Below are 72,089 nucleotides of genomic sequence, written 5' to 3' on the forward strand. Positions count from 1 at the left end.
GATTTTCTTGTTTTATTTGGAGTTCGCCTTTTATGTTATTTGCAATTCACTTTTTGTTGATGATCAAACTCATATCTGCCTCCTATTGATCTGATTTTGTTTGCTAGGTTGATTTACCTTGATTAGGATTGAATCAAATTGATGAGCAAATGAAATTCTCATCCATCTTATATAGGGGTTGAAGCTTGAGACACAACCCTTGGTGTTTTAATTCTTAAGTGAGCCTACCTTTGACTTCCCTTTCTGAAATTGAATTTGAATGTTTTGTCTTCTTGGAGTTTGAATCAACGCGCCCCATCACCTTCCACCTTGCATCCCAATCAAGACTTAAATGGCGTAAATTTGTTTAGGTTGTGGATTCTTTCAACTCATGGAAAATTTGTGCCTTTAGGTTGTGGATTTTAGTTGGTCGTGGATTCTTGCATCTCTTGGATAAATTTGCTCACTTCACCTCTCATCCACTTTGAGCATTAAGGGTATTCAATCATGGATTTTGAATTTTCAAGGATAAACTTGTTAGTGCAACTCGATTTTGACCCTCAATATCTCCAAGTAATGGATTTCTCCAAGTGAAGGATAAAATTGTTGCCTCTCACCTTGCAGTTGTGGATTACTCCAAGTGAAGGACGAATTGTTGCAAGGTTGATTTGAGGTAAACTTTTTTGTCAAAGCCACTCTAAGCACTAAGTCATCAAATCATGGATCTTACTTAACCCTTGAAAGATTGATCACCACATCAAGCCATTAAAATCATGGATTTCTTGCACTCAAGGACAAGTTGGAGATATCATCACAAGGTCGTGGATTTTGGCTAGGAGTGGACAAACTTGGCACATCATCACAAAGTCATGGATTTCCTCTAGGCATGGATTTGCCAAGGTCGTGGATTTTGAGCACTCATGGATAAAGTTGATCATCTCCAAGTTGGTCATGGATTTTGGTTAATCATGAGAAAAATCCAACTCTTTGCAAGAATTGCAAGGATCTTGACAAGTTGTAGAGCTTACTTATACTTTCCTTGACTTTTCCTTTGTTATTGTGTATCCCTTCTTGGAGAGGGGTTTCATCGTGAGCTGCACTCATGCTCTTTCTCATTCCATCATTCAATATAGATTTTCTTTCATTCATTCCCACATCACTTCTTGTCCTTTACTCTCCTAACCTTCATCTATCACTCCTCTTTGATAACATTTCATGTACATTTCACTAATTTACTAAGGCAAATCGAGCTAGGGATTTTCAATTTTACCTAGGGTTTATCCTTCTAATCTTTGATCAGGTCTTAAGAAAAGGGGTGATGTTTGGCCAAGGACTCATCCTTGAATTTCCTCACAAAAATCCAAAGAATCTTGCCACTTCTAGCTCATCTCTTTAATTCACTTGACATTGTCATACTCTTGACATCATTCCACAACTTGATCATATTTAAGCAACCTTGACAGCACCTAAGCAACCCTTTGACAACTTATACTTTTGATGACTTTTGGGGCAACTGTGGGTAGCTTATGATTTTGTGATTTTCAACCATGGAATTGGTTGATTGCCCCTTGTCATTCATTCAAGAGAGGATGTTAGCAGATTTTCTTGAGTATTATCCTCTCAAATTCTATTCTCATCATTGAACTTCAAAACTCAAGCCAATCATTGGCAAGGTGCGAATGATCTCCTCTTAGAGGCTAAGAGTCATTGAATTCATTGATTTGTGAAGGTCATGGATAGATTGATCATTCCACCTCTCATATGACTTGAGCATTGAGTCTTCCAAGTTATTGATTTGAGCAAGATGTGAACAAATTTCTTCGCCTCACCTCAAGGTCGTGGATTTGATGAGGTTGTGGATTCTAGCAAGTTGTGGATTTCTCCACTTCATTGAATTTCTAGTTTCATCCTTGTCTCATCATGATATCGATTTTTGCCTCTAGTGAGGGTTTCACCTTTGAATTTTCTTTCGGAAATCCAAGGAAAACTAACCCATACTTCAGTTATATCCTTCATTCATCTCTCATCCTCAGTTATCTTTTTCTTGAAATCCACCTTTAGGAATACTTCACATTCCTTGATTGGCTGCTCCACTTAAGCTCTATATGATCATGACTTCATTGAGTTCATTCCTTGACAACCTTGCAACATTGACACTATTGACAACTTTCCTAACTTGACAACAACATTTTACACTTTTCACTATCTTGACTCTAAAACTCAGTACAATCACTCCCCCATGGACTCCAGACATAAAACATGACTTCCTGACTTGACCACCTTCTGACAATCAAAGCACTGCATCTTCTCACAAGCAAAAGGCTAAAGATGCCAGAATTATTGCCAAACTAAACAACTAAGCTAAAACAACTATGTTATCAAGCAAAAAGTGGGGGTCCCCATTTGCAATGGGGCAATGTGTGAAAATGTCACAACAATTTGTAGACCCAAAAGGAGTGTTTGGGCTCTTATTTATTGTTCATTCTTATAACACAAAGTATTAATGTCACTCCAACCATTATTCCTTTATGATTTCTAATTCAAGTTTCCTCTCGAAGCTCCATCAGAAGTAAGTTTGCAACATCTCTCGAATAAGACTATCAACTTTCCCTTTCCTCAAATTCAATAGGAGAATTAATTCCCCACCCACAAGCAACTTTCCCTTTCCTCAAATTCAAAAGGAGAATTAATTCCCCACACACAAACAAGCACAGTCACACATGTATCAACCAACTATTAAGTAAAAAAAATAAACTTGTATTTACATCAAAGGTGTACATAGTGACATCGAAGAAATGTCATGTTGTTACCATCTCTTTCAATGGACATGAAATGATTTTTGTCATTTTTTTGTCTGATAGAAATTTATATATATATATAATCATCAACTATTAAATAAATAATATTAAATATTACATGGATTTATTTTACTTTCTTGTAAAGTATATATATAGAGAGAGATTAATTTTGAAACTTTTTTTTGATGAATAGGCCTTCTCTATTAAGTATAAATATTAAAGTACATATTCACAAAAAAGGTCGAGGGATACAAGATCACCTCGCAAGAGTCACACAGCCAAATGCCGGAGTCAAAAAACAAAGTTATTCATCAAAAAACTTCCTCAAGCAGCCAAAGCAGAGGCAACCGAGGGAGGAGGATCTGGATCATCTTTCTTGCCCCATACATCAGCGGGGTCAGGAGTCGGGTCTGGCACGGACCACCCATCTTCAGGATCTTTGTCTTCTTCTCCTTCCTCCCGCCTAGGAGGCGAAATCGCCAGAGCCAGGCGGGGAAACTTGGAGGTGGAGGCAGAAGGCCTCCCAGAGCCATCACCAACAGGAGGAGCCAAAGTCACAAGAGCAGGAGAAGGCCACCCCAAGGCAGAGCAAACGACGTGAAGGAGAAGCCGAGCAGTGCCTCCACGCATCGTCTCTCCCACCATAGGAGCGGCGAGGAGCCTGGGACCACGAGGTCTGAGAGCGTCGGGCGAAGGAACTGCGGCTATGGGGCAGAGTGCGGTCGGCAAAGATAGAATCTGGCGGCACTCTAGCAACCGCACAAGGGGTGTTGCCCCAGTGCTAAAGGAGCTCCTATAAGTGGCCCACCTCCAGAGCCACTTTGTCAGCTTGTACCTAAATCTGCATTAATACATTATTACAAATGCAAGCTTTAGCATAAAATGAGACATTAATATCCAAGGAGCTATGAGTAAAAAGAACTGCATTTCTATCCTTCCAAAGAGAAAATAGGATCTCCATTCTGAAAGCATGCCATATCTGGGAAAAATTGAAGGGGATTCTAGGCGAATCGCCCAGAAGAGCCATATGCCAAGAAAAGGGCTCAGGTCAAAAAGGCCGAAAGAAATCATGGATCCAGCTCCAGTACTGGTGAGCTCTTCTACTAAGAACCAAAAAATGTGCATAAAAGTTTCTAGGTGACCACAAAAAGGGATCCCCCCCAAAAGCTTAAGTCTGGAACCCAAAGGCAGCCCTTGAAAAAGCACACACCAAGCAAAGTGTGCAATCGTGGGTTCAGTGGTGGCGGACCAGATAGCAAGAAACCAGAGTCTCCAGGAATTCTGAAAAGACTGCAAGTGCCACCATTGGTTGAGAATATGGACCATAGGCAAATGGGGAACCAACCAGAGATAACCCATTTTGGGTTTGTAGCTAGTGAAAGGAGTCCAAGGATACCACTTCCAATCTTTCCACCAAGGTCTAACAGACTGAATGCCAAGCTTATGTAACAAATGTGAGGGTAAGGCCGAAACCAGAAGGTCATAAGTCTGTCGATCTGGTCAAGACAGACGAAACTAGACATGGAGGTCATCTCATGACCGGAGACTCATAGAAGCTCTAGAAAACAGATCCTTCGGTGTTCGAATGTCACGTTTGTGAAAACGCAGAGCACTAACACCCTAGATTTTGGCCAGCGGTAACCCTTGCACTTGAAAAAGAGGTGACCACCAGAGGTTGTGTTGATTCATGGAGATCCTATCACAAAAACCATCACCCGCCCATCGAAGCCACAGCTCGATAGCTTCCCAAGCACACCAGATGTTTTTAACAAAAAAAGTACCCTTATCTAAACAGGGTCTTTCATAATGAGCAGGGTTTGAAAACCAATCCCCTTCCAAGCCGGCCTATTGGCAGGAAATCTTGAAGAAATGCAATGCCGAAGAAGGATTTTCCAGGACTCATTGCCAGATAAGGCTCTAATTATCCATTTAGCACATAAGGCAAGCCCTTGTTTCTGGGTAGAAATAAGGCCAAGCCCTCCGGACTCCTTGGGAAGACAACAATACTCCCAAGCGACTCTATGGAAACCTTGATGGTCAAACCCAGAGGCCCAAAGAAAATCCCGCAGAAGTCTTTACAACTTCATGTAAAAGGCCTTAGAAGGAGCCCAACATGAAGAATAATAGACATGGGTGGCAGCCAAAACCTTTGAACAAATTTGGAATTTACCAACCAGAGAGAGAGGCTTAGTAATCCAATAGACCAACTTTTTCTCAATCCTGGCTAAAATAGCATTCCAAAGATCCATAGGTGAAGCTTGAAAGGCAAAGGGAATGCCCAAAAAGCGAAAAATTTCGCCATGATGAAGCCATTTCCAATCATATTGAAGAATCCAAGGCGGAGCGAGAAGAAAAGACTGCCTATAACATTGCGTCTTGTGCCATTGAATGGCTGAACCAAAAGCCAAGCAAAAGGTGTCCAGACATTGAAGAGCGGCATGTATATTGTCTTCTTCCTCAATGAGAGTGAGGAAGGAGTCATTCGCAAAATGGTCATTGACAAGTTGAGAAGGTGACTCAGGCAAGGAGAGACCACGAACATGCATGGCATTAGCAAGTAAGTAACCAAACCCTTCCGCCACAAGAACATATAAAGCAGCAACCAGAGAACATCCCTGGGGAATGAATCTGAAAAGGCCAAAAGCCTCAAACTACCAGCCATTAATGGTGATACAAACCGCGGCATCCCCGAATAACATCTGGACAAACTAAATGAATCTGGGACCGAAGCCAAGGGCTTTGAGCATAGCCAAAATAAATGGCCACTCAATGCGATCATACACCTTAGCGAAGTCAATCTTAAGAAAGATTGTCCGTTGTTTAGAGCATCTAGCCCAGTCCATCCCTTCCCAAACAGCAATAATATTATCCAGAATAAACCTGGATTTGATAAACCCAGACTGCTCTGGACAAACAATAAGAGGCAAGAGATGACGAATCTTGAGAGCCAAGGCTTTGGCAATGATCTTATACAAGAAATTGAGCAAGGTAATAGGCCTCCAATTGCAAATGTCCTCCGGGTCCCCAACCTTAGGGATAAATTTGATGTTACGCCGATTAAGCATCACTCCCAAGGATTGGGAATGAAAAGCTTCAAGGTAGACCTTATGAAGGTCAACACAAGGCCAAAGGGCTTTGTAGAATTCGCAGGGGAAACCATCACACCCAGGGGCTTTATCATCCGCCATAGAAAAAACGGCTTCCTTGAGATCATCAATGGTCAGTAAGAGATCACAAAAGGTCTGCTGAGTTTTGAAACTTTTTTTACTTGAGTTGTTATACAATTATTTATTTACACAAGAATTCTTTTATTATATTTACTGAATAGTCACTTTATAGTGTTTATGAATATATATTGTTTTATTTTTTATTTTTTACATGTTGATGCCACTGTATAACACCTCTCATTATAATAATATACAGCTGCTTATATATGAACATAACAGCCAAAATTATGAACAAGCTAGGAAATCAATCCCAGCAGTTTCGAACTCTCGGTGTCTCTGCATTTTGCATTCCCTACTTACCCACTTTTAACAACAGACCAACTCCATAGTTATTGTATAAAAAACTGAATTCAACAATCTGAAAGTAAACGATATGAGTAAGAAAGGCTAAAATAAAATAAACAAGTCCTAAATAAATCTTGAGTGATTTTAAAAGATTGTGAAGGCTGTCCAGATTAAGTTTCGCGTTGAGATTTTCCACCATATGTGTTGAAGCAGACCACATGTCAGAGGTCCAATTCAGGATGGAACTTCATCCTCTGCCACTGAAATCCAACAAATGATAAAAAGCTAAATACCACACCATCAACAAACATACAGTTTTCCACAACTATCTTTGTTTAATTTCAGATGGAGTCGACGGATCAATCAAACACACATTACAGAGGTGGATGTGAGTGTAACATTTGCCTCTTATGACCTGTATATTAGAGATGATTTTTGCTTTGGCGTCAAAATGCTACAAAATTAAAAAAAAATCGTCTGCCATCTTTGTAATTGCAGTTTCTGCCATTCTCTTAACTATTTTCTTTATCATTTATAAAATATATAAGCTCTAATTTTTTTCTGAATTGACATCGCAGCAGAATGGAAGCAGAACAATGTCTCTGAATAGTTGTGACAGAAAAATGATAGAAGAACTAAATCAATTAGATAAATCGAATGTAAGCATAACTAGACGGAAGCACAAAAGTAGTTTGTTGATTCTTACACTATTTTGGACAGTTAAAATCAACTAAGATTCTACTGACAAATTTGCTCCACTGCTGATACAATTTGGGGTGGCTGCACCACTGTCCATTCCTCTAGCGTGCCTGCATATGGTGTGGGCACATCCTGTGATGATAGACACATAATAGGTGCATCTAAATAGTCCCAGAAGTTCTCAATAATTGCAGCTCTGAGACTAGCTCCAATGCCACCTGTTCGCATGCACTCCTCAACAATCAGCACTTTGTGTGTCTTTTTAATCGAATTCCCAATTGTGTACAGATCAAAGGGCTTCAAAGAACGGATGTCAATTATTTCTGGATCATAACCCTTATTCACTAGTGTCTTTGCTGCTTGCATAACATGATATCTCATCCGAGAATAAGTAAGAATGGTTACATCTGAACCTGGTCGAACCATTTCTGCCTCTTCCAGACAACATATGTATTCTTCATCTGGAATCTTCTCTTTCAAGTTGTAGAGAAGAACATGCTCAAACAAGATAACCGGGTTCTCACTTCTAATTGCTGCTTTCATTAATCCCTTTGCATTGTATGGTGTTGAGCAAGCAACCATTTGTAGTCCAGGAACAGACTGAAAGTAAGATTCTAAGCGCTGAGAATGTTCTGCACCTAGCTGCCTCCCTACACCCCCAGGACCTCGTATAACCGCAGGAATAGTAAACTGCCCCCCAGAAGTATAATGAAGCATGCCACAGTTATTTGATATTTGATTGTATGCCAACAATAGAAAACCCATGTTCATTCCTTCAATTATAGGCCTTAGACCTGTCATGGCAGCCCCAATGGCCATCCCTGTGAAGGAATTTTCTGCTATAGGTGTATCCAGCACTCTCAAATCACCATATTTTGTTGCCATTCCTTTGGTAACTTTGTATGAGCCTCCATAATGACCCACATCTTCTCCAATGACACAAACTCGAGGGTCTATCTCCATCTCCTCGTCCAAACCTTCACGAAGAGCCTCAAACAAAAGTAGCTCATGCCTAACCAAGAATGCATTTAATCATTAAAAACTTAAAATTAGAATAAAAAACATCTACAAGAAACAATTTACATTTAACCTGCCAGAAAACTTTTACTAATAACTTAGTTTTAAAATGATAAGATTTGTAAATTCTATTTAATATTATAAAAGTTATGGAATCTCAATGTATACCGAAGGAGTCAAGGCAAACAAAAACACATTAAATTCCACAGTCAGTAATATAAAGTCTGGTTGGACTAGTCATAAAAATGGAAATGAGAGTTTGCAAAAAATACAACAGAGCTACTTGACACCTTTAATTTTTCAAACTAATGCCAACAAAATGGTCAATAGGTGAGCTTCACCAAGTTAAATATACTATTGACAGGATTCCTAAATGACTAAATTTATTCTTCATTTATTAATCCTGTCAAACAGAGGGCAATGCCCCAGGTCCAAATGGGGTTTTTAATTGACTTCTGCTAAGGATTTTGGTAGATTATTCAAAGGCAGTCCGAAAATCCTAAAAAGGCCAGAATTTCTAGATAGTTGTTCAGAGGTATCAACTCAACTTTCCTGGCTCTAATCCTCAAGGGGAAGAAGGACTAACCTTTTCTAGGTCTTGTCTAATCTCTTCGTCTAACAGCACAAAGAAATCATCACCAATGTTGAGTACTCCTAAAGCTTTTCATCCACAACATGATCTATACTAAAGTAAAATCAAAAATCATGATAATCAAACTTGAAATGAAGTCTTTTGGTCAAATGAACCACAACTACATATAAAATTGGATTCCATCAGAAGTGGATAAATCAAGTCAAAAGGGTGCATCTGTAAAACTTGGATGGTCGTCCTGGACAATAGCAGTTCCATTAGATCATTTCAGACAAGTTTTGTCCTTATCCCATTTTCTATATGTAAGTTTGGCCTTATGCAGTGAACCGTTATACATTTTAAATTTCCGATGACATTCCTCTCCTCAGATGACCTTCAGCAAATATTGCCAAAAGCTAACAAATTCATTCTTGAATGTTTCCTATTCTCTTCTGGAAACACTTTGAAGAAAATGAAAGCTTTATCTGGTTAGCTAGCTCAAATTTTAGGATTCTCAAGAGGTGCCTGCTGCCATTACTACAACTATTAGAGATGATGAGCTTTTATTAATAAAATTATATGAAAAACCATAAGGGACCAGCATACATAATCGATTTTTTATTGTTTGTTCACTAGTGTCCCTCATTTTATCTTCTACTAGATCTCACAGTTTAGGAAGTTAGGATAGAGGTAGCAGATCTCCCACCAGAAGCACTTTCAACTTCAAAAGCTATACTGAGGACTAATTTCTCCCTCTTGATTCTAACTCATTACAATATCTTGAATCCATATAATCTTCAAAACAGGAGAACTCAGAGCCCTCCTAGATGAAGCACCTTTTTCGCAAGCCGAGGAAAGTGTTCCTCAATACTCAATATATCTTTGCCTGCTTGAAACCCAAGATACCTAGACTATCGTTCTGCAAATTTTTGTGTTGCATTGCAAGGAGTTCAGATGGAAGCAACAACATTTTGAATGAATGGAGAAAAATTTAAGACAGTCGGTCTAGTAAACTGCAAAAAGCATGAACAAAATCTTGGATATCCTTCCATAAAATGCCACTTGGTTATCCGAAACTGCAGGAAAAAAATTTGGCATTTTTTAGCCCTGAAATGGAAATCTGTAAAGCAAAGACTACAATTATGGTGGACAAATTCTTAATGCTTTTATTTAAAAGGTTAAAACTTAAACTTCATCATGTACCTGGATAAAAAAGATAAGGGTGCTGACAATTAAGCAAATCAAGAAGCTGAGCTTAAGCCTTATACACAAACACCTTCATAACTTCATCAAAAAAGCATGATAAAGAACTTGTAGCATTAAGCCTGAGTCTATTAGCTTCAATTAATATAACAAGTTTCTCATTTCCTATTGTGCATTGGATAAATAAAGTTTGTTTTATTTTATTCTTGGCCAGACGAGATTTATTATTTTTAATATTTTATAACAGGAGGTCAAGAAATTTGGATGCTATCTTCTAAGTTCTAACTGAGAGCAAGAGACGCCAGTTTACTTTGGACTTTTGCAACCCAAGTAGGCCCTCATAATGCTCAATTGACCGCTCAAATTGTTGAGATAGGAAAATAAAACTCACCTTTTGATTGAGCAGTCAAACCAGCTCAATATTAAACTCCAGCAAGTCATGAAGGAAGAGCAAAGCTATCGAAGGCATCTCAATCTTTCTTAAGCTCAAATTAGATCAGCAACACACAAAAACAAATCAAGACAATTCCAATTTCCCATGGTCTTCTAGTGCAGAGAGCATCCAACGTGAGGAATAGGCTGCACCCTGTCACTGAGCATTTGGACAAATTGAAAGCTACAAGGAGCAGTATTCCTGAAGAAGAAACTATTCTAGCTCCTCTGAGAACGATGACAATGATGAAGATGAAGTTTAAGGACCCAACCATTGATGATAAAGAGCAACTGCCATGTTTATTCAAATTTTTGTCATCTTATAAATAACTTGATATGCATTTTGAAAAAATTTAATATGAAATGTAATCTGATCTTTTTAATTGTTTTTAAGGATGGCAGATCTGTTAATTTTAAGGTTTAACCCCATATTTTTTGTAGACTACAAAGTGTACCAAGCAAGGCATAATCCAACCGCAACGTATAATCCAAGTGTTAATCAATTATATTATTCATAGAAATAATTTGGTCAACACACGTGTCACTGTAACTTTCATTTGATATTCATGAGTGAGAACAATGGGTCAATTGAAAATACAGTCAATATTTTGTGGAGTCTAGGCATTTGAACAGTTATATTTGTGTAAGCAGACAATTGCACGAATTATGCAATCTTGTAGCTTTATTCTCCCCTAGATGTTGCAGGGAAAGATGCACCATTGTATTGTAATGTGCCCCAGTCCTCTTGTATTGTCATAAAGTTAAATACACATCATCAAACTATGACGTATTCATGTCCCTATTGAGACTTGATGTTGGAATTAATATATGTGGCATAGAAATCTTCCAACTGTTGATTTGGAATGGATAATGAGGAGCATCATAAGCTATTGCACAAAACTCCCAGGATTATGTATTGATTTCAAACACAATTGAACTGCAAGTAAAAATAACCAATGCTTGCTGCCACAATTGAGTACAGGTAATTGCATTGATAGATATGCATTAGCAATGTTGTCACGCATCATGGTAATAGAAAATCCAATAAGGAAAAAGCATTGAAAAAGAGCAAGGTATGAGCTATGGCCTTACCATACTATAATTGTTATTTGATCTAGTTTGATACCAACAATCAATTAAAACGAGCTATATTGTTTCATAGTCACTGATCTTTCAAAAGATATTAGTTAACTGGATTCTCATTTCTCTTTTAGTAGCTGGCTTGACTATGGTCAATTATTGGTTTGGAATCTGGATGCTCCATGTTCTCCTGTGTGAGACTGCTCAATGCTGGTTCTCTGGCAGCCTTCTCTGTCTCTACTTGTTGCTGACTCATAGGATGGGCTTCTGCTAAGCCTCGATGTTTCAATAGTCTAGTGGTTACTCCCATCTACTTCCTTCTAGTAAAGAAGAATCCTCTCAAGAAAAAGACTTTTAAAGATCAATAGTTCAGCAATGACTGTTGCAGTATTACATGACATAGCGATCTATTCTCCAATAAAACTTTCAATTACAAGGAGAGTTGCTTCTCCCTAGGTATCCCTAGAGCTACAGACTTTTGTGGGGTTGAAGCTAGCGTCAAATACTTCATGTGGAGAGCTAAATATAGTTGGAGCGTTTGCTAAAAGAAAGGAAATAAGTAGATGTTACCATCTACAGTGAATCTTTCCTGATGTTTATCAAGTCTTGCATGTAAGAAAATGATAGAAACAATTTCCAGTTCCACTGTTGTGTGGAACAGAAATAGGAATTAAACACTAGAAAAGTGGCTGGGAGGCGCCTCTCCAAAATACTAGTCTCAGGCTAAACTTTAATAAAGCGTTGAAGAGCAAGGCTGGGAAGGCAGAGAAGATGGTGACATCATTCATGGCAGTGGAGACAGACCATTAGTATGTTCTGCACTATGGGCCTTCCGTATTGTGCCAACAATATGACAAAGGAAGAGGCCACAGTCCTAGGCCTTAAAAGGCTACAAAATATAAAATTAGGAATATGAAATTCAAAGAGGATTCCTGTATTCTGCCATAATCATAGAATGTTTGAAACAGGAAGGTTACTATTTGTGGCATTCATTACTAGGTGTTTAGTCCTTTGGTATCATATTGAACAAAATATTGTTTAATTACATTAGAAGAAAGACTAAAGTGGCCGATCTCATAGATAATGCTGACATTAACCTTAAACACACTAAGGGCTTATGCCTTACGATTATCCATAGTCTAGGTAGCTTGGAAGAAGTCATCAATCAAGATATATTATAAGCCACAAAAGCATCATTGAACAAAGACTCGAAGTGGTGGCAATATCATCTTTGATGATCTCACAGTTGACTCCATGCCCAAATGGTCTTACTCATGGCACATCATTTCTTCTATATCAAAAGTTTACACAGATAATGGCGTACAGCTCTATTTGTGCTCATTCCAAAGATAGAATTTTGAGGCAGCTTTATCTCCATGGGGACAGAGTAAAGAATATGATAGGCAGAGCTGTGAATCCTTGACAGATATGATTACAAAGAAAATATGGAAGAATTAAGATGCAAGCCTTGGGGAAGATTGAGTGGCAGAAAATTACAGGAAGAAGTGGAGTGAAGCAAAGCCCAAAAGCAAAGTCAACACAGCAACTCAATAAAGTTGGTTAGAAGCATAGTTCAACAGAGTTTAAGAATACGCAGACATGGGAATGGATTTCAAGGACAAAGGGACTATGGTCCTAAATTTGAGGATGGCAGGGAATGATGGGGAGAAGGCAGCACATATATAATAGAGTGCTTGAAATCTTGGTGATATTTGAAGGAAGAAGTTTGCAAATACATTATCCTCAAAGTGTTAACGTTTTAAGGCAGAATAATGTTTCAGTACCAAGATACAAACAAATGCCAGCTGATATTTAGTCCTTGTTGGATTGTAACTCGTTTGGAGAAGCTGCACTATAAACAAGATGAAGTGGATAGGTCAACGCTAACCTTACCAGGAATGTTCTTCCTATACCAAGAGTCATGATCCCAAAGGGGCCTTCCCAGCAGGACACATCAAGGTTGGAATTGCATTCTAGTTGCTAGTACCAATTTTTGTTTTCTTGACCTTTGATGGATCTATTTCTACAGCTTACTTCCATGGTTTTTTATATATGTTAGCATGTTTTTCTATGACTCTCTAAACAAATTCTAAGAAGATCAATGAGTATGTATGTTAACTTTATGCCACTTAAAGTTTCTACCAGCCAGGGCCTGTCTAATTTAAACTTGGATTAGCCTACAAATTAACTGCGGGCAATGAATTTGGGATTTTAATGCGGGGGATTTGACAAGCCAGTAATATTATACATGGTCTATGCAGTGGTCATATTTACTGCGATGGTACACTAGTGAAGGATTAGTTCTTGGGAAAGTTTCAGACACTGCCGTGTATGTTCATATAAATTTTCCTTAGAAAATGGAAATATTAAAATAAAAATATAGAAGTACAAATCATTCTGTATCAGCTTGATTTGGCTTACAAAGGTGAAAACATCAAACTGCAGAATTTGAATAGGGAGACATTTATCAATTGCATTTCATCCACATGACTATCTAAAATGTGAAGTGGTTGTGACGTTCTTAATATTGTAAGCACTAGAGGAATTCAGAAAGAAGTTATCAGTCTAAATTAACATTGACACTTGGTGAGTTCTATCACAGCCAAACAGTACCAAGCATCCTTCTGCCTATTCCAATTTCTTTCAGCAGCAGCTCCAGCTGTACTAATGTACGTGTATGACAATCAGTTTGTATAAAAAATTAGTTCTGTACTACAACTTGTCACTAAAGAGGTGTTATCAGCTAGTATTGCCTAAGAAACCTTTTAGATAATTTCAAGCCTTCCTAGTTTATGACTAGTTTTAAACCCCAAGGTCCAAACAAGAATGATTATAGAAGTTAACTTCTTATCTCTACAGAAAAGGCCTATTAATAGAAGCTACAGAAAAGTTACTTGAACAAAATAACAAAAATAAAAAATTACATCCTACTGAAGAGTGAAGAGTTGTAGGCTCAATTGGTTGAACATAATTGATGAGAGTGATGGTATTTTTCTTGATTATGCCATCCAGCAAGGTTTAAATCCTTAGAAGTGCAATAAGTAAGGGATGAAGTTAAGATCATGCTTGGGCAACTTTGGCAGAATGGGTAGCCTTCAGTCCTTGGCTCTTGGCCAAAGATGTATCAGCTTAGACTCATGCTCTTGCATTGAGTTTCAAGAAAACAATCTGGGTTTGACATACATCCTCACTAATACAATGTTTAAAAATGACTTAATCTCTATGAATGCCAAAAGGGCGGAGGATTTGTATCATACAACATTAAACCAAGCATTGAGAACCAAAGATGAATCGCCAGCCACACCCACCAAGCCCATCAGCATATTGTATAAATTTTCAGATGAATATTTATGCAGTGTTATTCTGATGGAAGTATATATATATATATATATATTGACTAGTATGACCACACAGATGTCACCAACGAACAAGGAGATATCTCCCTCCCTATGTTTTACTGTTGTAGATTATGTGTTGTACAGGTAGCTTGTAGAATAATTTGCAATGTTGAATCCAACATGTTGACTACAAAATGTATGTTTTGTACAAGGTATATGGATGACAATAAATTACTTCAAACAATCTTACAGAAGATAAAAGCATACTACCAACCTCTGCATTTTGACCATATACATGTTACGTTAGTGTTGCACACCATATAGATTTACAACTATTGGACCTAAATGTATTGCATAAGTTATTAACACATTGGATCCATCAATAAAATAATGCGTGTCCTTTAACTCTTTGTATATAAGGGTTCAAGTAAAAAGGTTGGAAATTCACTGCATGATAATTACCCTGTAGGGCCTGTCTTATGTCAAACTCGTGCTTGTCAATTTTTCATAAGCTTACCAAATGATGAGATGTGATAAGACATTTTAAGTCTCAGAAAAGAGAGAATTATAACTTACCCACCCTTTGACGATACAGGACTTGCAGCAGCTTCACCCTTCACCTGAAAAGACAACCTTGTAATCTTAGAAATATGCACATACATCTTCAGTGTCAACTGCAGCAATTTTCAGAAAAAACAATCTGAATCCTGCAAGTTTAATAACTGCCAATAAAAGCTATTTACTGACCTTGGTAAAGTTATTCGATTCTAAGAATTGTATTCCCTATGAGATACTATCATCACATTGTTTGCACATAAAATGCAGCCGACAAAAAAATCAACCATGATGACAGCATTGCAAGAGTACAACAGTTTAAAGCCGAATTGTTACTAAAGAGTAATTTTTACTCTCTCATTTACAGCCAACAGATGAACTCAATAATATTAAATCTGTACACGAAAACAGATGCTGCAACAAATATATTAAAACAAATGTCCGGTATTGACAAACCCAAAAGTCGGCCACCTAATGGTGATGATATTATCACCATGTACAGCGAACTTTGAACTACACCTTACGGTTAATTTCCAAATAGCTAAAAATTTATTTGAATACCATTCTTCCCTCCCAGGATGGAATGCACTAACTATACTACCGAAAAATATAAACAAAGGAAGGGAATCATGTTCAGAAAGCTAACCGCAACAGCATTAGTGACCAACTTGGAGGCTCGATTCACTGAATTTGAAGAATGGGAAACTGATGCATCTGATCTGATACTGATGAAACTTTTCTTAGTCTCTGCAATGCAATGACAAAGTAAAATTCTAAGTAATCAAATTATTTCTGAAAGGCAATATCTAATCACAACACAAAATAAATTCTCACCAAATCAACCATACCCGTCTTGGACCACTATAATAATCTAATCACATATATTTACTACCTTAACAGCCCTAGTTGCTTGTGTGGATAAAGCACGCATTGCATTCCTTCGGCAATCAAGCATCAGGATGGGATAAAATATACGTATGATCATTCTTTAGGCCAAAATGGTCTTTTAGACCTGTCAAAGTGAACCACTTGTTTGATGATATTCCTAAATCCTAGGAATGCCCAGTTCAAGACTAAAATTTTACAAGCCTTGTTTGATTGTGTTGATTGAAGATATACTAGGTTGTAACAGTAAATATTTATAGAGTTGTATCTATCTGCTGTTCAAAACTTGAACCCGCTAAGAAGTAAACTCGTTGCGTTTCCTTTTGGCCCTCTGTTTTCTAAAAACGGTTCCTATATGTCCCATTATATCAAGTATGTTGTACCAATAATAGAAATATAACTTAAAAATGCTTTAGATCGCTTTTATCATCGTCACAGCTACAAACACAGCGTTGAAATACAGATCCAGAATACCAGGGGTGCTATCAGAATCTACCCTAACAAAACAATTCACACTGAAATCCGCCTTCACGTAAAATGCATATTAAAGGATCCACACTATAAAATCAAAACCAAAAATAACTACTCAAATCCAACATCGCCGAGGATGAGAATTTCACAATACACTACCTAAAGCGACGCAAACAATTATCATTCGAATCCACCCTTCCATAAAATGGGTATTTCCACATAATAAAAGCAAAACTATTGACAATAGGTCCAGATTTACGAAAAAAAGATTCAAAATTGAGGGCTTGCAAATTACAAGGACCAAACTAAATTTTTAAAATTTATATTGGATGTGGAAAAAAAACTAAAAATAAAAGTTGTAGATTACCTGATTGAAGCTTCGGGACCCCAATAATCAACCTTTTCTGTGGAGAAGATGAATTGGGAGATATAAGAGCTGAGAACCCTCCGAACCCTTGTACTAATGCTGAACTTGCCATTTCATATAAAATTGAATCCCAAAAGCACAGTAATATTGAAGAGGCACCATGCAAGTGCTAACTATTCGAGCAATTGCAATGCAAAATTAGAAAAGGGTACTCAAATATATACGTATTGTGCTTGTATAAATTGTACTTTCTCGGCAAAGCATTCGGACGGAGGGATAGAGGTTTCTCTTCTTCTATTTCTCCACTGGGCTTTTTGTTTTTTGGGATGAATGTGCGTTCCAATACAATCAACACAAAACTCACTCCTTAATTGTAACGAGTGCTTCGTTTTCTCCGTTTTCTCCTTAATTTTCTGCTGGAATTTGCATTGGATTAGTTGACAGACATTGTTGTCTTTCTCTTGTTTAATGTTTGGTTTAAATTTTTGGGCTGCCTTCCCATCTACCTCCACCAAACTCTTCCTTTGATTGAGGCTCGCACTCAATGCCACCTTCATTGTTGAAACTAAATCCATCTTGTGAAATGCAGACAGCTAGATAGTTCTTAATTGAAGACCTCAAGAAACTCATGGATGGTTGTGTGGGCTAACAAGGGTGGGTGGGATGTGAAAATGTTATTTAAGTAGGCATAGAATAGTTGTCTATTGTAGTGGGTAGATTAGTTGAGATAAGTTTATCAATTTAAAAGATGGTTCAGATGAAGTCAAGTCAATTAAAAGACTTTATTTCAAAGTTGATCATGAGAGAGAATAGTAATCAAGAGTGTCAACGGGTTTTTGGTCTATTGGTGAAGTAAAATGGTATTGAATAAATAGGATCAAAGGCTTGTTTAGTGCAAGACCTTCGACATTATAAGGGATGAGAGTGGAATTGTGTCTAGGGCAAATTTGGCAAAATGAATACCCATCAGTTCTTGGTTGTTACTTTGAAAGGTTTCAACGTACTCTTATGAGGTTACAAAAATGATTTTATGGATGATATAAAATCTTCCATTGAAGAAAAAAACTAGCAAGTGTTGTGTAATAGTTAACTAATATATTTGAAAGTATATTTGATAATAATTGGGGAAGAGGATCTAATAGTTGCGTAACTTAATTTTAGGCATTTTAAGTTTTTAAATGTTTAATATAGATTTTTTTGTAAAATTGCAGCAAACTTTTATATGTGAATTAAGAGATTAAAGTTACCATTTAGAGTTATAGACATAAACAATGTGGCCATATCAACTACATCTTTGCCAAGTTGTCTTAATACACTCCCAAAAAGATTAAGCCTAAAACATGTACATTAAGGCATGTATTATTGATTGTCTTGTGTGGCACCATGTGATCTGTTGTTTGTTTAATGTGACTTGTGACAATAATGACTAACCATCAGAGATAATGAGTCAAAGTATATAAAAAAGGTTATTGATACATCATATCATAACAATTATTAGAGCGTACTCATTTATTGAATCCTTTCTCCTAATTTAATTAATTAAAAAAATTACATAAAATTATATTTAAAATTGAAATTTTCAACAATTTGAAAGTACCTAATAATTGTTGTTTTAGTGCATAATATTAGTGGTTAGTATAATAGATAGGTTGTCGATAGTTTAGTCTAGGAGGAAGGCTATATAATACATTTTTTTAATGGTAAAAGCTCACATTGTCATATTACAAGGAACAAAGTAAATATTCAATCTTGGGTCATGATGTTGGGACAAAACTAAGGATCTTGATTCAATTAAATAACGTTTGATATTACAGTTTAAGATTCAGTTAATTCTTATGTCAATCCAAGGCATAAGCTTGTGAAAGATGTAACAACTATATGCTCAAGGGTTGTAGGTAATAAGTTGAGTGAGATTAGACGTAATTAAATTTAACAAAAGGAATACAAGAACTAAAATCTTATGTGAAAACTTGTTTATAAAATGCTACAAAAAACAACACAGTCTGCTACAAGAACAATAGATTATGCTACATAAATAGGGTATTATACTACATGAACTGAATAGTCTACAACATGAATAGAAAATTTGTTTCTATAGGAAATAGACTTATAAATATTTAAATTTGAGCACACAAGAATATATAGTGAAAAGTGTACTTTCAAAGTCCAATTTAAACGATAATAAAACCACACTTCACAAATTAATTTCTTTAGATCTCATGATTCACACTAACAATTCAAGTATATTTATGATAATTTTAAAATGATTTTTACAACATAACACAAAAGAATGAACAATAGAAGATCACAAAAACAAAAGAATATCATCAAGCATTCTAAAGAGTGGGCCCTCCTCTTGGCCATTGGATCATAAGATAAGTCACTGCAACCTTTGCTTTACTAGAAGAGAGAATATTTTATATTACTTATATGTCCATCAAATCATTATTTATATCTTGTAACATATAAAGTGAACTTATATACATATTTAACAACCTAACAAATTATCTAAAAATATAAAAAAATATATATATCTTTCGTGGCATATAACTGAAATCAAATGATTCAATAAACAAGAATTTGGCCTCGAGCCACTCTTTGTGAATCTATTGTTATAACTACATGTTCTTATATTAAACATTTTAACAATATTTGCAAAAAGATGAAATTTCTTCAAACTCTCACCATTGTTACACAAATATCTCTTTATCTATGTGCATTCTTATCATAGATGAATTATGTTTCAACCATAACCAAATGGATTATTATTCCCACGAATCAATAGCTAAAGTGCATTTGATTCTTTTAAACATATTTTGATTTCTCTTGCAATGCCCGCCAAGAATACCCTAACCAACTTATTTAGAAAATAGAGAAAAAAAAATTTAAAGATTACTACAATACATAAAACTTGAAGTAAACACATACATTAGCTAAACATGATCCCATCTAAATATAAATGCACAAGAGGAATTAACTCATATTGTTTAGATTACATTCCCTAAGGTAACTCAACATCATTACTTAATCACAACATAAAGCTATTAACAACATCAAACAACATTAATACATGATGTTCCCTTACTTTAATCTAATATTCATTCCATCTTGTAACACATGGGAAAGCAACTATTAACCAAACCATTACTTAATCATGAATTATAACCCATGTAACACTTCTAACCAATAGGTTCATTTTAATGCACCAAAGACAAATGTTCCTAAACTAATATTTCCCAACAACTAGATATTACATGCAACTCTCTATGATAATCAAAGCCACTTCTTAAATAGAAGAAATCACATAAGACAAGGTTACATCTTACACAATACATCGTATACCAAGATGATCATTGCAATTATACATGTATACACATAAAAATGGCTATGAACAATTAAATAAATATTTTATATTTATTTAATATTTAATCTTCTATTGAATAGTTAATTTGAAAAGATTAATTTATTTAATTCATTTTGTGTCTTTCTATTAATTAATTTAATTGAAATATTTTATTAATTAATTCATCTATCCTATTCCTCTAAATAATTAAATATATAAATATTTAATTATTCTTTTGATCAGTTAATTAAATATCTAAATATTTAATTATTTCCTCCAATCATTTAAATATCTAATAACTAATGATTATTCTTCTATCCTATAGTCTCAAATATTAAATAATTTCTAAATTATTTAATCCCTTGTCCAACTCACCTTCCATCTCCACTTCATCTTTCCTTTGCCAACTCATCAATCATGTGGCTAAAGATATTAATATTTCTTAAATATTAATTCATCAATCATCTTTAACCTCCAAATTTAATGAAATATTGTGTACGTACACATATTTCCTAACCTTCTTCTATATTCCCTCCAACATCCCTACATCTTAGGAAGGACTTGAGTCCACTTGTCCTCTCATGCCTAAATCTTCTCCAACCATCCCTAGATTCCCTCAGTCAGCAACCCAATCAAGGTGAGATGAGTGACACTTGTCTTCTCCTTTCCCCTTTCTCTCAACCTTCACCTTTGCTCATAGTCATCCAAATCTGCACATCTGATCATGACCGTTGATCTGGGTCACATCATCTTATCCTCTCAAAGTCTATAAAATCAAGAGTTTGAGTTGAGAAAGAGTTAGTCTTCAAGTTAGTCTTCAAGTGAGTTTTCAAAGCTAATCATTTATGAAAACTTATGCATCTGTGAGTTTTAATCTTGAAGCAAATAGCATAATCAAATAAGCATAATCATTTAGCATAATCATTTAGTATTGCATATCATAGTATCAGTTAACTATCAGTACATTCTTCATATGTCATCTTGGAGGCTATCAGTGCTTGTCTAAGAGCATACCATCTGCAACCAGGAACAGTGGAGTTAGGACACAATGAGACATAAATCATGAAGGTAATAATAGTGTTTTTATTTTATATCAATTTCATGTAGTTTCATTGGTTGAGTTTGGATTTCATGTAGCATTTCCTTTGTATTTTGTGAAACTAATATGTTGCAGGTAGTATTCTGATGATGAAATTCAAGTCGACAAATTTTGGCGCCCACTGTGGGGCTCAGAGCCTCACATATTCTTTCTAATATCCTATCTAATTCTCACAAAAATCAAATTTAATGCATTTGTAATACAGATTCACGTTTGTGTGAGTTTTGACAATGCCTTTATTTGATAGGTTAGCGCTTTTGTCCTTCAGGTTAGCGCATTTTTCATTTAGGTTAGCGTTTTTGTCTGTAAATCAATGCATTTAATCTTCAGAACAACTCTTTTGTCCTTTAGGTTAGCGCATTTGTTAGTTTGGTTAACGCTTTTGTCAGAGAATTCTTGCTTCTTAGTCCGCAGAGCAGTGTTTTTGTGTTTCAGGTTAGCGCTTTTGAGGTGAAAGACAGCGCATTTGTTAGGATGGCGCTTTTATTTGCAATTGACAGAATTTTCTTGTAGGTCCAAATGTCCAAGAACTTAAATTTTTTAAATTACTGACATGCATGTGCAGGATTATTTTTAAAGCAAATTTCATGCATTTCCTCACCTAGTTAATTAAGAGTTCTATTTTGGAAAGTAACACATCATGTCATGCTCATTTAGCTTAACTAAGGGGGATAAATTAACAGCATGCAACTTGCATTTTGAGTGACTTCTTTAAAATAGTTGCACATAGATTTTATAAAAGCTAAAATGGAATTATGTTTTTCGTGCTTGATGAAGTAGTAGGTAAGTATGCTCTCACCATCATACAGTGATTAGAAAATCAGACCTACTTTATTTTATGTATAACCTTTAGAGGGCCTGCCTTCCCAAGCTGACTTGAGGGGGCCAGTGAGAGGGGAACAACCCAAAGTGGAAACGAGCTAATATCGTGTCCTTCCAATCCACTCTAAATAAATCATATTTGTGATGAAAGTCACAAGCAACATGTGTTGATAAGTTCATACCGACACTATGTTCCCCATAAACCCTATGGAGCGTAACCTCTATAGGTTGGGAACCTTCTATATTTACAGAGCTGAAAGTGTCGCATGTATGGCCACATGACCGGAAGCCTTTACTAAAAACCACTTGTACTAGTTGCCAAAATCCTTCTAGTTGTTGGCGCAGGAGGTTGGACCTCTGAAGCGGCTCACACACATACGGTTCTTAGTAGAGATATAAATTTTGTCAAGGGGAGTTTTCATGGAAACTGGTGCTTGGCTGCCCCGGAGAAGTGAACGCAGAGGGTGGAGCCAATGGGGTCAAGTATCTAAATATCTGCTTTGAATAGTGTAGACTCAGGGGAAACCCCATGTGAAATTCAACAATTATTGTCTCAGCCTGCCATAAGATTTGTACTTTCTTATGCATTTTGTTTTTCAAAAACATTGTGTCTTCTATGTCTATGACATGTTCAAAATGGTCAAAAATTGAAGAAAATCATCATCTAAAAATGAGCGAAAATCCAACAACTTGTTGAAGGATTTGAGAAGAATCCTTGAAACATAATCAGAATAGCACTTTCAAACAAAAAAATAGTGCTTTTATCCCATAAGCTAACACTCTTTGCCACAAGAGTTAGCACAAAGGCTTTTTCACATCTAAAAAGCATATCAAACCAAAATTTCAACATTAGTATCAAAACACTTCTTGAGTAGATTTGTCTCTAAACTATCACACATTTTCAAACTAGTTCAACAACTGGATCGCTAATCCAACAGGCTATTTCCAAAAGGTTTCCATAAGCATAAACATTCAACAAGCTATTGATTCAAACATTTTAAGTGCAAAAATCAACATAATTGTCAAGTCTTTCATCAGGATATATCAAATCCTCTATCACGAAGCTTGATCAATTCATCTTGTGTTCATTATATTGGATATATCTTTCCTATTTTGAACCTAGGTCATATCAAAATCAGAATTGCACCAACTTTGGAATCAAACAAACTTGTAAACTATCAGATGCTTATATGACTTTTAAGTATCGCCTTAAGAAAAGAAAACCCAGTTATAAAGCTACTCAGGAATGAATAAGATTCTTGTATATCAATCGCAAGATCTTATTAAAACATATGACATTCCTACACCATTTTCGTCACTATTTACATGGCTGCGAGACAGAGTTTGACAGATAAATTTTGCAAGGATGTTCTTTTCAACAAAGAGACGCTTTATCACAACGAACAAACAATAGTGGTAAAATCAACAAAGCATATCTTCCTAAACCAATAATCACCTATTGACTTGTCCTTTGGAAATTTCAAAAATTTTGAAACAATCACATGCCAATCTGGACTAAAGCTCAATATGAACAACTTAGAAAACAACAAAAACAAATGGAGGAAGAAGATAATCCGATATTCCAAACTTTTGGGTATACCATTGTTGACGAAGAAGCGGTCAATAACACCATTAGAGACCCTGAGCAAGATTTCAAATTTGATAGACTAATGGAAAAATTATTGGCAAAACAGAAAGAGAAATATATTTTGATGTTGGCAAAATCAAGAGCTAAATTACCACAAGACTTTAACATAGAAAGCTTGAAGCAAGATGCAGAGGCAAGTAACACCCAAAACACAGATGATCCAAACAACGAAGATGTAAACAAAGAAAGTCATGAAGAGACAAGAAAAGAACGAGATGACACAAGAAAAGAACAGGATGACACAAGAAAAGAGTGTTGTGATAAAAAAAACTTACGAAGAAATAAGGAGAAACTATATGGATAATCCGTTGTTAAACCTTACTCAACAAATGCAAACTCTACAACAACAGATACAAGATATGCAAAATGGAACAAGTCCCAAGAAGTATTCATTAGAAGATATATGCTCATATCCTTTCGATAAAAAATTGAATATGGTACCATTTCCACAGCATTGCGAGATCCCTAAATATGACAAATACGATGGAAAATCTGATCCTCGGGATCACATTAGGGAGTTTTGTACTATGAGTATGGAATTTGCGCATGACAAAACTTACCTGATGCGTCTTTTCCCTAGGAGTTTAAATGGGCAATCAATGGAATGGTTTTCAAGATTACCATCTAGAATCAAATCTTTTGAAGAACTCATGAATAGATTTATTCCACAATATTCCTACAATGTAAGGAATGAGATAACAATGCTGGATTTATGCAATGCTAAACAAAAGAATGGTGAACTTTTATGATCTTCTTACAACAATGGAAATGAATGTTTAATAGGTATCCAAGAGATGTACCTGATCAAGAAAAGATGGACATATTCATTGATAATCTTATCAGTGAAATGAGTTATCGACTAAAAATGCAATGTCCTCCCTCCTTTGCCAAGATGATTGAGAATGGTTTGAAAATAGAAGACGCGATGGTAAAGAAAGGAGAGCTAAAACTTTACAATAATTCTTACAACAACAACAGTAACAATGACAAACCCAAGTTTTGGTCAAAGAATAGGAATGTCATCAATGGAGGAAATGATGACAATAGTGCTACAAAACAACAATCATTTTTAATCTATCAAGTCAAATCCCAAACAATAACAATCAAGAAAGTAATAAAACCAAGTCTTTCTTCTCCAATCCTCACAGGAAATTCACAAACGTTGGAGAGCCATTGGAATCAGCTTTAAAACTCTTCTTGCAAACAAATTGATTGTTTTACCAGAAGCAAGAAGTTATGAACCACAAGTCAAGCCTAATTGGTGGAATGACAATCATTTTTGTAATTACCATTGGAATAAAGGACACCAAACAAATGATTGTCAGAGATTGAAACACCTTATCCAAGATCTAATTGATAATGGAACTATCATAGTGGATAGCCATAAGACAAACGAATCACACCTAGCTTTCAAAACTCCACTTCCGAATTATGACAAAGGTGAACTATCCCAATTAAAACATGACAAAAGAAAAGCCAAAATGAACTACACTTATACATATGATGATGTGGTAAATGTCATCATTGTTAAAGATAATCCACCTTCAGAGCTAATCAATGTCATTACGAGAAGCAAAGCAAAGCTCACCTTTCCAGGTATAATAAAAGACTCAACATCCACTTCACAACAATAGAATTTAGTAGAGCAATTACAAACAATACCCGCTCAAATATCAATTTTGGAACTTCTCAAAGTTTCACCTATGCATAAGGAAATTTTGGAAAAAGCTTTAGTGGAAACAACAGTTCCAAAAGACTTGGATGTGGACTAGTTCCAAAACATGGTGGGACACCTTATAGCCCCTCATTGCTTATCATTTTCTGAAAATGATGACGTGTCCTTGCAACATCCTCAAAATGCTCCTTTACATGTTGAAGTCACCATAAATAAAACTCGTGTCAAACGCGTACTCATAGATGGTGGAGCGGGCTTAAACATTTGTGCATTAAGTTTAATAAAAGCTTTGGGATATTCAGAAAATGCAGTAAATCCAAAGAAGAAAATAACTATTAAGACTTATGATGAAGCAGAGCGTTCTTCTAAAGGAACTGTGGTGTTGCCGATCAAAATAGGACCTATGGAAAAGAATACATTATGTCAGGTTTTAGATTTGAACCTCTCTTACAACATTCTTCTGGGAAGACCGTGGAGTCACACCATGCAAGCAGTTCCTTCTGCATATCATCAATGTGTAAAGTTTCCTCATGAAGGACAAGAGGTCACTATAATTGCAGACTCTATCCAATATTGCAATAATCTAAAGCCAACACAAGATACAAGAGTTCCACATAACAAAGAATCAGTATATCCTACCAAAGAAATTCAAGAAAAGTTATGGGAAACCTTTGAGAAAAATCTCAAATTGAATAATGAAGGAATGGGAAAATATTCTTTGCATAATTTTCCACTTTCACCTAAGTCATATGGAAAGCCTACAAATATCTAATCAAAGACCTCAGAGAAATAAAAAGATATGTTTAATAGAGCATTTGTTAGAGCTAGAACCCTTGAAGAAGAAACCGAAAACAAGGACATTCTTGGTTGGTTGTAAAAAGATGAAAATGAAACTATAGCAACAGCTACAGAAGTCAATATTCCCATAGAACAATATGGCAATGGTTATAAAATCATGCAAAAAATGGGATATGAAGGAGAATGACCAATCGGTAAGCGACATCAAGGTATTTCAGGACCTATTTGTCCCCACTCACAATCTAAAGAAGATAAATCAGGACTTGGATATCTAAAATCAAATCAAAAGCAACATAATCATCAACAACCAAAGTAGAGAAAGAAATCAGTCTCTAAAGAAGAACAATGGCAAGAAAAGCTACATCAAGCAACAAAAATAGTAGCCAATAAGCAGAAACAAGAAGAACATGAGAAACAAGAAGAAGAGATTGCAATCAAAAGAAAAGAAGAATCTTGTCAATAAGTTCAAGGAATACGAGCAAGTGCAAAATCTAAACAAGATATTCCAGAAGCAGTGAAAATAGAGATGGCGGAAATCAGAGAATTTTTTGCACCATACAACATTCTTGTGTGGTATAGTGGTATAGTCCTAGACAATGGTTCAGAGATAGATTCAAATGACTATGAATGGGGTCCAAATGTCTCATCTAGTATATCAAGTGAGAAAAGAAATGAAGAGCAAGCAGCTATCACAAAGGAAGACTTGTTTATTACAAAACAAAAGATGGATTTAGAAAGAAGACAAGAAGAACTCAGAAACCAGAGAAAAGAGGCATATACAAGACAACAAAAGAAAGGGGATGACAAAGACAAATAAATAACACCACAAGAAGCAAAAATAGATATGGATAAAGCATCTGGAAATATCAGATTTCTATCAAATAAAGAGAAAGATATACCAAGGTATGGCAGAACCATAGAAGAACTAAGAGATAGTCAAGTAGGATTGACTATTAGTTCAGAAGAAGCAGAGTTTGAAAGAAGACAAAAGCTAGCAAAATAATTCTCTATATCATGTACACAGGTATGTCAACTTCAAAATGCAAATGAGTTTATTGAAAATAATCAAGAAAGAACTTGCAGTACTAAAGATGTGTGTGTTGATATAATCCATTTATTTAAGGGACAAATGCCAAATGCAGAGCCATTTGAGTGTGAACTACAAAATGCTAATACTAATTTTGTTAGAACTAATTGGAGAATACTTGGGAGAGATAATCCTCAAGATCATTCTATCTATGACATTACCTACTCTACGCCAAATTATGACCATTATGTCATGAACTTTGAAGCACCTAACGATGACAATGATTATGACTTACCCCTTCTTCATCTTGAACTAATTGATTGGGATAATCTAGAAAACCCCGAATTAGATGTCTTTTCCAATGATCATGACTTAGTTGTGTATCTTAATGTTGTTGAACCCATAACACCTAAGATATCTTCCATTGCAGAATCAAGTAATGTTTCTTGCAGTCAGAAGAATGTCAAACTTTCAAGTCATAAAATTGAAATAAAACAAGGAAAGATACGTACTGTTGAAAACTATTTCATGGCAACAATAGATCAATCAAAAGGGAAAATAAAGGACGTATCTAACGGTGAAAACCTCTTGGAGGTGCCAGAAGATGGAAAGTTTGACATCCTCCCTGCATATTTTTAGGAGAGATATGCTATTCTAATAGAACCAACAGAAGCAATAAACATTGGAACATCAAAGGACCCCAAGATACTTCATTATGTTGCCTCTTTATTAGATAAAGAGATGAAAGAATACATAGAATTCTTCATAAAAAGACAAATAAATTTTGCTTGGTCCTATGCTAACATGTCGAGACTTAATCTAGATCTTATAATGCATCATCTCAATGTAGATTTAAAAGCAAAACCAGTTAAGCAAAAGCTGAGGAAGATGCTTCCACACATTGCTCTTCTTGTAAAAGTCGAGCTAAAGAAACTATTAGATGTGGGTTTCATAAGACCTGTTGCCTATCCAGAATGGGTTTCAAGCATTGTACCAGTGTCAAAGCTAGATAAAAGCATAAGAGTCTGTACTGATTTTAGAGATTTGAACAAAGCATGTCCCAAAGATGATTTCCCACTACCCAACATTGATATAATTGTGGACTTATCAACAGGGCATGAGATGTTTTCATTAATGGATGGCTTCTCAGGATACAATCAAATAAGAATTGCCCTTGAAGATCAAGAAAAGACAACATTCACCTGTGCATGGGGTACTTATTGCTAGAATGTTATGCCATTTCGGATTAAGAATGCAAGAGCGACTTATCAAAGGGCTATGACGACAATTTTCCATGATATGATGCATACATTTATAGAATATTATGTAGATGATATACTTGCAAAATCTCATACAAGACAAGAACATTTGAACATCTTAAGCAAGATCTTTGATAGGCTGGAAAGATATCAGTTGAGATTAAATCCAAAGAAATGTGTATTTGGAGTAACCTCTGGAAAATTTCTTGGGTACATTATATCAGGCCATGGAATTGAAGTAGATCCTAAAAAGGTAAAAGCCATCATGGAGATGGAATCACCTAGGAACATAAGTCAATTGCGATCTTTACAAGTAAGATTGCAATCAATTAGAAGATTTGTCTCTCAATTAGCAGATGGATGTCATCCATTCACTCATCTTCTACATAAGAATGTTCCATTCAAATGGGATAAAAAATGTGAAGAGGCTTTTATGCAAATCAAAGAATATCTCATGAATCCTCCAGTACTGGTATCACCAATCAAAGAGAAACCATTGTTGCTCTATATCTCATTGACAAACACATTATTAGGCACTCTCCTAGCTCAACATGATGAAGAAGGAAATGAAAGAGCAGTGTATTACATCAGTAGAACACTTGTCAGCTATGAACTTAATTATACATCAATAGAGAAGACATGTCTAGCAATTTTATTTGCAACTCATAAGCTACAACATTATATGCTGACTCATTTTGTGAAGCTAATAGCAAAGATAGATCCACTAAAGTATTTGTTGAACAAGTCAACTTTGACAGGCAGATTAGCTAAATGGGTTATGATACTGAGTGAATTTGATATAGAGTATGTTGATCGAAAAGCTATCAAAGGACAGGTCATTGCCGATCAATTAGCCGAAGCACCTTTGCACATTGAATTTCCTGATGCAGACATTCTAATAGTAAGTACAAAATTTTGGGAATTGTACTTTGATGGTTCTTATACACAATATGGATCATGCGCAGGAATTTTATTCATCACACCTCAGGGACACACAATTCCAAAATCATATAGACTGCGGTTTCCATGCACAAACAATACTGTAGAATATGAAGCATTGACTATTGGGCTCAAAATGGCTATTGAATGGAATATCATGGAATTACATGTTTATGGTGATTCACAGCTTATCATCAACCAAATAAATGATGATTATCAAACTAAGGATGATAAGCTCATGCCCTACGAACAACTAGTATAAGAGTTTAAAGAACACTTTGCAGAAATATCATTTACTCAAATCCCAAGAAATGAGAATAAAGCAGTAGATGCAATGGCTACAATAGCATCTCTCTTGCAGAATCAGGAGAATCAACAGCCTTATGAATTCCTCGTGGAAGATATCTTAACCCCTACCATTCAATCCCAACATACCTACATGATTTGTCATATATCAAGGATCAGTCGATCCTTATATGGCCAAACCTATCAGTACTTAAAAGAGAATATCCTTCCTCTTGACCTATCCTGCAATCAAAGAAGAAATTTTATCCGTCAGTCATCCCACTATACTATAATTGGTGATACCTTATATAGGCGAGGTCTAGATAGTACTTTATTGAGATGTCTTGAACAAGAAGAATTTGAAAAAGTTCTTAACGAAGTTCACGCAGGTATTTGTGGCACACACTCAAGTGGATTAACACTGGCTAAGAAACTTCTTCGTATGGGTTACTATTGGCCTACTATGGAGAGAGATTCATTCACATATGCCAAAAAATGCAAACAATGTCAGATCCATGGGAATCTCATTCATGCACCAGCACAAGAATTGTATCCTATGGACGGATCATGGCCATTTTCTCAATGGGGCCTTGATTTGGTAGGAAAGATAAATCCTTCATCTTCTAATGGACATATGTTCATTCTGACCGCTACTGAATATTTCACTAAATGGATTGAAGCAGTACCTTTGACAAAAGTGACAGGAAAACAAATATCATCATTCATCTTGAATTATATAATCTGTCGCTATGGAGTTCCTATGACCATTATCACTGACAATGGATAACCATTTAAGAATAAAGATGTGAAGGAACTATGTGAGCAATTTCATATCCAGCATAGGTTTTCTACTCCGTATTATCCACAAGGAAATGGTCAAGCTAAGGCATCAAACAAGACTATCTTGAAAATCTTGAAGAAAACAGTCAATGAAGCTAGAAAAGACTGGCACATTCAGCTAAATCCTACTCTTTGGGCATACCAAACTAGCATCCGCACACCAACGGGGGAAACTCCATATTGCTTAGTCTATGGATCAAAAGTTATCTTACCCATAGAAGTAGAGATACCTTATCTACGGGTTTCCTTGAAAGGTCTTGTACCAGAGGAAGAACAATGAGTCTCTAGACTCCAAGAACTTGAACTGATCCAGGAACGTCGCCAAAATGCAACAAATCATTTGAAAGTATATCAAAAAAGAATGGCAAGACGTTATAATCACAGAGTCAAGCCATGCATTTTTCAGACTGGAGATATAGTTCTAAGGGAGAATCCAAGAAATCAACAAGACCGAGAAAAGAAGGGTAAATTTGAACCAAATTGGCTAGGACCTTTTGTTATAGTAGCAGCATATGGCTCAGGAGCATACAAGTTATGTACCCCTGAAGGTGATTGGTTTGATGAACCTATCAATTCTATTCATCTCAAGAAGTTATATGCTTGAGATATAAAGTCCTGGAAAAAAATCAATAAAAAGCATATAAAGTCCTGAAGAAATCATTAAAAATCATAAAAACAGAGAATTCTTAAAGAGCATAAAACAGTGAAAAAAAATCAATAAAAAGCATATAAAGTCCTGAAGAAATCAGTAAAAATAAAAAAAAACAGAGAATTCTTAAAGAGCATAAAACAATGAAAAATAAAAAAGGGGGAAAAATGCAATAAATTTAGATGGTGAATGATGAGTTGAGACATTAGCATATTTTTATCCTTAGAACTCTTAAGCTGTTATCATATTTTGATTTACATAATAGTAATGATGTATCGGAAGTTTACTATATGTATTTCAGATGTTAGCCTGAACCTATTAAAACATGTTTTGTCTTTGTCAGTTTATTCCTACAGCCATGTTACTCATTCTTGTTGCCATGCTGATTGTTTAGGCAATATCATGTGTGAAATTAATAGATGTTTTGATTAATTAAAATAGATGTGTATGTTCTTGCATGTTCTTTCTTTTTGGGATTGTAGGAATAAATTGATGTTGTTAGGAAGGCTCTCTTGTCGTGTCAGTTGCAATAGGAGACATTAAAGGAGGGACTGAAAGATCAAATCAACAGAAATGCTGATGAGCGTAAGGAACGACAGAGGAAAAGTAATTGTGCAAAGTTTATTGATGTCTTACTCAAAGTAGACATTAGTGTTGAAAACACCGCCACTATGTGTTATGACTGTGGTTTGGTTTAGATCCACATTATCAGCGACTTAACTCTGTTTGTTTCCTTTCTTGATTAGTTATCTGCCTCTTCTAATTGGCATGATCTGTGTAATAGGAAGTAGTTGTTTTCTTTTAAATAAAGGTCTTTATCTCTTTTTTGAGGTTAGATAGAAAAGAGAGAAAGCAGAGCAGATGATTTTGGAAATAAAGTTACAAGTGTTTTTGAGTTTCTTTTTATGTTGAATCATGTAATGACGTCCGAAGAACAATGAATAAAAATATGTTATTCTAAGCACTTAGAGTTGTTTTTGAGAAGCCTCAAATCACTCATCCAAGGGGGGCCACTTGGTGAGTGTTCCTGTGCCTTTGTTAAGATTAGTTTTATTCTTTAGCTGCAGTAGACGTTCTTGCATTGACTATTCTTGCAGCCAAACCAAAATAGAGTAATTTTTGTTTATAAGCATTGAACTTAGCCAGTATTGCTTGAATGAATTTGTGTTAATGCAGAAGTTTTCCTGTAGCCTTTCAATAGTTTCAATTCTTTCTTCTCTTTTCCGCATAGTGTTAGTTGCTGCAGTAATGCAGAGTAGCTGTTGCAGGAACTTAATGCATATATAGTGCATACCCATTTCAAGTATCACGTCCTTGGGTTGACAATCAAATGAACACTAGATATGGAAATAATTACTTTACCAAATGAATGTCCAAACTTCGGGTTGAGACTTCAACTAGAGTTATTATTCTTATTGTTGGGTTGAACATTTTTGGCGTCATTGTCGGGGATGGTGTCAAACTAAAAACCTGTTATGGTTATTGTCTTTTCAGTTTTCAGTTAATTGTTTTTCTGGAATACCCGATTGTTCGAAAAAAAATTATGAACCTGCATCCATAGGCGAAGAAGAGATGTTCTAGGTAGATTTCTACCTAGTCATCCTAATCATGCAGAAATTAATTCCCCAGATATAAATCCTTTTGTTGAACTTTATCAAACCCCAAAGAATTTGAACCACCTTGAATCTGAATTTTCAGAAGGCAGTCTTCAATTCCTTTTTGGAATACCAGAAGAAGAATTTCATTTGGTAACTCCCCCCACTAATACAATGCAAGGAAATCCACCTCCAAGTGGGAATAATCCACCTTTGGACCCAACATTTGAGTTCCCCATATCTGATCAGCATGATAATGCTAATCTCAAGAACATTATAGCTTCTTCCCTCCCTAAATTCTATGGATGAGTGATAGAGGATCTAGACACATTTCTGTTTGAGTTTGATGTTCTCTGTAGGAGTTTTTATTATACTACAGATGCCCATAGACCCAAAATATTTCCTGTCACTTTGAAAGAATCATCTTTAAGATGGTTTATGAGTTTGGGTAGTAGCACAATCAATACATGGGATGAGATGAAACAATTGTTTCTTACAAAGTATAAAGACTATTGTAGAGGCACTAATCGCCATGGGGATGATATTTTTAGAATGACACAGAAAGAAGATGAGAGTCTTGAAGATTACCTGTAAAGATTTTTGTTTGGTGTCAAAAAGTCCAAGCATAGTACTCTAAATGAAGATTCCCTCAAGCTGATATTTTTAAGAGGAATCAGTGATGAATGCACTGATGCTTTGGATCTTATGGGAGGAGGTGACATTACACAATCTACATAGAATGAGATAGGACAAATTTGTAAGAAGTATTCTAGATCAGCCTCTAAAAAAAATAAGCATTTCAAGTCAGGAGTTCCTCCATCAACTTCTAATACTGAAGTTTCTAGAATGGAACTTAGCCATTTGTTGAAGGACTTTAAGGAGGACATCATAAACAATATGGCTACCCAGTTGGATACACTCTCGGCTAAGAAGAAGCATGAAGAAGCTGATGCATTTCTTGCAGAATTTTGCCCTCATTGTAGATAGAGAAAAAAAGACTGTAGATGTAAAATGGTTGCAAATCCCGAGGTTCCTGACTTCAAGCCAATACAAGGTGAGGATGAACAAGTTTTCTATGTTGCTCAAAGAAGGCCAAATTTCCAAAGACAAGGTATGCCTCCAGATCCACTTTCTTTTTCTAGTTATAGTGGAAATTCTTATTTACCAAATAATCAATGGCAATCACCATATGCTCAAAATTTTGCTAATAATCCAAACTTGTATGGTCCTCAAGGCCAAGGGCAACATTTTGCTAATCAAATGCCACAGTGGCAGTAGCCACAGTGGCAGTAGCCACAGGGAAATTGGTATCCACCTCAGGCACAAGGGAACCAGTTTCAAGGGAATTGGCAACCTACTCCTAAATGGAGGGGGAGTCAACCATGGACTACCCAATCTTCTGGATATCAACAACCTATTCAGTAGCCACAATTACCTGCAATAATGCCTCCCCCTGTAGCCACTGCTGTTCCACCTAAACCAGCGCAGTTGCCTACTCAGCCAATGCCAAATCCTAATATTAAATCTCAGCAACAACAACAAGCTTATTCGGTTGACCCTAATCAATACCCAACCTATCTCTATCTATAAGTGATATTCACCTCAGATCCGGGACAACTCTGCCTAATCCATCTCCTCTAGTTATCACTGAGGTGCAAGAAGAACAAGAAATCTCTAATCCAACATCCACAATACCTCAGGAGCAGAGATTACCACCATTTCCCCAGAGATTGCAAGAAAAGGAACTTCTTATAGAGCAAGAGCAAGGTTTTGATATCATAGATCAACTGAAACATGTATGTGTTAAAATTCCATTGTTGCAAGCAATAAAAGATGCTCCTATATACAGTAAGGCACTTAGGGAGGCATGTTTAAAAAAACCTGGCAGGAAGAAGAAGGATTCGCAAACAGTGCATGTGATGGGTCAACTGGCAGATATTATGCTAAGAAAGGTTTCAATTCCTAAATATTCTAGTCTTGGTAGTCTTGTTGTGAATATAGTCATTAATGGCAACCAGATAAGGAATGTTTTAGTTGATTTAGGGGCAGCCATTAATGTGATGACAAGAGAAGTAATGCAACAACTTGAAATCAATAGTCTCGGGCCTACACCTACAATCCTACAGCTTGCTCACAGCTCTACAATGTGACCTGATGGTATGATTGAAGATGTGGTTGTTATTTTGGATTCCTGGGAATACCCTACAGACTTTATGATTTTGACTCCAAAGGCAACATTGGGAGGATATCCGGTGATTTTAGGAAGACCTTGGCTTGCCACGACTGATGCATATATTGGATGTAGATCAGGGGATATGACTATTTCAGATGGGAACTCTACAAAAACATTAGCTTTGTATTCTCCTGCTCAGCCCCAGTTTGATCAACAACAAGTCGTTTGGCCTACTTTGGGAGAAGAATCTAAGGGAATCGACTCTATTAATCACCTTATGATGATTAATCGAGGGCCATTCATGCAATTACATGATGAAGATTCAATTATTTATAAAATTCTGACAAATGAGTTAAAACAAGAACAACAATTGCAGGAGTTGGTACCAAATATTGTAGATTTAGACTTTCCTGCAGCCACTGATATATTGCATATTTTTTTGCCGCAGGAAGTCTGTACTCCTCATTTTTCTAATATATCCTAGATTAATCTTACTATCAAAATAGAAGTTGATTTGAATAAATATTTGAATATCAATAGTGATCTTGCAGATACTCAAAAAGTAGCACTCATGGACTTGCTTAAATGTCATAAACATGCCTTTGCATGGGATTACAAGGACATGCATGGAATAGATCCAATAGTTTGTACCCACTGTATCTATATAAAAGAAGAATGTTGCCCACTCAGACAGCCACAAAGAAGAATCAATCCTGCATTAAAAGAAATAGTTAAAGAGGAATTGCAGAAGTTGTTAAAGGTTGGGTTTATCTATCCCATCTCTGATAGCCAATTGGTATCACCTTTGGTAATAGTTCCTAAGAAAGGAAGAAAATGGAGGGTATGTGTTGATTATAGAGCTTTGAACTTAGCAACAAGAAAAGATCATTTTCCATTGCCATTTGTGGATCAGGTATTAGACTCTTTGGCTGGGAAGAGATACTTTTCATTTCTTGATGGATTCAGTGGTTACAATCAGATTCAGATAGCCCCAAAGGACCAAGAAAAGACTACATTTACTTGTTCTTGGGGAACATATGCATATTTTTTTCTTCCTTTTGGATTGTGTAATGCTCTAGCCACTTTTCAAAGAGCAGTGATCAATATATTTTCAGATATTTCTCAAGACATCATGAAAATTTATATGGATGTCTTTACAACTTATGGTTCTGAATTTGAAGAAGCATCAGGGAACCCGAAGAAAGTTTTGCAACGGTGTGAAGACTATAGTTTGTCATTAAATAGTGAGAAGTGCTTCATAATGATGCAGGAAGGAATAGTCCTTGGTCATCATATCTCTATAAAAGGAATACAGGTTGACCCAACAAAACTTGAAGTCATTCAAAATATCAATGCACCGGTAAAGCAAAAAGATGTTAGAATTTTCCTTGGTCATGCTAGATATTATAGAAGGTTTATCAAAGATTTCAGCAAAATTGCAAGTCCCTTATATTCTCTACTTACCAAGGATATGGAATTTAAATGGACTTCTTCATGCAATGAAGCTTTCTTGAAGCTTAAGTACTCTTCGACCCAAGCACCAGTTCTTAAAGGTCTGAATTGGTCTTTACCATTTCAAATTCATACAGATACATTTGATTATGCAATAGGAGCAGTCTTAGGACAAAAGATTGATAACTTGGAAAGTGCAATATATTATAATAGCAAGAACTTGTAGGGGCCTGAGTTAAATTACACAGTCACTGAAAAGGAAATATTAGCAGTTATATATGCACTCAACAATTTCAAGCACTATATAACAGGGTATCCCATATTTGTGCATACTAATCATACTGCAATCAAATATATCATGAATAAGCCTTCAATTACTGGTAGATTAGCTCGCTGGTTATTATTGATGCAGGAATTTGATATCACAATTATTGATAAACCAAGAAAGTCCAATGTGGTTGTAGATTATCTATCAAGACTTTAGTTACAAGAAGATCCTACAGCCATAGATGATGCTTTTTCTAGATGAACATCTATTCCTTATACAAGCCCACACTCCTTGGTATGTTGATATTGCCAACTATTTAGCTGCTGCTAAAATGCCACTTCATTTCTCTCCTAAGGAAAGAAGGTTGTTAGTGGAGAAAAGCTTTAACTTCTCATGGATTGTTGATTGTTTATCTTACACTGGACTAGACCAAGTCATGAGAAGATGTGTAAGAGAGGATGAAACATATGATATCCTGCATGCATGTCATGATGAGCTGTGTGGAGGACATTTTGCTACTAAAAGAACAACACTCAAAATACTGAATACAGGATACCATTGGCCCACATTATATAAAGATGCAACACAGTATACAAGAAAATGTGACAGATGCCAACGCATGGGGAGACCTACTAAATCTGATGAGATGCCATTGTATCCACAAATATTGGTTGCATCATTTGATAAATGGGGATTAGATTTTGTTGGCCCAATTGATCCCCCTTCTAATGGAAAATCCTACATTTTAGTATGTACAGATTATGTGACCAAATGGGTGGAGGCTCGCACCATGACACATGCAAGAGATAATAAGGTGGCTGAGTTCCTTTATGAGGAGATATTTACAAGATATGGAGTACCAAGGGAAATTGTATCAAACCAAGGCCCACAATTTACTTCAACATTGATTGCAGCCTTGGTCAATGAATACAATATAAGGCACATAAAATCTACCCCATATCATCCACAAGCTAATGGACAAGTAGAGAATACAAATAGGGAGCTTGAGGCTATTCTTACCAAGACAGTAGTTGTTCATAAAAAAGACTGGTCTCATAGACTTTTAGAAGCAATTTGGGCATACAGAACAACTTGGAAGACACCAATTGGTTTTGCACCTTTTGAGATGGTGTATGGAAAAGCAGCAATGATGGCTATTGAGTTTGAGCATAAAACTCTGAGGACAACTTTGCAATTAAATATGACACTTTTTGAAGCACAAAAGGAATGTATTCAGCAATTGAATGCTTTGGATGAATGGAGAAAAATGGTTGTCCAGTAGACATAACTGATACAAAATCAGAGAGCAAAGTGGCATGATAAATAAATCAAAGAGAAAAAGTTCAAAGCAAATGAGTGGGCAATATTATATGACTCCAGATATAAAGATACTATGGGAAAGCTGCAAACCAGATGGTTAGGTCCATATTTGATAGAGGAATTTTTCAACAATGGAGTTGTTTGTTTGACCACAATTGACCCGGTTTAGTTCAAGCTTTTGGTAAATGGTCACAAATTGTGTCTTTATCATAAGTCGGCCAACAAAGAGGAGTTCCTGCAACAATTTCCTAAAAAGGATCAAACACAAGTTCCTGCAGCAACTGATCAAGTTCCTGCAGCCATTGATCAAGTTCCTTCTGCAATTGAGCAAAGTATTGGAGGTAAGGTTCCTGTAGCCACAACAGTGAACATGTTTGCCACTTCATAATTCTCCTCTCGTCATTTCACAAAAATATTTCCATGTCTTATGGAAATATTATTCTCCATAAATAAAATTTTCCATCTACGTAATCCCATCTCATTTCCTTATCTGTCATTTCATTTCATTTCGCCATTCTTTTCGCGCGACTACAGGTATGTTCATATTTTATTTTATTTTAATTAGGCATTTATGATTTCATTATGATTATTGTCTTTTCTAAATCCGTGTACACAACCCTAAATCCTTTCAGCCTATGTGGACACTTGCCAAAGTAAGTTGGGGGGGTGTTTTATGGTTCAGTTTCCAAAATTAGTAATTACTCGTCCTTTTCGATACCTTGATTTGATTACTTGCCATCATATATTTAATAAGATATTCTTTGGCATAAGAAAGTAATGAACTCTGCCACCAAATTTGGAAATAGGTAAGGAAGTTTCAATTTTCAGTCTGTAGAATATTTTGGTTCTTCGTTTCTCAGCTGCAGAGTTTTCTACATTAACAGATTAAGAAATGGGTGGAGATCCAATACGTCATGAACCAACAGTCCATGATGCATTGCTACAGGATGCTCTTTGTGAGCATTATTTCAGGCAGCGTGGTTGGATTGTCTACTTTATGAAAATAAGGGATTATAATGAAGAAATTTCCTCAGAGTTTATGCATTCATTCAATGAAGGAGAGGCTACTATTAAAGGATTAAGGGTCATTGCTATAGAGCAGCGGATAGCTAAAGTTACAAGGTTGCCGCAGGAGGGAGAATTGTTTCCAGAATCAAAAGACGCCAGAAGCACCAGAGAAGAGTTTACACTCCCCACAGATGGTGTAGACACCTAAAATTAATTAAATTAATATTTAAATAATTTAAGCCTATCAACATAATTAATTAATTTAATTGCATTATCCTTATTCCTCTCACAATCAATTAAATCTAATTTAATTAATCTTGACACTATTGTCCAATAATTAATTTATCAAATAAATTAATTATTCCCCTATTCTTCTAAAGCCCCCTCCAATAATTATTCCTCTAAAACCACTCAGTTAATTAATTCTAATTAATTAACCTAGTCATGTGATTCCTACAAATCAGTTTTTCTAATCCCACTTAGCCTAATTAATCCTTCTAGAATCTCTCATAATCATGATTATCATTATCCCTCAATTTTTAATTCCCACTCATGTCACATCAACATTGAGTCTCTCAAAGAAATTCAAATTTCTTTGAATCCCTCAATGCATCCTTATTTTAGAATTTTTAATTCCTCATATTTGAAATTCAAATTTGTCCCCCCTTTTTCCCAAGCAATTTTATATTCCTGTTTATTTTCCCAATGCACCCTTGATCCATGCCTTCTATCTAAAATCAATCTCAACCCTTCATGATCAAATCAATCTTGGCCCTCTATTGGCCTTCTCCAATCTATAAATTGAAGCCTATTCTCCTCACAAATAATCCACTTCTCATGCGTTGTCGTGCTACTCTTTTCTCCTCTCTCTTCATAATCCTCTATCAAATCCATCCATCCTTAATCTTTCAATCCAAATCCAATCCATCAATCTATCTTGTTGAGCACAAAGGAGATCAATCCACATCCAAATCAAGCAAGCAGCATATCAAGTGGAGCATCAAGGGTGCATCCTTATCATCCACTTCATCAAGCTCAATCCGAGGGAGAGGTAAAAATAGCAAGCTATAAAATTTATCTTTATGTTTTTATGTGGTTTTATGCATGTTTCATGTTTTAATATCTTTTAGTGTTTTGTTTGTGCACTAACCACCTCAATCCACCTTGCTGGTTTTTCCCCTCTTCAGATGGACCTCTAACAGTGGACAAGCAAGGAACCAGGAGGGTTTCCCTTGTAGCAGAGTGGCCCCAAGTGGCTTTATATGTAATGAAGTACATTACTTGCGAAGGGAGGTATTCAAATTTACATTCACCCCATTTCAAATTGCTTAGTCATTTACGACATGGCCAGAGAGTGAATGTTCCTAATTTTTTGCATCACCTCATTTCTACAAGTGCTAAAGAAACACGGAAGAATGGAAATCATTCTATTAGCCATCATGGTTTGATAAAATTGCTGGTAGAACACTCTCTTAGGGATGTTTCACAGATGGAATAGGGGGTATTTGAAGACATATTGCAGTTTAGGGTTGAAGATGCTCCTGTTGCAGATGAGATAGAGGTTGAAAAGGAGGAAATGGGAGAACCCTCTTCTCCCATCATTTCTGCAGAGAATGAATTGCTCATCGCTGAAGGAGTTGTGACTAATACAGAGGAAGAGATGGTTGAGACAAACGTGGAGCATCTCTCCACTTCTTTTCAAAGGGAATCACCATCTTCTAAAAGAAAAGGGAAGGAATTGGAAGGAATTAATGCAGAAGATGAACCTATGGTTCAACTGTAGGAAATTCAAGTTTCTCCTGCAGCCAAGAGGCGTAGACCGAAGAGAAAAACTCTTGTAGCAAAGCCGCAGGTAGAAACCATTCCTATAGCCACTCCAAAGGTTTATGCAAGAAGAACTAGGAGTACTACCCAAATAGTTCGTCCAGTAAGTGATGCAACGAAGATTATTTCAGTAGAAGCATCAGAAGAAGAGAGCCCAGCAGAGGTTGAAATTCAGAAGGAGGATGATGTAGATAGACTTTCAAGCTTGGCATATGTGGCAGGACAGCTTGCAGAACCTGTTGAAGAAATTCCACATCCAAAGGTAACAGCTATTAGACCTCCATCATCTCTCAATAGTTTATCTATTGCATTAACATTTTATAGGCAGTGGGAGATAGAAAGGGATAGATTACATGGGATTATTGACAAACAATAGAAGGAAATTGAAAAAAGGGATAATAAAATTGAAGAATTAGAAGCCAAAGTTGATACAATCACTGATATGGTACCTAAGTTAATGCAATGTAGGGCACTGCCAAGAGTTTATGCTTTGCATTTGAAAGAGTGGTATTTAAATTTTGAATTAAACCGCATTGTCAGGGACCTTAGCCCTTCTTTAGAAACCCCTAAGGAATTTTATGATTCCTATCAGACTTCCCTAGTAGTTGTAAAAAAATTATTGTGTGAGATTTACTTGCGTAACTATGTTGTAACTTCTGATAGTGAGTGGAATCCCTTGTTATACATTGGGGATATCCACATAAAAGCCTTAATGTCATGGATTCAAAATGAGATCAGCATGGGAGCACAGGCCAAAACACATAGGGATGTTGAATTTGATTGTCCATTACCATTGAGGAAAGAAGCAAAAGAACCAAGAGTTCTCTATTATGAATGGCAGAAGCTATTGGTAAGGCAAGATGTGAGGAATCAAGTGTTGCCAATGAGGGAAGAAATATTCCAAGCATATGAGCATTTAGTTCAAAATGAAAGTGTAGCTGCAATTCAAGGCCTAACTCAGCGCTGGAATAACTTGTCAGAAGAATTGAAACAAGGAGAACCTCATTCACTACCAAATTTTCATGCAGCTATGCAAAGAGCCCCTAAATATATCCAACTAAACAAGATGAAAACCAATAACTGGTTACCTTTGATATTTCAACCCCCTATACTTTTGTGGCCATTGTTGGGATGTAAGGTTACAAATCACCCTTATGACGCAACTGCAGAGGATGCCAGATGGTCTAGATTAGAAAAGATGAAGGGGTTTTATTGGAATTTGCCTTCAGGAGGAACAGGTCAACAAACCGTTGGTGACTTAAGAGTTAGTGTTAGAATCATGAATTTTCCTCTTGCTGGAGGATCAACAAGACCTTAAAGTTGGGGGGCATGATGAGTTGAGACATTAACATATTTTTATCCTTAGAACTCTTAATCTTTTGTCATATTTTGATTTACATAATAGTAATAATGTATCGGAAGTTTACTATATGTAGTTTAGATGTTAGCCTGAACCTATTAAAACATGTTTTGTCTTTGCCAGTTTATTCCTGCAGCCATGTTATTCATTCTTGTTACCATGCAGATTGTTTAGGCATTATCATGTGTGAAATTAATAGATGTTTTGATTAATTAAAATAGATGTGTATGTACTTTCTTTTTGAGATTGTAGGAATAAATTGATGTTGTTAGGAAGGATCTCTTGTCGCGCCAGTGATGAGCGTAAGGAACGACGGAGGAAAAGTAATTGCGCAAAGTTTATTGATGTCTTACTCAAAGTAGACATTAGTGTTGAAAACACCATCACGATGTCTTATGATTGTGGTTTGGTTTAGATCCACATTATCAATGACTTAACTCTGTCTGTTTCCTTTCTTGATTAGTTATCTGCCTCTTCTAATTGGTGTGATCTGTGTAATAGGAAGTAGCTGTTTTCTTTTAAATAAAGGTATTTATCTCTTTTCTGAGGTTAGATAGAAATGAGAGAAAGCAGAGCAGAGGATTTTGGAAATAAAGTTACAAGTGTTTTTGAGTTTCTTTTTATGTTGAATCATGTAATGACTTCTAAAGAACAATGAATAAAAATATCCTAGAAAGTTTGCAGAAGCAATTGAAAGAATCCAAAAAAAGTTTCTTTGGTCAGGAGTGGAAGTCAAGAACAAAATTCCCCTTATTGCCTGGAATAAAATATGTTCTCCTAAGGCCTCTTGAGGGCTGGGTTTAAGGAATATTAGTTCTATGAACAATGCCTTATTAGCTAAACAAATTTGGAGAATGAAAGGGGAGGAAAGAGAGTGGAATATAATCTAGAGAAACAAATATCTTCACATGCAACCCTCTGAGGAAGAATTCTTAGATAAGTCTTTTATTATTGAAGGCTCTGCAATATGGAATGCAGTTCAATCGACAAAAAGTTTGGCTGCTGCTGGTAGAATGTGGAATCTGGGAAATGGTAGAAGTATAAGATTTTGGGAAGACAGATGGATAATGGATAAACCTTTGGAGGAAATTCCAATCCTTTATGATTGGAAAAATTGGTTCAAAAGCAGGTTCGGGGGTCTGGTCAGAGATTACTGGAGAAATGGGAAATGGATTGATTTTAGCCAGCAGAGTCCGGAGTTAAAGTTTCTCAAGGTTGTGCTTTCTTCTAAAGTTCTTAGAGACAACAAAGAGGATAGTTTGATATGGAGGGAAACCCCGAATGGGAAGTATTTTGTGTCCTCGGTCATGGCTATCCAAAATAAAGTGGAAGAAACTCCTATTTGGGCTAAAGTGTGGAACAAAAAGTTAGTTCCTAAAGTTAATATTTTTTTTGGATCTTTATCCAAAACAAGGTATTAACTTTGGACAACCTTCAAAAGCGAGGATTTGTTTTTCCTAACAGGTGTTCTCTTTGTTGCAGGGAAGAAGAGTCTGCTTGCCATATCCTCCATCAATGTACCTTCAGCCAGGAAATTTGGAAAATTATTTTAAGCAAGTGAAAGCTGAGTTGGGTCTTTCTGAACTCTCTTGGGGAATCTTGGCAGCAATGGCAATGCCCTAATTCCAACCCAAAGATAGTTGAGCTTTGGAAACTTATCTTTCCGAATGTTATATGGAATATCTGGAAAGAGCGTAATAACAGGATCTTTAGGGATAAAAGTGCCATCTCTGAAGTGGTGGTGGATAAAATTTATAGGAGTATCTTTGAATGCATCAATGGTATTGATGATGGACCAGTTGCTAAAGAAGACTTCAATGATAGGTGGAACCTCTCAATTACCAAACCTAGTAAGGAGAAGGGTAGAGAAGGTCTTGTTTGGTGTTTTCCTCCTTAGGGATGGCTAAAGGCCAACTTTGATGGGGCTTCTAAGGGGAATCCGGGTAAAACTGGTTATGGGGGCATTGTCAGGAATTTTGTTGGAAGTTGCCTAGTGGTGGTTGTTGGTCCTTTGGGGAGTCAAACCAGTCATTTTGATGAAGCCTCAGGGGCGCTGAACACTCTTATTATAGCTAAGGACCTAAATCATGATAAATTATGGCTTGAGGGAGACTCACTTAATATCATTAAGTGTTTGAAGGGGGAAATTGAGCCATTGTGGTCTATTGAAAACATTATTTTTAAAGCTAGGGAAATCATTGCTAGTTTTAAAGCTATTATCATTGAACATGCCTTTAGAGAGAAAAATATGGTGGCGGACTATCTGGCGAACCTAGGTGTTAACTCCGATTCTCAACTTATTTGGCACGGGGAAGATATTAATATGAGTATTAAAGAGCTCCTCAAAAAGGAGATTTATGGGGAAAGAAGGACCGCATAATCATGATAGCTTATATGAGTAATTTATTCTTTGATGGAAAGGTTATGATTACCTGGCAAAGTGGCAGAATCCCAATCAAATATAATATCACTTCACACACTTTGTGGGTCATATTTTTCAAAATCTTGAGCGACAATGGGAAGAAAGTTTTGAGTTTGCAGAAGAACAGAGGTGAAAGTTTGAAATTGAATATGGGGGGAGATTTAAGGAGGGAGGAACCAGACAACACATCCAGATGGAAGGACATGCTGAAAGTTTGGGTGAAGCTGGAAAAAGGTTCCCTTACTAGTTTCATGGAGAAGCTGGTTGATTATGACAAAGGTAGGGTTAACCTCGCTATCTCCAAAATCTCTGAAAATTGGTGTAATGGGTCCTTTAAAATATATGGTGTTAGGTTTAAATTGGACGCGGGCCTCATCGCGACTGTGACAAGTATGCCCCACTCTTGGCTTAATTTCTTTAGAGATTTCAAGGTTTCCAATAATGCGGTGAATTTGTTCCCGCATAAGGAAAAGGAGAGGGCTAAAATTGGAAAATCCATAGGGGGTTATTACGAAGCCTCTAACATCAAGAAAATCTGGGGTTGGGTTTTGAATGCCATTATGGAATATATAACTGTTGAGGGCCACTTTTCCAGGGTCCACACTTATCACTTCGTGTTACTAAACCACTTGAGACATGAGAAACAGGTATCCCTGCCCTACTATCTCTTCAAGTCCCTTTCTAGGTCTCTTAATAAACACAGTAAAAATCCCTTGAATCTGGTTCTCCATTGTAGGCTTTTGCTGCTCATTTATGAGCACTGTAAAACCCTTGCCATGCTGGAAAATAAGAGGTTGTCCGCTTCTCCAGGGAAAGGTAAGAGAATCCTGGAGGAAGGGGAACCTAGCAAGGAGGAGGCTACCTCCAGGGAAAAAAAGCAAGAGTGCCATTGGGATGAAAGCCCATGAAGATAAGAATGAGACAGAGGAAATTGGAAAAGAGGGCAATGAAATAGAAATGGACGAGTCAAAGGGTGAGGACAGCTGGAAGGATGAGGAAACTGGAGCTGAGCATGAAGAAGGTGAGAACGAGTCCGACAATGACAACCCTATTCACAGTGTTAGCCCTGGCAACGACAACAGCCAACCCATGGTGGATGTGGATGACAAGGATAATGAGGAAAAAGATTTGAATTCTGCGAGGGAGAAGAACACAAAACTTGAGAAGGATATGGCAAAGGATAGTTTGAGTGAGGAAAAGGAAAGCGTTGGAGAAGGGTTATTCTTGGATAACCTTAAAAAACTTACTAAGGCCAGATTGGGTTATGACAGATGGACTTATGAACTATTGAAGAACCTAGAGAAAAATGGGAAACATATGGATGATAAAAGGAATGAAGATGAAAGGGATCAAAAGCAGTGGAAGAAGGAAATGGAGGAGAAAGTTAATAAAATGGCTGCTCAGATTAACTTGTTGGAAGAAGGGAAAGTGGCGATGAAAAAATTGTTGGGTATTATCCCGAATATCTTGTCTGTTGTCACTAAAAACCTTGAGGATATCTCGAAGGTCCTTGATAATTCCAATTCTCCCAAACCGGTGGTGGACCTTGACATGGATGAAGATGCCATCGAGATTGGAAGTGGTGAAGCTACTCCGGGTGGAGCTGGAAAGAGAACCAGAGCAAGTGTTAAGAAAGTTGTTGCTGTGTCTGCTAAGGAGATCCCTAATCTTAGGGAAAATATCAAAGACCTATATGGGATTAGCAATAACTTGGCTAATGCCCTGAAAAATATTAATTAGTTTCTTCTGTCGGGTCTGGCTGGATTTTGCTAGTTTTTTGGGGCTTTAGCTGGTTGTCACTAGTTTTTTCATTGGCTTTTCTTGGGTTTGTTCCTCCTGGTTGCTTAATGCTTTTATCTTGTAAGGTTCTTTTGTAAAGGGTTTCGGGGTCCCTTCAAAACCTATTTTTACCTTAATCAAAAATAATGAATAAAAATAATTTATTCTGAGCACTTAGAGTTGTTTTTGGGAAGCCTGGAATCACTCATCCAAGGGGGCCTACTTGGTGATTGTTCCTGTGCCTTTGTTAAGATTAGTTTTATTCTTTAGTTGTAGTAGACGTTCTTGCATTGATTGTTCCTGTAGCCAAACCAAAACAGAGTAATTTATGTTTATAAGCATTGAACTTAGCCGGTATTGCTTGAATGAATTTATGTTAATGCATAAGTTTTCATGTAGCCTTTCAATAGTTTCAATTTTTTCTTCTCTTTTCTGCATAATATTAGTTGTTGCAGTAATGCAGAGTAGCTATTGCAGGAACTTAGTGCATATATAGTGCAGACCCATCAAGTATTACGTCCCTGGATTGACAATCAAATGAACACTAGCTATGGAAATAGTGACTTTACCAAATGAATGTCCAAACTTTGGGTTGAGACTTCAACTAGAGTTATTATTCTTATTGTTGGGTTGAAGAGTGAAAACCTGGCAAACAGGCGTTATCTAAAAAGTGAGTTCCTCCATCTATCAGATCGCTTTGCGCAACTATTCACTTCATCATATCTAATCTATCGCTTCATAGCTTATCCATTCCATCTTTCACATCCATTGCTCTGAACCATTAGTAGAAAATATGCAGCTTACCAACAGTTATCAATCTTTGACATACTTGTCGTAGTCACTATCTAAAATTTTATCAGAATCAATCAATCTGCATTTGTATCCCGCCCAGGTTTGGATCTTGATCAATTCATACATCCATGATAAATTTTTGTTTCCGCTGGGGGCAAAATCCTAATTCCTTTTGCTAAGGTGATCTTTTGAATCTTTGAAAATACAAAAACATTCGGAAAACTTAGAAAAACCAAAAACACCTAGGGTTTTGAAACAGATAACAAAGCAATGAAGATCAAGGCATTTCATGACAACTGAATCGTGACACTCAGAAAATGAAGAATTAACCAGCAAGTAATAAAGGATTATCCAAGATCATTCATCAAGATGATTATATCAGTTAATGACCATTAGAACATGTGAATGACATGCGAGATTCAGTGTTTATATCTTGATTTTATTTCTAATCATGTACTCTATGCGACTCAAGGATGCCCATGACTAGAGAAGCTATGATGGGGCGTGATTATTTTTGTTGATTGTTGTCTGTGGTTTATCTCTTACTAAAGTATGCACTTGTCTAAGGATATGATCGAAAAAAGATCAAGGAGGACGTTCCAAGTCATGCATGAAAGGAGATAATCCTTGTTTGTTCTGCAAGAAATACTCAAGTCAACTTGATTCATTATATTAAGTTGCTTGTATTAACTTGCTATATCAAAATTCATGTAAGAAATACTCAGGTCATCTTGGATCATTATGTCAAGTTGCTTGTATTTTCTTACAACATTTAAAAGCTCAATGATGAAATCAAGCACTGTTAGAAGATAACATATGAAGAATGGCAGTATCAATTTTAGTTAGATCATTTTTTAGATTAGCTCATTATTCATCTGCATTATAAACATTCATTGTCAGTTACATTATAAGCATGTTTACAGATCAACGGTCATGAATAAAGATTGAGTATACTTGGACAAACAAAAACAATTTGCATTTGATCATTGTAGGTGCATTCATTTTTAGAATCATTTTAATCATCATCCATTTCAATTAGTTGCATTTTAATCATTGCATTAGTTTGCATTCAATTAAGTGCATTTCATTAATCATGTAGTGTATCATCATTATTATTATTTGCATTATCATTTCATTAATGATCATTTAGTTACATCTTTGCACTTAGATTCATAATCATTATAAGCATCACATATAAAAAATCAAAAACATTTGAATAACATATTACATAATCATTATAAGCATTACATATAAAAAATCAAAAACATTTGAATAACATATTACATAATCATTCATTTGCATTCCCATATAGATCATCTCATTCATATCATTTAAGTTAGTAATCATTTTGCATCCAAGGTTATCAAAATCAAAAATAAAAAACATTTATCATTGCATCATCATATAAAGAATCATAATAATGAAGAGAAAAGATTATAACATCATCCATATAATCAAGGCATATAGATCATCATCATAAAATAGAGTAACATGCATAATAAAAGATCATCATCATATAGAGTCCATGTCTGCATATAGATCATCATAAAAAAATAAAACTCCAAGTATACAATGATATCGGATCAATAATGTAGAAAGTCCCATCAATACAAATCAAGTCAAGAATCATGACTGCCCCTCCAGCCTGTGGGTCTAACACTTGGATCACCTGCAACACTTGCACTAGCATCATCATCCAATGGAATCATTCTTCACTTTAATATCTTCATCATTCATTCAACTATCATCTATCATGTCTTATGCAGGATTTATCTTTCCTGAAACGAGACGTTTTGATCATCTATCATGTCTTATACAAGATGTATCTTTCCTGAAACTAGACATTTTGATCATCTTTTGTCTTATACGGGATGTGTCCTTCCTGAAACCAGACTTGATCTCGATCCAACCAATCTTATCAATCTAATTCATCTGATCAATCTGCAATCTATTCACTCATCTATCTTTCATATAACATTCTTCTTCTATCGAGAGATCATCCATGCCTTTAATGCACAAATGATCTCTCAAGGGGGCATCATCATCAAATCAATATCCAAAAATCAGTATCTCGGGCACACGATCAATATTTTTTATCTTCGTCAGGCGCATTATCAAGACTTGATTTAATCTTTGAAACAATGTTGTGTTGCCATGATTTCAAAAAGGGGCAAAATGTATACACATAAAAATGGCTATGAGCGATTAAATAAATATTTTATATTTATTTTATATTTATTCTTCTATTGAATAGTTAATTTGAAAAGATTAATTCATTTCGTGTCTTTCTATTAATTAATTTAATTGAAATATTTTATTAATTAATTCATCTATCCTATTCCTCTAATTAATTAAATATCTAAATATTTAATTATTCTTCTAATCAGTTAATTAAATATCTAAATATTTAATTATTTCCTCCAATCATTTAAATATCTAATATCTAATGATTATTCTTCTATCCTATAGTCTCAAATATCAAATAATTTCTAAATTATTTAATCCCTTATCCAACTCACCTTCCATCTCCACTTTAGCTTTCCTTTGCCAACTCATCAATCATGTGGCTAAAGATATTAATATTTTTTAAATATTAATTCATCATTTATCTTCAACCTCCAAATTTAATGAAATATTGTGTACGTACACATATTTCCTAGCCTTCTTCTATATTCCCTCCAACATCCCTACATCTTAGGAAGGACTTGAGTCCACTTGTCCTCTCATTCTTAAATCTTCTCCAACCATCCCTAGATTCCCTTAGTCAGCAACCCAGACAAGGTGAGATGAGTGACACTTGTCTTCTCCTTCCCCCTTTCTCTCAACCTTCACCTTTGCTCATGACCATCCAAATCTGCAGATCTGATCATGACCATTCATTTGGGCCACATCATCTTATCCTCTCGAAGTCTATAAAATCAAGAGATTGAGTTGAGAAAGAGTTAGTCTTCAAGTTAGTCTTCAAGTGAGTTTTCAAAGCTAATCATTTGTGAAAACTTATGCATCTGTGAGTTTTAATCTTGAAGCAAATAGCATAATCATTTAGCATAATCATTTAGTATTACATATCATAGTATCAGTTAACTATCAATCCATTCTTCATATGTCATCTTGGAAGTTATCAGTGCTTGTCTGAGAGCACACCATCTGCAACCAGGAACAGTGGAGTTAGGACACAATGAGACATAAATCATGAAGGTAATAATAGTGTTTTTATTTTATATCAATTTCATGTAGTTTCATTGGTTGAGTTTGGATTTCCTGTAGCATTTCCTTTGTATTTTGTGAAACTAATATGTTGCAGGTAGTATTCTGATGATGAAATTCAAATCAACACAATACATTATCTGCTTCAATAAGAAATCATAACCTCTGACAAAAATAATAATTATCCAAATTACATATTACAATAATATCTTTGATCATATAGAATGTGTAGTCACACAAATCTGTTCGGCTTAATTAAATAAATATTCGCTATTTATTTGATTAAAAATCCACTAGCCATCAGTTAATTAAATTAATATTTAATTAATTTATTCCCAAACATTCTTCTATTAATTAAATAAATTATTCAATTTATTTTAATTCATTCATTAAATCAAATTCACAATCAATTAAATAAATAAAATCTATTTATTTAATTAAAATCCCTTTTTCCTCTTTTAAATAAATTAAATAAAAATATTTATTTAAATCATTATCCCCCACCCACTTGCATTTTCCTACAAATGCAATTTGCACACATTTATTGAAATAAATGAATTTTTATTTTAATAAAATCCTATTTTCCCTCACCCACCAAATCCACTTGAAAAATCTAATCCCCTTCTAGATTCTTCTAACCCCTTCCTAATTAGCCTAATCCATCCCCTAATTATTGTCACATTCCTAAGCAAAATGAAGTCACTTCTCAAAGACTTCAAAAGTCTTTGAAAAGCATTTAATGCTTTGTGTGTTCAACAAATTAACCCCCAAAGTCTTCCAAGACCACTAATGGCTCTTACATGATCATTTATGGCTCTTACATAACCATTTATGGTTATTTCAAACTTGTCTCCCCAAACATTTATTGTTTTGACCATATTCATCCTTTTCACATTTGCGCAAGAGTTTATCCATTGGATAAAAGCTTTATTCTTTGAATAAAGAGTTTATTTATTCAACTAACCTTGACTTTAACTCCCAAGGTCATATCAAGCATTTAATGTTTATTCCCTCCCCTCTCAACCTATCTCACATTGACACTTGTCATCTTGGGATTGGGTTGAAAGCCCTCACATGGATTTGAAATCATTCAATCCTGACCCTTATTGAGATTGCTCAATCTCAACCATCCATTGCTCCATTTTCCCTATAAATAGAACCCATTTCTTCATGATCCAGATCCTGAAAACTTGTATGCATTTAACCTATAGGCATTTTAGAGAGCATTTAGCATAACAAACTAAAATCTTGTTATTTTGGTTAAAATCAATCATTTTTAAATAGCATCTAGTATTTTAGCTTTTCATTTTACATTTTGAGCAAAATACCCAAATCTCAATCCTCCATAAGCATTCATAGTGCAAAAAGCTGCTGAGAGCTACACTATTTTGGAACTTGGAGAGGAGAGGAACAAAGGAGAAGAAGCTAAGAGCATGTTAGGAGGTATTTGGAGATGCCTCATCATATTTGCTTCTTTAGTTAAATATGCTTTCATGTTTTTAGTATCTCTTTTAATATGCCTGTTTAGATTAGTTTTTGATTGATTAACACTAACGGTTTCTTGTGTGTGTTATTTATCTCAGACTAACCTTGTCCATTTTGCAAAGCATCATTTGGTGAACCCGACATGAATCCAAACACCAAAAAGATCATTTTTTTAACCAATAACATGTTTGAATGTTGAAAATGTCACACAGGTTGCGCTTTGGCGCTATTGAACTCGTTCCAGCGCTATTGATACTTGTTGTTCTAGCGCTATTGTATCAAGATCAACGCTTTTGGAATTGTTTTGGCGCGTTTGACATTGTTTTGGCGCTATTCACCCTATTTCAGCACTTTTGCATCTCTATCTTTCCCTTTCTTTTAGCACGTTTGTGTTAAATAGCGCCTCTGTTCAAACACAAACTAGCGCTATTGTAACAGAACATTGTACAAAGGGCCTTGTAACTGAAAAAAATGAAAGTTTTTAGGCTTGTGGAAGCCCCCCCCTAGACATGAATTTTACTAACCAGTCGTTGTTTGTGCAGGGTTAAAACTCACCATTAAAAATCATAAACTTTCTTTTGGTGCTTTAAAACTTGAACAAAGAAAATTTCCTTGCTTTCTAGTTAGGGTCACTCATCTTTTGGTGCATTAAAACTGAACAAAACAAACATTTATTTTCTTGCAAGTTAGGAAACACACTTCATTTGGGGATTAAAATCAACAATTCTATTTTTCTTGCATCAAAAGAATTTACAAGCCACACTTCAAATTTTGGTGCAATTAAAACTTACAATCCACTTGTTTCAATTCTTGCAAGCGATTTACTTCAAGCAAACGTGTTTTTTATTAAGTTGACTAGGATTTCATTTTCCTAGTTACTTAAACATATTGCCTTTGAAGTTAAAAAGAACACCATGGCTGTTGGAGCAACATCTCCAAATAGCTAGATCACATTGCAATGGCAGATTAAAAAGAACAAGTGTTTTTCATGCTTGGCACACTTGTGCAAAAAGTCGGTCAAGTGGTCCTACTTCTAACACACACTATCCTCTCCCTTGGCTTTCGTGGTCCTAGGTGCAAGAGAAAAGTGTTAGTAACACTCAAAAATTTTATCTTTTTAAGAGAGGCCTGCCAAGAGACACATCACTCTTGGGAATGACCTCGCGTGGTAAATCCTTCAAGCCGCTATAGAAATCAGGTGAGAGCGAAAGCTATAGCCTTGGGTATAGCTGTTCCTATAGTGTAACTGGCCGAAAGGACAAATGGGCCCCACCACCAGTTACAAGGCTCTTGAGTGAGTCACTACAGAATGAACTTATGTCCAAAAACATTGAACATGACTAAACGCCTTTAAGTAGTAGCCCACCCGTTTTATTGATTGACGATATTTGCGATATAATTTAATGCAAGAGCATAGATGGTTTTTCTCCCAAGATACTCACCATACATATTTCCTTGAGTAGAAACATAGCTTTTTGAAAAGTCACTTGTGACTTGATAAAAGTGGTGACTCCCCCATCATAGGGATCATCTATTTGTTATGCTCGTGCAAAACTTAGTATATCACATCCTTACCTGCCACAATGAGATTCATAAGGTATGTAGTACCAAAGTTGAAGAAATATCAAGATGTGGGCTAAATTTATCACAACTGGCCATTTGACCTTAGGGATAAAAAGTGTTTGAAGTGTGTTCGTTTTAAAGACCAAGTGCAAATTGAGCCGACTTCAGGCTTTGGAAATACACCTTAAAAATACATCTAAAGGAAGGGTCATATACAAGTCCAAGGATTGGGTTGATCTAGACCCATACTCATTTGTGCCTTTTAGGCAACATTCTTGTGTTTGTGTGCTTGCTTTGTTTTCTTGTCAAAGAAAAATCAGAAAATCACTTCCAAAAGCAAAGTATTCATCCAACCAAACACATCAAAAACAAAGTGCAAACAACAAAAGAGTCAAATTTTATGACCATTCTTCACATCTTGTGAAAGAAGAAGCATCATCAGAATATCAACTTGAAAAGAAGACCATTAAGCTCAAAAGCTTTGATCAAAAGGAGGAGATTCTTCTATATAAATAGACAAATCTTTGTCTCACATAGAGTCTTTCTGCGTCACATGCGCCTCTACCTTCAAGGTAAAACAAACGAATTTGATTCAGAATCATTGAACCGCAGAGCTTTTATGCAATATAGAGCTCTGAGTTATCACAAAAACCAAGGAGGTAAGATTAATCCCAACTTTTTCCCAAACGTCTGTATCACCTACAACATAGCTCGAGAAATACCACCAACACCCGAAAGGGAAGAGGTAGAGTTTGTCCCATTTGTAACACAAAGTTTTTATTGAAGTTGAAAACATTTTTCATCCATTTCATCCATCATCACTTCATCATCAATCCGTTCCAACTCTCAAAACATTAAGAGGTTCTTGACCCAAGTTCTCTTTTAGATATTGCTTGAATCAAACACATCACATCACTTTTTAGATTGTTTCTACATATAGAATAAGCTCATCCTAAGAGACACATCTATGCAGGTTAAAACTAGTTCATGAGTGAATCCTCTCATTACTAGGTAGTTCAATCTATAACACATCTCAGATTTCTCTACACCTTATCACATCAAATCTTATCAAACAAGAAAGCAATTCAAAGAAGGAATTTCGGTTACATCCACCTTAAAAGTGCTAGAGATTCACATGCAACACAATTCACCAACCATCAATCTTTCATTTCATCAAACAACTCATTATCATTTTCACACAACTTCAACAAAAGCTTGTAAAACAAAATGGCCCAAACCCGATCACAATCAAGGCAACGAGAAATAGAAATGGAAGAAGAAGAAGAGGAAAATCTCAATGAGTTTCAAGAAGCACTTGGAGGAAATGCGAATGACGAAAACCCAAGTACTCCTACTCCTGCAACAATAGAAAGGGCTCAGCATAACCCTCTCTTTAACAGACTGTTTGACGAAATACTCAAGAGCAATGCAGATGCTCACTTCTTAAAACTCGCTCAAGAAGGAGCAAAACTCCCCTCTGACTTTGATCTTGCCCAATTAAGACAAGCATCAGAAAGATAAAGTCGCCATGAAGAGGAAAGAGGTAGAGATCCCATCAGATATAACATTCCTCGAGGTAACCCACCACCTCCTCCTCCAATTGAAATGGAGATGTTGCGGCAACAAGTCAAGAATCTCACCCAACAACTTCATAGTGGTGTCAAAACTAACCAATTCTCACTCAATGACATCTGTCCCTATCCTTTTGATAGAAATATTTATATGCCACCCTTTCCATGAGGATTCGAAACACCCAGATTCGAAAAATATAGAGGAAAGGGAGATCCCCGCGATCATGTCAGAGAATTTCATTCTGCTTGCCTCGAAGTGGCATATGAAGACACATACCTAATGCGCCTTTTTCCCCAAAGCTTGGGAGGAACAACCACATCATGGTTTTCCCGACTATCAGGTGGGATTAGAACATTTGAGGAACTTATCCAGAAATTCCTCGCTCATTACTCTCATAACATTGAACGCGACATCACCATGGCTGATCTGTGCAACACCAAATAAAAACCAGGTGAACTATTCTCAGTATTCCTGCAACAATGGCGCCAAATGTCTAGTAGACGTTCTCTTCAGTTACCTGAACGAGAACTAGTGGAAATATTCATTTCCAACTTAAACGAAGAAATGGAATTTCACCTGGATGTCAAAGACACAGACTCTTCTAATGATATGATCACCAAGGGTTTGAAATATGAATGGGCCCTCATCAAGAAAGGACTCATCAAAATCTATAATGAACCAAAGGATGGTCCTCGCCCACGCTTCAATAGCGATAAACCAAGCTTTTGGAACAAAAACAAGAATATCGTGAACGATAGGGTTGTGGATGCCAGGACTATACAAACTGCACAACCTATGGTTCAGTTTGCAAGACAGAATCCTCCACCTCAGAATAACACAAATGTTCCTTCCAATCAAAGTCGCATCACATCTCGCGATGAACCAAGACCTCACCAGCAAAAGCAAAAACGCACATACACTCCCTTAGGGGAACCCATTGAAACACTATTGCGACAACTCATTTCTCAAAATTTGGTCACTCTACCTAAAACATCAAACTATGAGCCTCAGGTCAAACCTGCATGGTGGAGAGATACTGAACACTGTGATTTCCACCAAGGGAGAGGACACAAGACAAGTAATTGTCACCGATTGAAAGATCTTATTCAGGATCTTATTGACCGAGGAGAAATTGAAATTGAAGGCCATGACCCCAAAACAACAAATAATGATCATCTGATGTTCAAAAATCCACTTCCATCACAAGATCAAAGGGGTCCTTCTACTTCCAGGAGAGGAACTGACACCACAGATTATATGCAGGCTGCATATAATTATATTGTAAATCACCTGTATGATGCCAGTGAACAAGTTGCAACTATAACCATCAAGAATCCCAACTCCAATTGCAATGTTGTTACATGACGTGGCAAGGTCACCATAAAAGTAGCTCCACAAGGCACCACTTCCATCCCAAAGCAATACAATCTTGTGGAACAATTAGACAAAACCCCTGCGCTTATATCCATTTTAGAGCTTTTGCGCCTATCACCATCTCATAAAACTATCTTGGATCAAACACTCCAAGAGGCGTCAGTCCCTGCAAACTTGAATACAGACCAATTTCAAGCCATGGTTGGAAGTCTAAAGTCATCACCTTGTCTCACTTTTTCTGAAAGTGACAACTCTTCCTTCCAACAACCTCATAACGCTTCACTACACATTGAAGGCTTTATCAACCAGCATAGGATCAAGCGAGTCTTGATCGATAATGGAGCAGGCCTGAATATTTGTACACTACAGTTGGTCATAGCATTGGGATATGCAATAGAATCAGTGGATCCTCGTAAGAAGATCACAATCAAAGCCTATGACGATGCAGAGTGTTCCTCCAAAGGAGCTGTGGTACTACCAATCCAAGTGGGCCCCGTGGTAAAGCACATCATCTATCAGGTTCTGGACCTTCCTCTACCATATAATCTATTGTTAGGAAGACCTTGGATACATGCCATGCAAGCCGTTCCATCTACCTACCATCAATGTATCAAGTTCCCACATAACGGTGTAGAGATCACAATCTTAGGCGATGCAAATCCCTTTGTGTATTGCCATAATATCAGCCATCAACCAGAGATTACCATTCCTAATAATAGAGAAGCTATTTCCTCCACATCATATATAAGTCCCGCCTCTCTTGCTAGTTCGAACACCACTATACCAAAGCAAGAAAATCTTAAAATGAAAATAGCAGAGGAAGGTCCTGGGGAATACAACTTGAGTCAACTCTTTTGTGTGGGACAAATGCCCACTTCTCCTCGAACACATGGTAAACCATAGCAGTTACTCCAGCAACCACTAAACACGCCTGCATGTGCTTTGACGCCTTTCATCCTTGGAAAGAGTCAAGAAGAAGAAACCCAAGATGAGGACTTGGCGGACTGGATCTATAAAGATCCCATCACCACTGATATACCGCAAGTTAAACTTCCTACGGATCAGTATGGCAAAGGTCTCCTCATTATGCAAAGAATGGGGTATGATGGTCAAAGTGCTTTGGGATATTGCAAACAAGGACGACATGAACCCCTGCTGCCAGAATTGAAGCCCAAAGATAATACAGGCCTAGGCTTTGAAAAGGAGATATTTCCTAAGCTCATATTCAAAGGAAAACCTAGCAAACCATTATGTCAGCCTACTACAAAAAGGACACCTTTCATTATCAAAGCAGCCTCAAGAACCATCCCAACTGCCCCATCGAGGCTCAAAACCCCAACACAACCATCACCAATGCCACTCATCTCACCAAACGAACCAGTGATCCCATCAGCAACAACAATAACATCAATAGCACCATTAGCAGCAGCAACTGTATCAGAACCCGCAGCAGCATCTATGGCACCAGCAGTTCCAGCCGAAGCCACTGAGTCAACACTGCCAATACACCCAGTACCATATTCTTTTATCCCCATCGACTGCCCTGCAGCACCGATCACTACAAAGGTACATCAACCAATCACACCTGCAGTATTTAACTCAAAAGACATCCCAGTATGGTATAGTAATCGGATGCTGGAAAGTGACTCAGAGACTGACTCACATGAGTGGGAATTTGATTCTGTACAACTTAACACTTCAGATGAGGAAGAGACATCACTACCTCCACCACGCATAGACATCTCTGTTTACGGAGAAGCACAGATAAAGACCACTTGGATTCCTAAACTGGAAACATCTTCCATAGACCCTACGTCTCATCCTATGACTGATTCTGACAGGGAGAGTACCATCAACGACCTTCACCATAACGTCTTAACCCTCACTGATACATCTAACACACTTAACCTAATCAATGAAGTAATGCCCATTATCCACCCTGAACTCATCGAATGGAACCAACCAAATCCCCCATGTCTTGACTTCTTCCAAAACGATGAGGCCATCATTGACTTTTTGGAATTAAGGGATAACCTACCAAGCGGGTATCACAAAGCTGGATTCGCCATTGAACTTAATAGCGCAATATACTTCGGGGCGGATGCCAAACCTTTCAGCTGCAAAAATATAGCAATAAAACATGGATCTTCCAGTGAAAACCACACTGTGACACTGTTTGATCCAACAAAAGTAAAAAGAAAGAGTGTATCCAACAGTGAAAACCTCTCTGAAGCGCCTGAGGATGAAGGGTTTGACATTCTCCATGCTAATGCACAATAGGAATGATCAACGATTCTCATCGAGGAAACCAAAGAATACAATGTGGGGACTCCTGAAAATCCTCATCTCATACATCTGGCATCTCTTCTCACTCCAGAGGAACAGCCTAAATTTATAGAATTCTTTCAACAGCGTCAGATCAACTTTGCATGGTCATATGCAGACATGCTTGGGCTTGATCCTGATTTAGTCATGCATCACCTAACTGTAGCAGAAGGAGCCAAACCTATCAAGCAAAAGCTTCGTAAGATGCATCCTCAAATTGTAGTGCTAGTCAAAACAGAACTCAAGAAACTCCTAGATGTTGGTTTCATTAGACCAATTGATTATGCAGAATGGATTTCCAACATTGTTCCTGTTGGCAAACCAAAAGGGGGCATCCGCATTTGTACTGACTTCAGAGATCTGAATAAATCCTGTCTTAAGGATGACTTCCCCCTTCCAAATATTGACATCATAGTGGATCTGACAGCAGGACATGCCATGCTTTCACTCATGGATGGCTTTTCAGGATACAATCAGATAAAGATCACACCAGAAGATCAACATAAGACAACCTTCACCTGTCCATGGGGCACATATTGCTGGAATGTAATGCCTTTTGGTCTAAAGAATGCAGGAGTGACCTATCAAAGAGCAATGACCACCATCTTCCATGACATGATGCATATTATGATGGAAGATTATGTGGATGACTTACTAGCAAAATCACTCACCAGAGAAGGGCATCTCCACGTCTTAGATAAAATATTTGGTAGACTAGAACAATACCATGTTCAACTCAACCCAAAGAAATGTGTCTTTGGAGTGACCTCCGGGAAGCTTCTAGGATACATTGTCTCAAGAAAAGGTATTGAGGTCAACCCAGCAAAGGTAAAAGCAATCATGGACATGCCACCACCAAAGAATATCAGTCAGCTAAGGACATTACAAGGGCAGCTTCAATCCATCCGAAGATTCATTGCACAACTGGCTGATAAGTGTCATCCATTTACACACCTGCTACACAAGAACATCCGCTTTCAGTGGGATGCCCAATGCTAGCAAGCATTTCAGACACTTAAAGACTATCTCATGAATCCACCATTGTTAATGCCACCAGATCCAAGTAGATCGTTGTTACTCTATATCTTAGCAACAAGTACAACATTGGGTGTACTACTGGCACAACATAATACAGAAGGAAAAGAGTGTCCTGTTTACTACATCTCTCGCACACTGGTGGGCTATGAACTCAATTACACACCTATTGAGCGAGCTTGCCTAGCAGTAATCTTAGCAGCCACTAAACTAAGGCACTATCTATTAACACACAAGGTACAACTCATTGCAAAGATTGATCCACTCAAGTATTTACTCAGCAAAGCAGCATTGACAGGTCACTTGGCCAAATGGGTGATGATTCTAAGTGAATTTGACATCGAGTATGTAGACCATAAAGCTATCAAAGGTCAAGTTATTGCAGATCAGTTGGCCGTTGCACCCCTCATAGGCGATCATCCTCTCATTTCCAATTTTCCAGATGAAGAGATATTCATGATCACAACAACACAAACATGGAAGCTATACTTTGATGGTTCATACACTAGACATGGCTCGGGGGCAGGCATCCTATTTATCACACCTCAAGGTGACAGCATCCTGAAGTCTTACAGGCTCACATTTCCAATTTACTAACAACATAGCAGAGTATGAGGCCTTGATCACAGGACTTAGGCTAGCCGTACAATGGAAATTACAAGAACTACAAGTATATGGCGACTCACAACTGGTCATTCAACAAGCAACTGATGAATATCAGACCAAGGATGATAAACTCATGCCATATAAGCAAATGGTGGACACTCTAAAGACATCATTTACTACTATCACTTTTGAGCAAATAACAAGAGATCAGAATCGAGCTGCTGATGCTATGGCTGCCATCGCATCTCTCCTAGATCTTCCACAGAATTCAACACGCTACGAGTTCTTGGTCAAACAGCTTTGGATTCTCGCTTATGATATCCCCGAATCTGAAATGATATATCACCTTGTCGGTTCTGAATCCCCATGGTATGGTGAGTTCTACACCTATCTCCGTGATCACACCCTTCCTCCCAACCAATCGAATAACCAACGTAAAACCTTCATTCGCCAAACTACTCGATATACCATTATTGTCGAAACCCTATACCGACGCGGTCTTGATGGTACTCTCCTTCAATGTCTGGAACAAGATGAGATAACAAAGGCCTTAGAAGAAGTACATGAAGGAATTTGTGGAACCCATGCAAGTGGTTCGTCACTCGCCAAGAAACTCCTGCGCAATGGATACTATTGGCCATCTATGGAAAAAGATTCCTACTACTTTGTCAGAAAATGCAAGAAATGTCAAGTTCATGGCGACCTGATACATGCACCAGCCCAGGAACTGCAACTAATCACGACACCATGGCCTTTCTGTCAATGGGGTCTTGACCTTGTGGGTAAGATTCATCCATCTTCATCCAATGGCCATAAATTCATTATTACCGCCACCAAATATTTCACAAAGTGGATCGAAGCTGTTCCACTTACCCAAGTCATCGACAAGCAGATCGCCTCATTCATCCTCAACTACATCATCTGCCGGTATGGTGTGCCCATGTCCATCATCACAGATAACGGTCTTCCTTTCAAAAATCAGGATGTCCATGAACTTTGTGAGAAATTTCATATCCAACATCGCTTTTCCACTCCCTACTACCCACAAGGCAATGGTCAGGCTGAAGCATCCAATAAAAACATATTGAGGATCTTAAAGAAGACAGTCAATGATGTCGGTCGTGATTGGCATTTTCAATTGAATCCAGCACTATGGGCATATCGAACTAGCATTCGAACCCCTACAGGCGCAACTCCCTACTCATTGGTCTATGGTGCAGAAGCTTTCTTACCTATTGAAGTCGAGATCCCATCACTATGGGTTTCCTTGCACAATCTAATAGATGATGAAGCGTACAGAGTCTCACGCCTCCAAGACTTAGAGTTACTCGATGAGAAGCGACAAGATGGATACAATCACCTCAAAGCCTATCAGCAACGCATGAGTAGAAGCTACAATCACCGAGTTAGATCTCATAGATTTGAGGTAGGTGATCTTGTTCTCTGAGAGAATCCTTGCAACCAACCAAATAGAGAACATCAGGGCAAGTTTGAATCAAACTGGTTGGGCCCATATGTTGTCACTGCTGTATTCGGGTCTGGGGCATATCAGTTGGCTACATTAGAAGGAGAACCGCTCGCAGATCCAATCAATGACATGCACCTCAAATGGTTTTATACCTAAGCTGTACAGAGCATTAGGCTCCCCTGCATACCAGAAAATACCAAAAACATTCATAAAAATGTCCTGAAGAAATACAAAAACATTCAAAAAGAAAAGAAAAATCATGCATCCAAACGGTGAACAACCACTCCGGTGGCCCCTTGGGTAAGTGCAATGGTGAAAACTTGGCAAACAGGTGCCACTTGTAAAAACTATGGCTCCAATATCTTTCAGGCTCATTGCGATCACATTCATGCATCCACACATCCATCCATCTAAACCATGGCTTGTTATTTGATCTGTAATCAAAGAAAGTACTTCATGCATCTTGCATCCCGCTTTGTCATAGTCATGTCTACACTTGGGGGCAATGCCCTTGAATCTAGTTGGTGGAAGTGGATTCTACATTATTGGTGACTCATTGGGTAAAACATTCAAAACTGTTTCACAAAATCCAAAAACATTCAAAACTATTTCACAAAATCCAAAAAACATTAAAAAATGACTCACAAAATCCAAAAACATTCAAAACAATTCAAAATCCAAAAACATCAGAAAACGTCAAAAATCAAACAAAAACATCGCAACACTTTGTACATACTCATCCGCGCAGATACAAAACAAACATTGACATAATACTCACACGATGACCATTTACTAATCAAACCACACAATCAACATCAACAAAATCAGAAATTGTCTTTAAAGGATGCATCCTTCCTTACCAAAACAAAGACAAAAAGTGACGTTTTCTTTGACAAAGAAAATTATGTTAAGCTATCAAATACTTGGTTGGTTTGTGAGTACAATCATTCGTTTATCTGTATCGGGATCTTTCAGCATTATTTTGTATCGTTTGCGCATTATTTCCGATGAAGTTCTGGGGCATGTACTAATGGTGTCTACGTGGGAAGTTCACCAAGCTACGTGATCTTATGCCAAATGCAGTCATAGATCATTACAACTTGCTGACTACAGCGTATACCTCGACCATATGGGCATGAATCATTACCAAGGATCCTTATTCTTTATTCTTTATGTATATACTGTTTGTTTGCAGGTACAATGCTCTTCCTTTGGTTCCTCCTACCTCATCCAAACTGGATAAAGGTTTTTATCTCTTAGTACGGTATGCACTTGTCTCAGGATATGATCAACCTAAGATCAAGGAGGACGATCCAAATCATGCATGAATGGAGATAATCCTTGTTTGTTCTGCAAGCAATACTCTAGTCGACTTGACCCTTATATCAAGTCGTTGGTATTAACTTGCTATATAAAATCCATGTAAGGAATACTCAGGTCATCTTGAATCATTATGTCAAGATGCTTGTATTCTCTTCCAACATTTTAAAGCTCAATGATGAAAATAGAGCACTATGGATCGTCATTTCATCTCATCTGTTTATATCTCGCATTCCGTTGCATATCACTCATCCATTCATTTATTCATATGTAGGCTTTATATGCAAAAGTGACCATTAAAGCTGGTCTTGGATACAATCACGACTGAGTACTCTGATACATCATCAATGCATCATGCAAAGTCTTACAAACCTTGCATTCCTCATGGTCATATCATCATTGCATTTAGTTGCATCTTGCATTAAGTACATTCATGTCATTTTTAACTTCACATTACATATAGTTCATTTTTGACATTAGTTTTCATTAAACATTTGCATCATTACATCAATCATAAATAATTAGATTCATTCGTGGGATCAAATTGTCTTTGATTGTTTTAAATCATTTACTAGGCATTCATTTAGTGTCAATTATCCATCATCATTTCATCATCCTTTATCATTTCTTATTGCATACATTCATTTATAGTTAAAAGGTGCATTCATCCATTTATTAAAAGTATCTTATTATGCTCATTTTAGGATTCGTTCACATTGCATTCATTATCCTCTTTTTTTAATTGCATTAAGGTGCAGTTATTAAAAACCATAAGTTATAGTATCATCACATTATCATTTTTACTTAAATCATATTTAAGCGTTTAGAATCATAAATCCATTTGTTTCCGAACATTGGTTTATACCATTTTATATATATCCATTTTACATATGCATTCATTTAGGCATTATCATATAAAAATTTGTACTTTACATTTTGTTTATCCATATTACATTCATCAAAAAACATCTAGATGCATATCCATACATAAACATCATTCATTCGACCATTGCATTAACATCATCACATAAATCATCTCATCATTATATTACAATAGGAAACACCAAAATCCTGTTCATAAATCATCATAAACATACATCATTATCATGGCATCACATACATAAAGCATTACATCAAAAATCAAATAAATCATACATATATAAACCTGCATTCATATGTTAGTATCCCACATCATACATCATCATAAAAACACATGCATAAAAGAAACATCTCATCAAATGCATACATATACACAAATCCATCTAAGCAATAACTCATCATCGTGCATAAATATCCATACATAATCAACTGCATATCATCAAAATATGGGATCTCCTCATATATATCATCTCATTTATCAGAGTACAATGAAGTCTACAAAATCAGCTACCAAGAGCCATCCAAGATACAGTCCAAAAAAAATAAAATAATGATACAATACATATATGCAAAAATGCTCTCTCAAATGCCACTCTGGCTAGATGTTGTCCCACCACCTCCTCCACCTCCACCTGCTCCACCACTGGTGCCCGCACCACTTGATCCATCTTTCCGTGGAGGCCTCATCGAACCGCCACTCACTCCTGCATCCCCTGATCTCTCCCTCCGTAGAGGACCCATCACACCCCCACTGCTCTGCACCCTCTGCGATCGCTCTGATCTGGCCTGCCACATCTGAGAGTAGCTAAGAGCTCGCTGACTAACTAGCACCACCTGCTCATATAAACCCCACTAGTAGTCTATCTCCGCCTGTGCTCGCCGCATCTCCCTCATCACCTCCCCCGTAGGCCCCTGTGCTCCTACTCCCATCCGGACTCTCTCCTACAGCTCTGCTAATCTCTCCACTGCACTATCCTTCTCCCACAGCACCACCACCAGCTCTGACTCCCGTGCAAATAGCTGAACATCCCTAGCCGCCACCTACGCCTCCAAATCCTCTACTCGGGTCTGCAAATGTGCTATCATGTGATCCCGAAGATCTCCAGTGGCTCCCTCCTCGGTATCCATAGCCGCCTCACCTGTACCACCCTCTCCAGTAGCTCCCTCCCCTCTGTCCATCGGGATCTCCCTCTCCATCCCCCTCCCACCCAGCCGAACTCCTCCCTGTATCAACGGTCCCTGTGCTATCCGTAGAGGCAGTCCACCTCTCCCTCTCCGCTGAACCCGCATCCCCAACCCACCACCACCTCCTCCTCCTCCTCCTCCTCCTCCTCCTCCTCCTCCTCCACCCTCTCCTCCTCCCCCTGCCCTCGGTCCTCGACCTCCTGCCCTCCTCCATCTCCGTCCCCTCTCATCCTCAAAATCTGAGATCGGCTCTGCTAGATCAAATATCCGTAAGATCGGGTGCGCTGCTCGGTACTACGTGTACTCATCTAACACTCCTGCATCCATGACCCTCGGTTGTATATCCCACGGTCTCACCTCTAGCGTCCGAAACTCTACTAGTGCCTGATCATACGGTAGCACTGGCCCCCATGCATACCTCTCCCGAATCACCCGAGCATACTCCCCTGATCCACTAGGCAGTCCCTGCTGTCGTCCAAACTGTCTCAGCACTCTCCCGGGCACCTGTCTCTCCACATGATATGAGGTCCTCCCAATGAGGAATCGGGTCATAAAAACATAAGGCAGTGCCTCTGCATCATCATCCCACGGCTCACACTCCAAGTATGGTCACCATATGACTGCATCCAGATCGTTTAGTGCCCACCGCCACCACTCTAACTTCCCCAGGTGGGGCTGACTCATCATGCCGCTATACATGAACATATACGACTGATCTACTATACGGAATCTCAGACTCACTGGTCGAGTCACTGGTAGGTGCTCCCAGGGCCAAATATGCAGCAGCGTCACTCCCATTGCTAAAGAACCCCTCCCCCGGTAAACCACCTCATGGAGCTCCTGGTATAGGTGGGCCAACATGCATGGCCCCCACGCAAATCGAGTCCCCTCGGTAATCATCATCTCGATCACCTGTCCCCACCCCATGGCCAAACCATGTGATCGCCTGTCTGGACAAAGAAGTCCTCCCATGATACCTGATAAGACTGCTGGAAGAAGCTCATATAATGCCGCTATCTCCTCCCAGGCAATCGAGCCATCATCAATAAACACGTCCTCATCAAAAATCCTCTGAACTGCAAGGGTCCCCCAGGATTTGTCATATGTGACCAGCTCCCCCCGAATCAGAATCCACAGGATGCGCCTAATAACCTCTAGGGTCACTGTCATCTCCCCTTGTACCAGATGGAAGGTGCATGTCTCGCTGTGCCACCGCTCTGCTAATGCTGTGATCAATCTGTGATTCATACGAATCACGGGCATGTGCATCACCTCATACAATCCGGTCGCAGCAATGCAATCAATCTCCGCCTCTGTCAATCGATCCCGCAACCCCTATGTCGCAGGATGTCACTCGCGTAACTGCAACATGCTTATCTCCTCCTGCACATGGACATTCATCAATCATCATCAGTTGTTTTATTTTCAAACTTTCTTAAAGTTTCAACCTAGACTATCAACAGATACTTTGATCCAATATCTTCGGGTCTCAACAGGTAAGCAATCATGGCAACCTAGACTTCAACAGGCATTTATCCTAATGACCTAAGTCTCATCAGGCTGCTATGGTTCAAAACAACTGCCACTCCACATCGCCCTCCATCCATCATTGGCATTGGAAGATTTTCTTCATCCAAACTGGGGCATCTCTTTAACCTAAAACAATAGCGCTATTTTACCAACAAAAGCGCTAGTTTCTCCACAATAGCGCTACAACCCTAACAAAAGCGCTCAATCAGCTATCCAACAACGCTCAAACTATAAATGCGCTAAAACAACTACACAGTAGCGCTAATCAAGATCAATCGCACTCAAACAAGCCCTCAATAGCGCTTATTAATCAATAGCGCATAAACTTGCATAAAATAGCGTTAAAACATTTCAAAAATGCTCAAACAATGGGGCAATAGCGCCATTGCGGCACAGTAGCGCTAGTTCATGGAGAAAAAGCACCAAAACCATAGTTCCAGTGCTCTTGCTCCGACTCGACTTGGACTCAGTAAAACACCTATCAAAAATGCTTAAAAATTCAAAATTCTAATTTACGTACCGCTGGTCCGTAGTCGTCTGGCCGTTGGAACTGTCAGACTCACTCAAATCTGTGCTCGGTAATCGGTATCGGCATCCTGATTGCTGCTCGCTCCTCCAAAAGGTCACTATCAGAGCTTTGGTTTCACACTGGTCGCGGTCACAAATGATCTTGTTTTCACCCCTTTCACCCCATTTATACCCTTCGCCGTCACCATAACTTCCACCAGCTCACCACCGTGGTCCCCGTGAACTTCCCGAGCTCCCCATTTCTCCATTTTACCCCAATGTTCTTCTATTTTTCACCCGTATTGCTCACTTCTTCTCTTCTAACACCCTGCCAATTCTCATTTTTTTTTGAGAGATCGCCCGATTTTTTGAAATTTTTCAGTCCATCTCTCGAGGGGGCATACCACCCATTAAATTTACATTTTATGGGGCATTTCTTCACACCAGTTTTTCTTTCTTTGAAACGACGTGATAAACCGCATCATCTCAAAGAGGGGCAAATGTAGTCACACAAATCTGTCCGGCTTAATTAAATAAATATTCGCTATTTATTTGATTAAAAATCCATTAGCCATCAGTTAATTAAATTAATATTTAATTAATTTATTCCCAAACATTCTTCTATTAATTAAATAAATTATTCAATTTATTTTAATTAATTCATTAAATCAAATTCACAATCAATTAAATAAATAAAATCTATTTATTTAATTAAAATCCCCTTTTCCTCTTTTAAATAAATTAAATAAAAACATTTATTTAAATCATTATCCCCCTCCACTTGCATTTTCCTACAAATGCAACTTGCACACATTTATTGAAATAAATGAATTTTTATTTTAATAAAATCTTATTTTCCCTCACCCACCAAATCCACTTGCAAAATCTAATCCCCTTCTAGATTCTTCTAACCCCTTCCTAATTAGCCTAATCCATCCCCTAATTATTGTCACAATCCTAAGCAAAATGGAGTCACTTCTCAAAGAATTCAAAAGTTTTTGAAAAGCATTTAATGCTTTGTGTGTTCAACAAATTAACCCCCAAAGTCTTCCAAGACCACTAATGGCTCTTACATGACCATTTATGGCTCTTACATAACCATTTATGGTTATTTCAAACTTGTCTCCCCAAACATTTATTGTTTTGACCATATTCATCCTTTTCACATTTGCACAAGAGTTTATCCATTGGATAAAAGCTTTATTCTTTGAATAAAGAGTTTATTTATTCAACTAACCTTGACTTTAACTCCCAAGGTCATATCAAGCATTTAATGTTTATTCCCTCCCCTCTCAACCTATCTCACATTAACACTTGTCATCCTGAGATTGAGTTGAAAGCCCTCACATGGATTTGAAATCATTCAATCCTAACCCTTGTTGAGATTGCTCAATCTCAACCATCCATTGCTCCATTTTCCCTATAAATAGAGCTCATTTCTTCATAATCCAGATCCTGAAAACTTGTATGCATTTAACCTATAGGCATTTTAGAGAGCATTTAGCATAGCAAACTAAAATCTTGTTATTTTGGTTAAAATCAATCATTTTTAAATAACATCTAGTATTTTAGCTTTTCATTTTACATTTTGAGCAAAATACCCAAATCTCAATCCTCCATAAGCATCCATAGTGCAAAAAGCTGCTGAGAGCTACACTATTTTGGAACTTGGAGAGGAGAGGAACAAAGGAGAAGAAGCTAAGAGCATGTTAGGAGGTATTTGGAGATGCCTCATCATATTTGCTTCTTTAGTTAAATATGCTTTCATGTTTTTAGTATCTCTTTTGATATGCCTGTTTAGATTAGTTTTTGATTGATTAACACTAACGGTTTCTTGTGTGTGTTATTTATCTCAGACTAACCTTGTCCATTTTGCAGACCACCAGAATGAATCATAATTATTCCAATAATCCATAGCACAAGAGTTAAAGAGATATAGAATCCTCAAACACACGCACAAACATCCAATGAAGGAAATCTTAATGGAAGAAGGCATCAAACCACCTAACCATGTGGAACCAAAAGGTCCACCCCCTGTGCTCTAGAGAATGACATAGGGTGCCACACACACTCTAAACGTAGGCCAATACCTAACCTCCAAGGGACATAAAACATAGGCAACAACAAACATTTGAACATAAACATAAGCAAATACACCAACAAGGCTTGACCACAAAGCACAAACTCACCAGAGGCTACCATCAAAACACAAAGGCTAAGGTAGTAGGACACATATAGGGAAGAGTGTCATCACATGCTATCAACAAGGGTTATCCAAGCAGTCTCCAGACCTTAGCACCCATCAACAAGGCTTATCCTAGCAGTCTCTCTCTAGACCTCGACCCCTGAGTGATACCCATGTGGAACCAACTCAACCTTTCGTGAAGACAAGGGAATATACCCATGTCATTAAGGCCTTCCCAATCTCATCTCGAGCCTATACTAGCACTAGAGGGGCACCACAATTATCTTGTTTAATGTGAGAACTACCCAAACCCCTAAATTAATTTATAAAGATTATCATTTGATTACAACAACCTTTAATGAGATCTCCTAGCAGCCACTTGAGGGCCCCAACACCCACTTAGAAGCCACTCCCACTATCATGTTCCTAGTACCTGGGCATAAGCATAAATATAAAGAGCTCAAGAGAATTTCATAATACATCTCAACAAAGGTTCCATACCAAATCTGAATCATAATAATAATTTCTAATCCATAATGCCATATTCCAATGTTCACATGCAGTAATCCAAATATGATTCCAACAATTCATTTGCAAGGCATATACACCATATATCAAAATCCTCAAATCCAATATCAAAATCTGAAAAAATAAAATAAAATAAAATAAAAATAAAAATAAAAAAATCATCACAAGGAGTCACAAAATTTCAAAAACAAGCCTCTAGTTTGGCCCAACTTGACATAGAACTCAGAAAACAACTGAAAAAGTCTAAACAACGAAACAATGCTTTTGTGGAATATTCTGGCGCATACACTAATCATTTTGGCACCTGTACCAATTAGTCTGGTTCTTTTGTGACTCATTTTAGCGCATATAACACATAAAATAATGCATACATAACATAAAGTAGCACTTTTAGAACTCATAATGGCGCCTTTGTAACCCAGAATGGCACATACATAATGCAGAACGACACAATTGTCAAACAATTTAGCACTTACAGAAAAAAGATTAGCACATACAACTCTTTTTATAGTGCATTTACCATAGAAGGTTGAAATATGACTCAGAAAGAATTAAAATTGTTGGCTAACATAGAAAAGACTTAGAACACAATTTTGAATTTGAACATAACAAAAAAGGGCATTTAACAACCAAGAGTATGATTCAATAACTCTACGTAAACAAAAACACAATTCTCAAATACTAATCACAAGCTAACCAAGTATTGAAAGTTAACACAGAGACATCAACCAAGATCGACTCATAAAGCTTCAAACAAGCTACAACCTCAAGGAAAATAATTCAAGTCCCCTTTCTTCCAATTACAAAAATGGAAAGGGTGAAACACAGATTGCAAACACATCACACTCCCAAAGGAAATGATGCAGAATCCTTCCATTCAATAGCACGTGCAAAGAAGGGTACAAAAACTCAGAATTCTCAAGAATGCACAAACATGCATAGCATTCAATATTTCCTTTCGAAGGCACAATACATAGATAAAATAGGATTCATAACCACCAACCTAGATAACACTAAATGGAAAATGAAATTGCAAGAGAGATGAAGTACAACAAGTCTGAATGTCAAATAATCCATAATCCGACAACTCCTCCCACACATACACAACAACAATGCAAATTCGAAAACAACTCCAATCCTCAAGCATCCGTGGAAAACATATCCAATACCCAAAATAAAATTTCCAAAACTCTCCCAGGAAAACTTCACGACAATCCCATTCTTCCAATATTTTCAATAACAATAATATTCATACCCCCATCACAGCCAAGAATCCAAATAATAAAAATATTAATAATAACAACCCCTCCCAAAAATCGAGAGAAAATGAATGAATTAAATAATAATCTCCCAAAGACCAATCATAAAATGAGGTAAGTAAACAAATAATAAACAAACAAATAAATAAATACTTTTATTCAATCAATCAATAAATGAATGAATGAATGAATAAACAATAACAAATAATTAAATTAATTAAATGTATTTATAAACTCCAATAAATAAATATTTATATCCATACTAACCATAATAATTAATAATTAATAAATTACCACAACTCATAAAATCAACCCAACATAAGAATTGAATAAAATACCACATAACACAACTCTAGCCAAAACACTAGGACTAACAAGATACCAACTAAGCCTAGAGTATGATAATACCTCATGTCACATCTGATCAACTTGCCATTGGGATTAGAGACACAATCAGACCAATGAAACTAAGAGGAGTCAATGTAATGCCCCGCCAGGAAACCCTGAAGGGATAAAGCTAAAACATAAGAATGGAGTGCACATAATTTTTTTTATTTTTATTTTAAATTTAAACATAGCACAATGATACAATGAGATATCATAAGTTCAAATAACACAATGGAAGACTAAATAACACCTAAAGAGTTTCCCAACGTGATTACTTAATTCAACATTTAACTCAACTCACGCTTAATTAATCCAATTAAGTTGATTAACTTAATGACATGATAATACTTAAAACAAGGATAATTTATTTCAGTAAGTTAATATTATAGA

The 72,089-nt window shown here is 36.9% G+C and overlaps 1 protein-coding gene across 1 annotated transcript; it reads right to left on the reverse strand.

The window, feature by feature from the left end:
- Nucleotides 1-6,913: 6,913 nt before the first annotated feature.
- Nucleotides 6,914-17,421, reverse strand: LOC131063440 (pyruvate dehydrogenase E1 component subunit beta). The gene is made up of 4 exons (XM_057997248.2): nucleotides 16,908-17,421; nucleotides 15,831-15,931; nucleotides 15,206-15,249; nucleotides 6,914-8,000 (listed from the first exon to the last, which is right to left on the reverse strand). The coding sequence occupies exons 1-4, from the start codon at nucleotides 17,017-17,019 to the stop codon at nucleotides 7,028-7,030; spliced, it is 1,230 nt and encodes a 409-aa protein (XP_057853231.1). The 5' UTR covers nucleotides 17,020-17,421; the 3' UTR covers nucleotides 6,914-7,027.
- Between the last annotated feature and the right edge of the window lie 54,668 nt (nucleotides 17,422-72,089).

The sequence above is a fragment of the Cryptomeria japonica genome, chromosome 5, assembly GCF_030272615.1.
Source record: "Cryptomeria japonica chromosome 5, Sugi_1.0, whole genome shotgun sequence".
NCBI lineage: Eukaryota > Viridiplantae > Streptophyta > Pinopsida > Cupressales > Cupressaceae > Cryptomeria > Cryptomeria japonica.

Coding starts and splice junctions, on each gene's coding strand:
- LOC131063440 (XM_057997248.2), bottom strand. CDS start 17,019: ATGGCAAGTTCAGCATTAGTACAAGGGTTCGGAGGGTTCTCAGCTCTT. Junction 15,250..15,830: donor TGGTCACTAATGCTGTTGCG/GTTAGCTTTCTG, acceptor TTGTCTTTTCAG/GTGAAGGGTGAAGCTGCTGC. Junction 8,001..15,205: donor CCTGTATCGTCAAAGGGTGG/GTAAGTTATAAT, acceptor ATTCTTGGTTAG/GCATGAGCTACTTTTGTTTG.